This window comes from Aotus nancymaae, unplaced genomic scaffold, assembly GCF_030222135.1.
Source record: "Aotus nancymaae isolate 86718 unplaced genomic scaffold, 86718_ANA_hifiasm-v0.15.2.pri h1tg000018l, whole genome shotgun sequence".
In the NCBI taxonomy this organism is placed as follows: domain Eukaryota; kingdom Metazoa; phylum Chordata; class Mammalia; order Primates; family Aotidae; genus Aotus; species Aotus nancymaae.
In genome coordinates, this window is record NW_026988430.1 from 4,856,974 (window position 1) to 4,926,473 (window position 69,500).

Genomic DNA, 69,500 nt, shown 5'->3' on the forward strand with positions numbered 1-69,500 from the left:
TCCCTCACAGGGGGACTGCTCCCTGCAGCCCCGGAGCCTGGGCCTGGCTCCCTCACAGGGGGACTGCTCCCTGCAGCCCCGGAGCCTGGGCCTGGCTCCCTCACAGGGGGACTGCTCCCTGCAGCCCAGGAGCCTGGGCCTGGCTCCTTCACAGGGGGACTGCTCCCTGCAGCCCCGGAGCCTGGGCCTGGCTCCCTCACAGGGGGACTGCTCCCTGCACCCATGTGCGCTCTCGTGGTTGCCTCCTTGGGGACACTGGGCAGTTTGCCGCTATTTCTAGGTGAGTCCCCAGGTGTCGTGGGATAAATTCCTAGACCTGGAACTCCTGGGATAAAAGGCGATGTATCTTCTTAGCTTAACCAGCTGTCCCTAGATTGTGGTTGAACCCTCAGGGTTTAGGTTGTGGGCAGGGAGGTGCCCCCAGGCTTGTGTGGAGACTGAGGATGGTGCTGGCGTGGATGGAGAGGAAGGTGTAGGGGCCAGAGGTGGGATGTGGCTGGGAAAAGCTTCCCTCTGCCCTTGAGGATCCGCCAGTGTGAGGAAGGGGCAGAAGCAGAGAAGAACAATGTCCCCAGGGAGCTGTGGTGGGGAAGCCCAGGAGGCTGTGGGTGCCCAGAGGAGGCGACTGGATGGCTTGGGAGGGTGGGCATCCAGGGAGGCTGGGAGGAGGCCTCTCCATAGAGCACCCAGTGTGTGCCAGTCCCTGTGCTGGGTTGCCTCCCAAGTGTCATCTCCTGTGAGGGTTGCATCACGGATTCCCTCCTCCAGTGGATAATCTGAGTGCCTACCTGGTGCTGGGCACTGTAAATAGCGCTGTGTGTGAAGCAGTACCCACCCAGCGGGCATCACACCCATCAAACAGCTGAGGAAACTGAGGCTTTGAAGGAGAAGGCAAAGGCTTGGAACCTAGGGATCGTCTCCTTCCTTCCTGGCCCCTGGCCCTGAGAGCTGCCTAGGCTGTGGGTGCTTCCATAAAGAGTTCTGGCCCCAGCTGGTTCCTGGGAAAGGACCCCAGGTGGCCAGGCCAAGCCAGCCCTCTAGCCCTGCTCCAGAGGGCCAGAGGCCAGGTGCCAGACACCCACGGAGGCTGCCCTGGCCTGACAAGCCTTCCAGCCCTGCTCCTGCGGCTCTGGCTTCCTAGGACCAAGGTGACCTGGGCGGTTGCCCCGGCTTGGCCCTGGCTCATCCCAGCCCACACTCGGCCCCCAGTGCCACCAGACCCTGGCACGTTGAGGTCCGAGCACAGGGCTGGCTTGAGCCTTCGGAAGTGCAAGCCTGTTTCACAGACAGAGGTCCCAAGAGGGTCGCTCCCAGCGTCTGCTCAGCTCCAGGCACAGAACTGAAAACTTCTCTGGAAGCCTAGAGCAGACACACCGAGAGGTCCAGCCTGACCACGGGGATAGGGGACAGTGGGAAAACAGAGGCCTCGAGAGAGCCCAGAGCCAGGGGCTGAGCTGCGGGGCAGGTACTGGAGGCTGGCTTCTGGCCTTCCCAGCGCTGGGAATCCTTGCCCGACCCTGCCGCCCGGTCATCAGGCTTTATTCCATTTACAAAATAACTTGATTTAAAAAAATTGCTGAAGCAATAAATGCTTGCTGTACAAAATGCAAACAAAACAGCCCTGAAAGCGTACGATGTGCCCACACGCCGAGTGCAAGTGACTCTTCTTCCTCAGGGCCGAGTGAGGCTGGGCTGCGCACCTGCCCACGTCTCTCGCCTGCGATGGGAGGCATGGGCTCTCACCAGGTGGGCCTGAGCCCAGAGCCCCGGGGAAACAGGTAGACACCTTCCTCCGCACAGCAGTGAAAGAGGAAAAGGTCCCAGGAGGACACAATCACCAACAATTTGTCTCCAAACTTCCAGATTTTTCTCTTTGCGAAGCAAATCTGTCGTTTTTCTTAACATAAACAGAATCACGCAACAGGCCCCATGCTGCCTCCTGATTTTTTTTTCTCTGCGTGTGTTGGGGGTATAGTGTCTTTTTGACAGCTCACACTGCTGTTAGGACCTTTCTATTTCAGCATCAGGCCCGATTCAGAGGGGCCCTGGGCCAAGGGCTGGGGCCCTGCCTCCACGAGGAAGGAGGGTCATGGAGCTGGTGCTGGGGCAGAGGCCCTATCTGTGGAGTGATGACCCCACGTGGGGACAGGGAGGAGGCAGGCAGTGCCCACCAGGGTGGAGAGGGGCTGGTAATTGGCCGGATTATCCCGGCGGGGAGGCCTCCTTGGGGAAGCTATTTTTAACTCTGAGAGATGCTGCAGCCACTTCCCTCCCTCTCTTTATTGCCCTTTATTCCTGGGGCCTGCAGGCTTTGCCCGCCTTCCTGGAAGCTCTGTCCCTATAGAGGCAGGGAGGGATGAAACGCTCCCCACACATACCATAGAGAGTGGTCCCCACATGGCTCTGGCAGGCAGGGTTCTCATGCGCCCCGTTTCAGAAAAGGAGAGAGAGCTTCAGAAAGCTTGAGGGGTTTTGGAGGACTTACTGGTCTTTTTATGTCTATTGCCTCCACCAGCAGCCCCTTGAGGCTGTTGGAAATTTCCTAAATTAAAAATGGGATGGTTTTGGCTTATAATAAAAAGCCCAGGGGTGGATCTAAGGGGCTCCAAAGACCAGCCCAGATTCTTGTTTCTCTCAATATCTCAGCTCTGCTTTCTCTGGGTGGGTCTCATTTCATGTGAGCTCACCCTACGTGGAGGCAAAGGTGTCCCGGGGTCCCTGGCCAGCCCTGAGGCCCTGGAAAATACAGCTCCAGCTTTCCTGCAGACCCAGCGAAAGTCCTAGGGCTGATTCTCATTGGCTGGCTTCAATCACGTGTCCATCCCTCAACCAATTGCTGTGATGCTCACAGCCAGACCTGGGTCACTCACCCACCCCTGGGCCCTGGGGCTGCCCCAGGCCCACAGGAAACATATGGTAGAGGGTGTGGTGTAGGAGGAGGGAGACCCCAAGAACAAGGCTCTCGGAAGAGCAGCTTGGACACGGGCGGACTTGGACAAGCGTCTCGCATGCCTCTAAGTCTCGCCAGGACAGAAACCCTGACACCTAGGCCTGGCCAGGAGATGCCAGATGGAGCACGGCTGAAGGCCCTGGCCTGAGCCCTGGCCCTGGCGGCTGCCCTCCGGGCCGCGGTTAGCGCATCCTCCTCCCAGCCGCTGCTCCTGCAGAGGGCGGGCCGCGGGAGTGCCGGAGCCCGCACACGGGAAATCAGTCAATCGGCCAGCTCCAGGCCCAGCTGATCAATGCCTGCTTCCTGACGGGGCAGGAGGGACTCAGTGTCCTGTTTCCAGGGCCGCCAACCGTTCCTGAAGTTCCGTGTGCCTCAGATCAATACCGCAGGGTCAGCCAGGGGCCCGCGGGCACCCAGGCAGGGGGAGGGGCGTGCGTGCATGCGCTGCGCGTGCGCGTGTGGGTGCGACTGTGTGCGGGTTCGAGCCACGTCCCCACCGTGCTCCGGGGGCAGCCGTGTCCTCTTGGGGCAAGTGGGCTGTTAGTATCTTCAGAATGTCTAGTGACAAAAGGTGTTGAGGAAAGAGACTGGGCTGAGGGCGGGGCTGCTGGAACTGGGCTCTGCTCTGAGGCTCACTGCCTGAGTGACAGATCCTCTTTCCACCTTTCCAGGTAGGGTGTGGACCCGGCTCAGGTGGAAGGCGTCCCTACCAGAAGTGCATATCCTGGAACCGGCCAGCACCCGGCCTCCTGCCTGCCTTATGGTGGGTGGGGGTGGGAGGCCGGGTGAGACCCAGACCTTGGCCACCTGCCTGGAGGTGGGGGCAAGGCTTGTGCTGACAAACAGCCTGTGATTGCAGGGGCCAGCGTGGCTTTGTGACGGTACAGGTGGAGTTGGGAGTGGCTATGACAGCCAAGCTGTGTGGAGAGAGGAGGGTGGGAGAACCCTCGTGGCTGAGACGTTCCTGAGCTGGGTCTGTCAGCACTGTTCTGCACTCATGGCATGCCCTCTGTGTGCCAGGTCCTGGCCTGTGGACATGCCTGGAGGACAAGCTCCTGCCCTCCTGGGGGTGCCATGCTGGTGGGGGATACAACAGTGAGCCAGACACCTCAGAGAGTGGCCAGCTCGGGAAGAATGCACGCTGGGCACAGCAGGTGAGTCCTGGTGGTCGGCAGGCCTCTCACAGACGTGCCACCGCGGCTGCCCTTGCATGTAGGGTAGTTTGGAGGGACAGTGTTCCTGATGGAGGGCAAGGCAGGCACCAAGGCCCAGCGACAGAATCAGGCTGCTGGTGTCCAAGGGCCTGGATGGCCAGCCAGTGTGTTCAGAAGAGAGTGGCTGACAGGAGGGTGTCTGCGGCCTCAGGGACTTTGACTATCCCTCCTAGAAGGGTGAAACTAGGCGTGCTGAGAACTCATTTCACATCTTGACGGTGGAAGGACTTGAGGGCCAAAGCCGGGCCAAGGTCTAGAGCGGACAGGGAGAGTCTCAGTGGGCTCTCGGGAGGAGGCATTCCTGGCAGGGAGGAGATACTGGGACTCTGTGAGCACTGGATGCAGCTGCCTGCAGGCTGAGCAAAGCCGCCGGGGAAGGGCCGTCTGGTTTTCACATCTCACTCGGTGATGGCCTTAGGCCTCCCACAAGCACGTCGGCATTGTGGTATCAAGACGTGATTACCACAAGAGCTGGCAGCTGCTGTCAAGAAGCTCTGGCGCTCCGGCACACAGGGCAGCAAACCCAGCCTTTGGGACACCTGCCCTGGACAGCTTAGTGGTCACAGAAGCAACCTCCCCTCTCTGGGCCTTGCTTTCCTCAAAACAAAGGCGGGATTCCAAATAAACCCAGGAGCTCTTCTGCCTCCTGGGCCTGTGGTTCTGAGGACACTCAGATATGCAAATGTATCTTGCCCACCCGAGGCTGGGAGAGACTTGGGTGCAAACAAGCCTCAGTCCCACTCCTGTCTTGGAGAAACTCCTATCCTGGAGGGGAAGAAAGAATCCGGGATCAAGGGGAAGCCAGGTGCAGGGCACAAGATTCAGGGCATTGGGAAGGTGTGTGCGTGGTGGGACACCCGACTGCTGTTCATCTCCTTGGCTACTCCCATGGCTGTGCTGGGGAAGTTACTACTCTCACGGCCTCGGCTGTCACTGTCACCCCCATTTTACAGAGAGGGAAGTGAATCATCAGCAGGGGACGTGTCCCAGGTCCCCTGTTGGGCAGTGTTGGCACTGGGCTCAGTCCATTTGGCCCCACCTGGCCACTCCCGACACTGCCGCCTCCACGCTATAGGGGGCATGATGTCTCCTACTCTGGCTGCAGGCACACCCCGGGAGGGCCGTGAGCCCCTCTGCCCAGGTGAGGAGCCCTGGGGCAGATGTGTGAGCTGCCTAGAGAGAGATCTGCCCACATCCCTGCCTCTCTGTGTCCCAGCCCCTCCTGGAGGGAGGCTGGTGCCCAGTGGCCTGGCAAAGGGCCAGACCCTTTGCTTTGAGGGGCCCGTAATGGCTGCTCATGGGTCGCAATTACAATTAAGAACTGAACTCTGACCCTGCAAGTGGGTTGGGAGGATGGGACGTGGAGCCCAAGGGCAGTGGCCCAGTGAGTCAGGCTTGCATCTCTGCTGGGTGACCTTGGGCAAGACACTTGCCCTCTTTGTGAAATGGGTCTGATAATGGCTCTGGGGATGGGAGAGGGGACAGGCTGAGACCTGGCCTGCCTCACACTGGTGATCTTGGGTGGTGACCCCTAGGTAGGGGCCCTGTGTGTGTGTGTGGTGGGGGGGCGGGAGTGTGTGTTCCAGGTTTGAGGATGCCCTGGGCGCAGCCCCTTGTCCCAGGAGCTGTCAGAATCTTAGACCCAGAGGAGCCCTGAAGTGTTCCCGTCCATTCCCTTGCCCCTTTTTGGGCCGGCAGAGTAAGGCTTCAAGGGAGGGGTGTCCCAGGCCCCATTCCTCTTGGGACAGCTGAGTGGTCTCTGAGGGTGGGAGCGAGGCTGGTGAGAGGCTTCTTCCGCACTGGCTTGGGCTTCCCCATCTGGGAAACAGAGCAGGGGCAGGTGGGGAGCTGAGTCATTTCCCTCCTTGGTCACTTGGAGGGAGAAGGAGGAAGTTTCCTGAGAGCTTTCGGTCCCCTGGGAGGCTGTTCTCCCAGGAGGAGGAGGAAACCAGGACACAGTGTGCCAGGCAGGGCGGGGCGGGGGCTGCAGTCTCCTGCAATGCCCCTTCTTTCTCCACTGCAGGTCTAAGTTGGGGACACACCTGGTTCTGAGTGCTGGCTCCACCATCCAGTAATTCTGCAATTAAGCAAGTGACCACCCCTCTGTGCCTCAGTTCCTTCATCTGTAAAATGGAGCCAACGAGCTTATCTCCCCCAGAGGGCCACAGTGGTAATGAAATCATTCTAGCTGGGGCCGTAGCACAGAACTCAGCACATACTGAGTGCTCAACCTGACTGTCTGACTCCAGGTCAAGTGCTAAGCGCTTTAGGTATACTCATCTCATTTAATTCTTGCTGCAGCTCCATGAGGATAGTGAATTGTACTGACAACAGAGAAATGGAGGCACTGAGTGGTGAAGTGACCTGTCTCCACAGCTAGTCAGTTGAGGAGGTGGGATCCAAACCCAGGGCAGGCTGAGGTCAGTGGGTGCTGGCCTGGACTGCACCCACCAGCTGCCTGGGGCCAGGATCCTTGGGCTGGTGGGGCCTGCAGATCACTCTGCTCTGAGCTGCCAGCAATCTGGGCGCGGGCCAGAGAGCCGTCCTCCTTGGTTAGAATCCTGCAGCCAGCCTCCCTGCTGTGCAGACACATAATTATATTTCACATTAAAGGGGAAGCTGGAGGCCAAGGGGGCCAAGGAGCCCTTTGAGGCTCATGCTCTGGGCACAGATTGGCCTCCTCGGCCCAATTCTGAGGCCCTAGGGATGAGCTGGGGGTCAGACCGGTGACAAAATGGGGTTTCCCTGGGTCAATGTCCAGGCGGGCAGGTCTGTCTGCCAGGATGAAAGGCTTGGCCCCTGCGGGAGGCCCAGAGATATGAGGCCCAGACAATAGGCCTCAGAAGGCTGGGAGGGCAGGGCATTTGGGGACAGCCTGGGAAGAAAGCCTGTGCCTCCAGAGACAGGAGTTCAAAAGAGAAGGGGGTCACATGGGGGATCTGGTCGGCAGGGAGAGGTCCAGGGAGGAGCACAGAGAAGGCAGGAGATGGGAGAAGTCAAACAGAGCTCACGATGGAGAGGAGAAAAATGCTGTTAGGGTGGGATGGTGTGTGTAGAGGGGTGTGTGTCTGGTGTGCAGTGGGAAAGGGTTTCGTAGGAATGCACAAGCTTAGACCTGTGTGTGCGTGTGCACACGTGCAGATACCATCCTGCATGTGCACATATGAGCATGTGTGCACCTGTGCACCTGCGAACATCATGCATGTAGGGGCATGTATTTTGCATGTGTATATATGACACCTGAGATTGTGTATCCGGCTGTGTGGATGCCTGTTCAAGATTCCCTTGCCTGTATGTTTATGCCTGTATATGTGCTCGCCATGCACCTGTGTGTGCGCGCGTGTCCCCTGGGGGACGTGCCTGCATGTGTATGTATGTGTGTGTGCGCGCATGTCCCCGGGAAGACGTGTCTCTGTGTGTGTGTATGTGTGTATGTGTGTCTGCGCGCGCGCGCGCGTCCCAGTGCGCAAGTGGCTGGCGGTGTCTGTGTAGGGGGCGGCCCGGGACTAGGAGGGGCTCCAGGCCAGGCCGGAGCCGTGGTAGGCGGGTGCAGCGGCGGCGCGGCGCGGGGCGGGCGTGCTCTCCGCGGAGAGTTAGAGGAGTTGCCGAGCTGAGCTCCGGTGGAGCTAGGCGCGGAGCTGGGTGCGCGCCGAGCCTCTGCCTCCCGCCGCCTCCTCGCCCTCCATTCCTCGCTCCCCGTTTTCTCCCGGCCACGCCGCCACTGCTGCCGCCTCCCTGGGAACAGTAGCCGGGGGAGGGGGACTGGCGCGGTCCGAGCCTGCGAGGAGCTGCGGGGCGCCGGGGCGTAGGGGAGCGCGCCGGGCCCTGCCCGGGATCAGATAACAGCCGGCGGGGGAGGGGGTGGGCTGGCCGTGCTTACAGCCGGACCGAGGGACGGACGCCAGCCGCCCCGGCCCGAGCGAGCGCCCAGCGGCCGGGGGCGCCGTCCAGGCGCGCGCCCCCGACCCGTGGCTGGACCCAGGCGATCCGCTTGGCGGACCGACTCGCCCCCTCAGCATGGAGCGCCCCCGGGGGCTGCCCTGAAGCGGTGGCGGCAGCGGCGGCGATGCAGCCACCGCGGCAGCTGCCGGGGCCAGGAACGGCCGCCCGGAGCTGGGAGGACGCCGAGCGCGCCGCGCCCCGGCCACTGACCGAGGTAAGTGCGCGGCCGCGGGCGCATGGTCCCCCGGGGGCCCGGCCCCAGTTCCTCTCAGGTCGCCCCCCGCCACTAGCCCGGCCCGGAGCGAGCACGAGGTGGTGCAGCAACAGGGAAGGTGGAGCGGGAGGGTGTTTTCTTCCTCTGGTTTTCATTTTTTTCCTTCCTTGGTGAGACATCGGAGGAAATGCTGACTGTGAGCTTTTCTTTCCCTGCCATGTCTCCGGCTACCACCACAAGGAACTTTGCTCCTGGCTAACCTTCGTCCTGGGGGGCGCTCCGGGAAACTTTGAGGAGCCCTCGGTCCCCCTCTGGCTGGTTTGCACGAGGGGGCTAGGGAGGGAGCGTGCGGAAGCGCTCGGGCGCGAGGCACGGGTGCTAGGCTTGACCTTCCCAGAGACCCCGCGATCGAGGTGGAGCTCAAAGGCGGGCGCCGGGGCTATATGAGCAGCCCCGAGAATGCCTCCCGCCAGAGACCTGCGGGTCCTTGGAGTCTTGTCTCTTTCTCACCTCCCGTGCTGTAATGGAGTAAAAATATTCTGGAAATGATTCCACGCCAGCGAGTCAGCCAAGTCCAGAGGCTCCCTTTTGCTTTTAGAAGTCGGCCTTGATCTCCGAGGGGATGGCCGCTGGCTGAGAAGCTCCCAGGGTTTCAGGGCCAGGGTCCACCCTGCGTGCTCACGGCCTCTACGAGTGCCCTGGGGGAGCGAGGCGGGAATCGGGGACTCTTGGGCAGAGGCGGCTGGGGTGGGGCGCTCTTTAGGGGGGTTAAGATGGGAGTTGAGGCCCAAGCGAGTGTCTGTGCCTCGTTTTCATCCAGCGGGCACATGTCATGTGAATATTTTGAAATCTGTGCTCGGAATGGGGGTCAAAGTGTTTCTTTGGGGACGGTCTTGTTCTGGGAGGTTCTCCTGCCTCCTCACAGCCTGGAATCGCTGGGACCTGGGACCTCCCCCTCCCCATTTCCCAGGGGGCGTTCCCATCTCCGAGTGCGGCGCTGCCTGTGGCCATTTCTAGTTTCTTTTTTGCTCCTCTATACCTAGGCTCGAGCCCTGCAATAAAGCTCTGGGGACCTCCTAACCCCCATATCCGCGCCCCCAAACCCCAGTTCCCAGGCTCCGTTTCCGAGAGCGCCGAGGCGCCCACACACCGCTGAAATCGGCAGCCGCCTTTGGAAGGTGCGAACCCGGAAGGCGTTAGCCTTAGGCCTAGCCTTCGCCCCCTCTGAGGTGCCAGAGGAGGGCCTGTCCCGGGCCGCGCGGCTGGAACCCCAGCCTCCTTCCGCGGAGCTGCACCTCCGAGGCCCCTCCTCGCGCAACTCCGCCCTGGACCGCCGCCCTGTGGCGGGCGAGGGTCAGGGAGGAGAGGTACATCTCAGCCCTTGGCGCCTATGGAGGCTTGCGCTCTTTTTGAGGGGTACTCCTTCCTGTATTCTAAGAAGAGCCCCTCACCTCAGTGTCTGCTGGGGACCCCCCCAAGAGACTTCTCAGCAAAGTCTGCCCCTCAGTTCTCTGGTGACACCTCCAACAACCAGGGGACCTGAGGGTGGCAGCTGTAAGATGGGGACTCCGCGAGGCCCTGCCATTTGGTGGTGCCACGCCCCCTGAGAGAGAGCAGGGAGTGAGGGGGGAAGGGGTTCATTCGAGCACCCTGGGGACGAGGATGGTGGCTCCAGTGTGCTGGGCCACAGGGACACCCCTCTTTTCCACCAGAGAGCAGCTGTGGGCATACAGTAGGCGCTCTGTAAATGCTGGCTGTTGACTCAAAGCTGGCAGGTAGGGGCTCCAAGTCCCCTGTCACCTCCTTTTACCCCTTCCAGAGGAGGGCATGGCTGACACCCCTCTCCCCAGCACCGAAGGGGTGGAGCCTTCTCTGGGAGGGGCAGGACCTGAGCTGTCAGTCCATCTCTGGACACTCCCCCTGCAGCTACTCCGTCAAACACCCAGAGGATTTACAGGCTGCCTGAGAGGGGACCCCTCCAGGAATGTGCCTCACTGCGCTGGGAGGAAGAGGTGCCTGGGAGGTGGTGGAGGGGTCTCGCCTAAAGCTATCCTGCAGTGGGTTGTGTTTGGACAGATGCCTTCACCTAGCTCTCCCAACGCGCGGGGCTTACCCCACCAGCCTTCCTGCCCTAGGGCCATGGTGTCCCCATCCCCCGGTCTCCTCGAAGCAGGACAAGGTAACAGTGAGTGGCCATGCAACAGCAAAATAATGACGGCAGTGATCACAGTAGTCACAGCAGCAGCACCTGCAGCTCTGCAGCACAGGGCCGGTTCTGCCTGTGGGCAGTTTTCTCTGCCTAGCCAGGCCTCCAGTACCCTGGGCCACAGTTGGCAGTACCAAGCATAGCACCCGGAGGCCTTGGCATACGGCTGGAGTGAAAGTGACTGCATCATCACTGTCATCAACCTCTGTGGCCCTCGCCAGGTCCCCAGGCAGAAGGCTACTGGTACACACAGTGCCCACCCGGTAGCCACCCTCAGCCCCTGCTCCCAGGCCCAGCTCTGGGCTGTGCCCTTCCTCCAACAGGCGCAGCTGGTGCTTGTGGCTGGGCCCTGGCCAGGGCATTACTGTGAGAGACCCGTGGGCACACCTGCCCCTCCCTGGGCCTACCCTTGGAGCCCTGCCTTGGGCTGGCATGGAGGAGAGTCAGAGAGGGGGCAGCTTGCTGGCGGCAGGAGAAGTGGAGGCTTGGCCGGCCACATGGAAGGTGCGGTGGGCAAGGGCTCAGCCCCACGGGATGGCTGTGTCGGGAACTGGCAGCGTGCTAGGGACACGGCAGCAGGGAAAGGCTGAAGATGAAAGAGAGCTAGCCTGAAACTGGGCCGTGTTCAGGTTGGCCAGAGCTTCAGAGGCGCCACGGGGGTGGGGGCGGGGAGGCTGGGCAGAGGCAGGTGGGTTTTCCGAGGTGCTGGGCTCAGGGCAGGACCAGAGCCCCCACTGGGCACTGGCCAAGGACCCATCCCTCAGCCAGCTGACTTAATTTCCTAATGGCCTGCCAGTGTAGAGGGTGGCATTAGCTCCATTGTGCAGACAGGGATTGGAGGCCCAGGAGGCACTGGAGGCAGCAGCCTGCCAGCCTCAGACCTGGAGCCCTGGTGCTTTCCCAGGGGCAGAACTTCACCTTCCCTCATTCCACAGACACGCCGCTCAGGGGTGCTTGACTGCCAGGCTGGCTTTCTCCCTGCCTTACCACCCTCCCACACAGGGCCTGGGGCCTGCGTGCCATCCCAGCTCCCGGGAGTTTTATCCCTAGGACCTAGTGGAGCCCTGGCATACAGTAGGTACTCAGTAAATGCTCCGTGATTCCATGTCTGGACTGTTTCTTCCAGCCACAGAGGCCTCGCTGTGCTGGTAAGAACTGTGGGGGCTGTGAGTTCTGGGGCTGGAGTTCCCAGACCCTGTTTCCTAGCTGTGGCCCTGCGCTGGGTAGACATACAGAAGTGCTTGATAAATGGGCATTGCATATGGGGAGACCCAGCCCCTGCCCTCAGGGATCTCACTATCTCAGAGGAGACTCTTGGGCAGATTGGCGGGGCAAGAGAGGCAGGTGTTGCAGCCGAGATCGGGTCACTCTTCCTGGCCTCAGTTCATCATCTGTGAAATGGGACTGAAGCCTGGGCCTGGAGGCTCCCGAGAGTGCCCAGGATGGGGCAGCAGGAATGTGAGACTTGGAGTATGCCTCTAGGAGGTGGACGTGGGGAGGGGCTGGTCTCAGTAGAAATGGACACGTGGAGAGGGGGATCTGGGAAAGAGAAGGTGTGAGCGTTTGTGGAGCGGGAGCCTGGGGAGCTCATTTCCATCCAGGCTTCCCTTGGACGTGTAGGAAACAGGCCCAGGGGAGAGCAGCACTTTGCTGCAGCAGTGGGCCCCAGATGGCAGTGGGCCCCGATGCAGGCCTCCTGTTTCCTGGTGCGTCCTCAGTGTCCCCCAACCCCCACCACCACTGGTGCTCCATAGCTCACGCCTTCCTGCCCGGCTGCTGAAGTGGGAGCATGAGGCCGTGGGGACCTTGGGGACCCCCGCCCAGCCCTGTACTTAGCCTTCAGCCATGCATCGTTGGGCATGGCTCCATTTGCTTGGCCAGATAGGAGTGGGAGCCCCCCTCTCAGCTGCCCAGGGAGCAGTTTCTCCGTGGCTGTGCATTAATGCTGTCCTGGAGTCAGTGGGCACAGCCTCCTGATCCTGCCTGACTCCTCATCCACCTAGACTGAGCCCTTCCTCCTGCTTGGGCAGCCAAAGCCTCCCTCTCCTGCCCTCACCTGCAGCCTGGGCCTCTCTGAAGGACTCAGGCTTGGAGAGGGGCCAGGGAACAAACAGTAAAGATTATGGAGTGGTGGCTTCCCCTAGAGCCACTCCGGGCATTGTTCCTTGAGCACCTACTATATGTCTGGTGCACTCCGGGTGTCAGGGTCCTTCGTCGATCCCCACCAAACTCCTCCCTGGGACCCTCAGGGCCCTGCACAGTCTGGCCTCCCTCCCAGCACTCTTCCTCCCTCCCCGGGGCCACCCTCCTGCCTGCCTTGCTGTGCCTCCAACAGATCAGGCCCGCTCCTACCTCAGGGCCTTTGCATGTGCTGCTGTCTCTGCCTGGAATGCTCTTGCCCAGATCTCTGCACGGCCCCTCCCTCACTACCTTTATGTCTTGCCCAGATGCCACCCTCTCTCTTAGGCCTCCCCTGCGCTGCCGCCTCCCTTTCCCCCATGTTCCTTTTCCTGCCTTATTTTCCTCTGTAGAACTTCGTGCCTCTGCCACAGTATCCTTTATTTGCCTATCTTGTGTATCGTCCATCTCTCCCTTGGAATAGGAGCTCCTCTTTTTGGACCTGCTCTACCACAGCTGTGTCCCCAGCGCCTAAGCGGTAGGCAGGAGATGGCAGGCACCCAGTACACACGGGGAGTGAATGGGCTGCTTCAGCCGTGCATGGTGCCTGACATGCAGCGAGTGCTTGGTAGCAGTGTTAGCTGGCATTGTCAGCCCATTCTGCAGATGAGAAAACTGAGCCCCGGAGAGGTCACGTCATTGTCCTAGAACTGTGGCGCTTGTCTCTGAGCCTTTGGCCTGCCATCTGCCAGGGTGAGCGGGAGGGAGTTAGGGCTTCCTTCAGGCCCCTGCTCCGGGTGGGTGTAACCTCGCTGCTTCAAGCTCCAAGCCCTGCTGTGTCCTCTGGCACTTGACCTGCTCCGCATCCCATTCCTTCCCAGGATCACAAGCCATTCCCGTGGTAGATCCCAGCAAACTGAGGCCTGAGGCGTGGGCCTGCCATCTCTCAGCTGGTGGCTGATGCCTTTCTCCTGCCTTCAGTACACACCTCTGGGGTGGTAGCTGTGGAGGGGGAGCTGGCAGGGAGGTGCAGTGTTTCTGTTTCTTGCCCAGTTAAACATTCTAGACTCCCAATGGTCATTGCCTTTCATGTCAGTGCATTTCACCTTGCCTTTCTGGTCTTTTTTTTGAACATGACACTCAGGTTTAAAAATTTTTTTAAGTGTTTACAATTTGCAATGGTCAACTCCAGTGGCTTTAGTGACCAGCAGTGATCACCTCTAAACTGTAAAGACTGGAATGCTTTCTGCTTGCCTGAGCTGGATGTCCACTTTGCCTCAGAAAGGACAGGGCTGGTGGCTCCATTTGTGGGGAGCAGACAGTTTCTGGACCTGGGTCTCAGCCTGGTGTTCCCTGTCAGCTAGGTGTGCCCAGACCAGGTGTGCCAGGACCAGGGGTGCTGGGATGGGGCCTTGTCTCCTGAGGCTCACCTGAGGAGTAGGGGAGAAAAGGACACCAGGTAACGAGGACTGGCAGCAGGGATCCTTTGAAGCCCTCCCTGCCTGCCTCCACCCCAGAGGGTGTACAGGAGCATGCGACGGGACACCTACACTGTGGGAGTGGGCATCCTGAGGCCGGAGAGGGTCCCCACAGCCAGAGGTCACACACTTCCCAGAGGAAGCCTGGGGCGCAGCCTTGAGGCCACAGACCCTCTGTCCCTGAAGCTTCCAGGCAGCTGTTTGGGAACTTGGCAGGGGAGGGGCCGGGGAGGAGGGAGCGTGTGAAGACTGGGGTGTGTATGATGGAGAGGCTGAAAGGCTGGGGGCAGGAGAGGTCAAGGGAGATGGAGTGGCCTGGTGGCCGGAGCTGTGCCCTCGCCCCTGCCCGCCCCAATTGCTCCAGCTGCAGCCGGCCCGAGCTGGCGGCTCTAGGCCTGCAATTCTCCAGCACTTAAAGCAAAAATAAATCGCTGCCAGCAGCTGGCATTCTGTGTGGCAGCAGCCGAGCCACCCCCGCCCCGACCCTCTGCCTTGGGGCTCCTGGTTCCAGGCCAAGCCAGGCTTCCATTCAGGCCTGGGGCACTGAGGCCAAGGAGGGCCCAGGGGAGCTGGGTGTGGCCCAGAGGGGGCGGGTCCTGGCATGATCACAGGGAGGACAGAGGCAGATGGACAGCTGGGGCTGCAGGGGTGCTGGGATCTGGGGCGGATTGGGCGTGCTCAAAAGTGGGGCTTCCGACAGTCTTGGGTCTTGTGGAAATAGGGGCTGGTAGGGGCAAACTCAGGGGTCACAGCTACCTGTTTGGCCCTGGGGATCCCCATTCACAAGCCACCCCCAGCCTGTCCCCTGGGTGCTCCTTTCTTTCCAACCCCTGCCTTCCCTTCCCAGAGAATCTTAGAGGTCCTGACTTGTCAGGTATTCGTGTGGTGGGCTCTGAGGATGTAGGATTTTGGCCTCATTCCTGAGCCCAGCAGGTGGCTGGGGATGTGGCCTGCACCAGACCCCTGTCTAGGGGGCTGACATCTCAGTGGGTGGGGCAGGATGCAATAGACAAGAAACACATGAGCCTTCACAGACGTTGTTGTGTTTTGTTGACTATGACAGTTTTTAATTCTAACAGTGTTATGTGCTCACAGTAAAGTGATAAACAATTGTAAGGGGAAAAGTGAATCTCTCCTCTTCACCCCCGCCTCCCCCACCCCCAAGCTTCGTGTCCTTGCAGTGACCATCACTGGAGAGCCTTCTGGGTTTCTCAGTGCGAATGCAGATGTGAATATGTAAACGGAGGCCTAGAAACGTGCTAATGTCGAAGTTGCCTTTGCTTTTTCATTCCCGTGGGATCGCTGCATACATGTCATGGCGTCCCCTGCACCATGCGTGCTGATGTGTGGTGCCCATGCCCACTGGACCCGGGGTCTCAGCCTGTCTTCCTGGGCATGGATTGAGGGCTGAGTCTTGGGACCGTAGGGTCTTTGTGGTGTCTGAAGGCACAGAGCCACCAAGGTCCGTGAGTCATGGGTTCTTTTCGTTGTTGTCTTAGCTGCGTTGAGACAGAGATCCTGGAATTGCAGAATTGGTGCTCTAAGAACCAGGAGAGGCGCTGAGTCCTTGCCTGGGTGCCTTCTTCCTCAGATCCCCTGGCAGTTGGGATAATCCAGATCTCCTGCCTCCATCCCCAGAGCTCAAAGGGTCTGGGGGACTTGGGAGTCACAGCCCAGCCCCGGCTGCAGTCAAGTCCCACAGGGCTTTGGGACCTCTGGGCGAACCTGGCTCCCATGCAGGGCAAAGTAGACACGGAGCTCCCAGGGGTGCTCACTGCTGCTCCAGCTGGGGTCCTTGCCTCTCTTGTTCCCTTAGCTTTGACCTCCTGGAAGCAGGGTCACTTGCTCCTTCACTGTCTTCGGGCTGGGCAGGCCTCTGTGTGGGGAATGTTACTTTGACCTGTCTCTAAGCTTCCACATCAGTGCTTGTCCCCGCCTTGTCATTCCTTGGAACCTGGCCTGAGATGCATCAGGGTGGTCCCACCTTGCTCCACCAGGACCCCTTATTAGAAAAGATCTGATACACTGATTGAGAGAGTGACCAGTCTGTGGTCACTCTCAGTATCTATGTCAGTATCTGGGGATCAGATACTGACCCCTGGTCCCCTTCTTTTATGAGCCTCGGTTTCCCTGTTTGTGAAACGGGCAAGCAGACCACTCCCATGTCTGGGCATCCGTTCTCTCCTCCCCTCTGGGCTCAGACCCTGCAGGCAGGACAGGGCAGCTTCCTGGCCTCCCTGCTCCCCACTCTGCCATGTGGCCGGAGGCTCAGTCCTGCCATTACCTCGGCCTGCTGGGCTGCAAGCTGTCAGCAGCACCTGCCCAGCCAGAGCAGCCAGGTCCCTCCCCAGGCCCTGGGAGCCTTGAAGACCGCTGGAGGCAGTGCCCCAGGAGCAGCCATAGAGTGGCCTAGGCCCTCCCGGGGAGTTGTGTAGCAGAGGAGACCCTGCTGCCCTCCTCTTCTCCTCTGCAGGGTGGAGGCTGGCCTGGGCCCTGCTGGCACAGCCTCCGGGCCACCCATGAGTCCTGGCCTCCATCCCACAGTGGATGCCCTGACCCTGCAGCTCCAGGGCCCATGATCAGGGTCTTCGTGGCCTCAAGACCATCTGCGGCTGGGTGGGGATGCACCCAGTTCAAAGGCAGATGATAGAGAGGAGACTAAGAGGACAGTGGGTGGGGAGCAGGAGCCCTGGGAGCCTCAGTGTCCCCCCCTGTGAAATGGGAACACCAGAGAAAGCGGGTTGGGCAAACCCACACGCCTACCATTTCGTCTGGGGTGTGGCAGGAGCACTGGGGCAGGAGTCTGGTGGCACCACCAACCAGGTCCAGGAAAGAAAGCAGAGGCAGGGATCGGAGGGCGGCAAGCCAGTGAGACCCGTGTCGGTTTCCTGCTGCCGCCACCATAACAGATGCCCACGGACTGGGTAGCCTAAAACAATACAAATGCAATGTCCCCGGTTCTGGAGGCCAGACGTCTGAAACTGAAGTGTCTGCAGGGCTAGTTCCTCGTGGAGCCTCAGAGGGAGAAGCCGTTCTGGGGCTCTCCCCCAGCTTCTGGGGGCTCCTGGCAGTCCTGGCGTTCCTCAGCTTGCGGGCCTCACTGCAGTCTCTGCCTCTGTCTTTCCATGTTCTCCTCTCCCTGTGCTTCCTCTTGCTCTGTTCACTCGTGCTCTTTCTCTTTTGAGACAGTGTTGCTCTGTCACTCACAGCTCACTGCGGCCTGAAACTCCCAGGCTCGTGATCCTCCTGCCTTAGCCTCTCAAGTAGTAGCTGGGACTACAGATGTGCACCACTATGCCTGGCAAATTTTTTGTTTTTACAATTTTTAAAAATTGTTTTTAATTATTATTATTTTTTGAGACGGAGTCTCGCTCTGTCACCAGGCTGGAGTGCAGTGGCGTGATCTCGGCTCACTGCAACCTCCACCTCCCGGGTTCAAGCGATTCTCCTGCCTCAGCTTCATGAGTAGCTGGGACTACAGGCATGCATTACCATGCCCGGCTAATTTTTGTATTTTTAGTAGAGACGGGGTTTCACCATGTTGGCCAGGATGGTCTCAAACTCTTGACCCTGTGATCCTCCCACCTTGGCCTCCCAAAGTGCTGGGATTACAGGTGTGAGCCACTGTGCCCAGCCAAATTTTTAATTTTTTCATAGAGACAGAGTCTCATTGTGTAGCCCAGGCTGCTCTTAAACTCCTGGGTTCTTGCAGTCCTCCTGAATCAGCCTCCAAAAGTGCTGGAATTATAGGTGTGAGCCACCGTGCCAGGACCTCTAAGTCTAAGGACACTTGTCATTAGATGTGGGGCCCACCCTAATACAGGATGGTCTTACATACAAACTCTTCTATTAATTATACTTGCAAAGGCTATTTTCATGCAAATAAGGTCATATTCACAGGTTCTGTGTGGACATCTCTTTGGGGAGGGCCCCGTTCAACCACTACTCCTGGCCACCCCGCATACACCACCCTGCATCCTTCTTCTTTTTTTTTTTTTTTGAGACAGAGTTTTGCTCTGTCGCCAGGTGCCAGGCTGGAGTGAGTGCAGTGGTGCTATCTTGGCTCACTGCAATCTCCACCTCCCGGGTTCAAGCAATTCTGTCTCAGCCTCCCAGGTAGCTGGGACTACAGGCATGCGCCACCACGCCCAGCTAATTTTTGTATTTTTAGTAGAGATGGGATTTCACCATGTTGGCCAGGATGGTTTCAATCTCTTGACCTCGTGATCCGCCCGCCTCAGCCTCCCAAAGTGCTGAGATTACAGGCGTGAGCCATTGTGCTGGGCCATCCTTTTTCTCGTTTAAGAAACGTGCGCGGTGGCTCCTGCCTGTAATCTCAGCACTTTGGGAGGCCGAGGTGGGCAGATCACGAGGTCAGGAGTTCGAGACGAGTCTGGTCAACATGGTGAAACTGCTCCCCTGTCTCTATTAAAGATACAAAAACATTAGCCGGGTGTGGTGGTGTGAGCCTGTAATCCCATCTACTCGGGAGGCTGAGGCAGGAGAATCGCTTTAACCCGGGAGGCAGAGTGCCACTGCACTCCAGCCTGGGTGACAGGGCGAGACTCTATCTCAAAAAAAAAAAAAAAGGAATGTGCTCGGTTTTAGAACTCTTTGGAGATATGGAGCGCTGGGGTGAGGTGTTTTGGGATCTGCTCCCAGCAGTGCATTCTCAGGAGGTTTCCCAGCTGCCTGTGTCTCAGTTTCCTCACCTGGGAAGTGGAGCTATGAATGGTCCTTCCCCTGTCAGAGGGTATGGGAGATGACACCTTTCATTATTATATCTGTCAGCCACTGGTTTGAACAGCTAACTGGTATTTCCGCAGGAGGCTGGATGTCTGTTTAGTGAACCTGCCTCACTGATGCACTGACTTTTAGGCTTCCCTGCAGCCCTCAGCTGTCAGTGACGTAATACCGGACACTGAGGCCCTCCTGCCCTGGCTGTCCAAGAGAAAGTTCTGGAAATGGCCTGTTTGCTTGAGGGGCTGTGCCTTTGTGGTTTCGAGCTGTCACCGCTGTGCCCTCCGAGTGTTGTGCCCTCTGCAGAGTTTGTGTGCACTGGGTCCCTACCTTCCACCCCTCCAGCTGAGGCCACCAGTCCTGGCCGTGAAGATGGCAACCCTGCTGCCATCCTTTTGCTTGGGGTCTCCTTTGTTTTAGAGGTATAGTGGCTTTTCAAGTTAAAACCTCTTGTAGTTCCATTTCTGGCAGCTGCTGGCTCCTGTAGGGAGGGTGTTTTCCTGACCTTACCCTTCCTGGTGGGGGAGCCCTCAGGTAGTGGGGGGCATGTCCTGGCCACATGCCAGCCCTTTCTCATCCTCTTGGGTCTCTGCTCTTCACCCAGGGATGGGGAGGAGTGGCCTTACTTCACAGATGCCTGAGTGGGGCATCAGGAGGACCTGCCACAGCCCATCCCGTCCCAGGGTTCCTGCCTGCTCCAGGCCATGGAGCTCGAGAGTGGGAGTCCTCACCGCTGGGAGGGAGGGGTGAGCTCATACCTGCCACCCCCTTGCCGCACCCTAGTCCCTCTGGAGGTGGGTGTAGGTGGGATTGCTGTAATGCCCCTTGGCCAAGGGAGCCTGGGTATCCTCGGCCTCTTCCTGTGGCTCCCGACTGTTGCCCGGAAATGTGGGAGCTCCAGCAATACGGATGGCCTGGTGGTGAATGCGGCAGCCTGTGGTGTCACCGGGTGCCTTTACTTCTCAGGAAGTAGTGTGACGTTGCGCTGAGGCTTGGCACCCAGAAACAATCACGAAAATGACTGCTTGGCCAGCGCTGTGCTCAGTGCTTTCCCGAACGTTATTTCACTTAATTCTCAGAATGTCCCAGCCAGGCAAGGAGTGGGGCTTGAGAGATGAGGCCACTGGGGGAGGCGGTGGGCAAGCCGGGTTCGAACCCCAGTGGGGAAGCTTTTGTTCTCTCGAGAAGGCCCCACTGGGTTCCCCCTTGAGGGAAGGCAGGCAAATCCTGCGCCCGGGATCCGGGAGGCATCTTGCCGCTGAGATGTCTCTGACTTGGAGTGGCAGCTCTGGGCATGAGCTGGGGGCCTGGATTGATGCGAGCTGCTTTTCCAACCCCATCTGCTGTGTGACTTGACGTAAGCCATGTCACCTCTCTGAGCCTTATTTCCCTACTGTGAGAAATGGAGCCAAATTTACCCCATTTAAACTGCAATTGTGCAGGGAGCTTCCCTGGCCAGGCGTTAGGCTGTTCCAGAATTCCCGATGACAGGATCTGAGTCCTGCCATCCACAGGTGGAGAAATGGAGGCTGGGAGAAGGGAAGGGACTGCCCAGAGTCTTGCCTCCCACTTGTGACCTCAGCCACAAAGCATGGCTGGTCCAGGTGCCACTTTCTTGTTCCCAGACCAAGCTAGGAGAGGCCATTGCCTGAGCACTGCCGTGTGCTGGGGACACAGGCAGCAGAGACTCTGCTCTCAGGGTGGGACTGCCCGTTCACCTGTTCCCTAGAGGTGAAATGGCCTCTCTCCGTGTGTGCCACGTCCCAGAGCCCTCGTCCCCTGGCTGAGCGCAGGCTTCCCACGGGTCTGTGGACCCTGTGTGACGCCGCAGGTTGTGGTGGCGGTGGCTTTACTGCTTGTGGAGTAAGTCGATGACTTGCTTACCCACTCACTCATTCACTTAACTTTGGGAACCCCCAATCCTGAGGGGGAAGCAGCTGTGCCCTCAGAGCCCCATGGCTGAGTGGAGCTCCCTGCAGAGGGTGGGGGCGCCATGGGGCAGGGACGGCTTCCTGGGGAAGAGGCCCTGCATTCTGATCCCATGGCAGGCTGGGGGCTGCTGTGGCACCTGTGTCCCCCAGGACCGGTGTTCAGCCCAGGGGAGCCCTTACAGAGCCTTTTAGAACCATCCCCATGCCCTAGGCAGGTCCCCAGCCACCTGCCTAGGACATGCAGGGAGCAAGACTTAAAGGGCATGAACCCCTGAGTCCAGCCGTGGCCTTGCTCCCCAGGGCTGCCCGTCAGCCTTTCCGCCCCCCCCACCCCGCCCCACTGCAGGTCCTGCTTCTGAGCTGGGGTGCTGGTCCCGGACCCCCCCCCTGCTTCCTTCCAGAACCCACTCTGTCTTTCTTGGGCCCAGCCCCCAGGCCCCCACTCCTGCCCCGTGCCCGGCTTTCCCCCTTGAGGGTCCCTGGCTCTCCACCAGCAGGGTGACCACCTCTTTCACTGAGAAAATCAAATAAGAAAATTTCCACTCATGCCCATCACAGCTCCCTTCCCTGTGATGGACTGCCACCCCTCACCCATAGGGCCCACCCCTCTTGCCTACCGAAGGCTATCGCTGTCTAGAGGTGCCCTTCCTCTGCTGGACCTGCACTACACCCTGGTTGAGAATGAATCCTTTGGAAGATGATGACAGAGGGCCCCCCGGGACGGGCACTGCTCCCCAGGCCCCAGGACACTCCAGGGCACTGAACAAAGTCCTGCCCCACGGAGCTTCTGTGCCAGTGGATGACTGCCTTTAGACTCCATGGGAAAGAGACTCGCTTCTGGAGAAGGGGCCCAGACCTGCGTGGAGTCAGTGCGGGAGCTGGGAGGACATCCGAGGGAAGAGGGGCCCGTGGCCAGAGGTGAACAGAGCCTCATCAAGGGGAAGGAGCATGGGGGCGGGGAGGGGAGCAATTGCAGGGTCTGGAGGCTGCAGAAGCATGTCTGGTTTTCTTTCTTTCCTTCCCTCCTTCTTTCTGTCTTATAACAATAAGCATTTCTTCCCGCTCCCTGGTCCAGGGTTTGGCTGTGGCTCTGCTGAGCTGCTGGCAGGAGCTGGGCTTGGCTCTGTCAGGTTGAAGTTGGTTGCAAATCTCCTTTGTATGTCTACTTCCCAACTTTTTATCTTCTTGGAGGTGGACTTCAGTTTTTTTTCCTTGGAGGTGAAATTCACATAAGATGAAATTAGCCATTTAAAAGTGAACAATTCAGTGGTATTTAGTGCATTCACAATGTTGTGTATCCGCCACCACTGTCTAGCTCCAAAACCTTTCCACCACCCAGAAAGGAAGCCCTGTCCCCGCCCCATCCCCTGGCAGCCACTAAACCACTTACCACGGCTGTGGATCTTCCTAATCTGGACGTTGTCTGTGCGTGGGGCCCGGCACAGGCAGCCTTCCGTGGCTGGCTTCCCCGTCTCCAGGCTCCGCCCTGGTGTGCCGTGCGTCAGCACCGCCTTCCTTGTCAGGGCTGCGGCAGGCCTGGTTTGGATGGACACATTCTGCCTGCCCATTTGTCCGTGGTGGACACTGGGCTGCTCGGCCTTTGGCACCTGTGAACGGTGCTGCCACGGACATGGGACACAGGGTCCCCTGGATGCCGGGTTCCAGGTCTCTCCATGTTCCTAGAGGTGGAGTAGCTGGGCCTACAGCAGCTCTGCCGAACTCTGGAGGGGCTGTTACCTTTGGAGGAGCCTCTGACTCTGGGGCACCCTCCCTGGAGCCCTCCAGCCCGAGTTATTGCTTTGCCCCGGGACCACAGACCGCCCCACAAGGCTGTTCTGCTGCTCCCCAGCTTCTCCTCATGGTCGCCCCCTGTGATGCCTCAGCAACATTTAGAACAGGTCACCAGTCACCTGGTTTGTCTGAACCTGCGCCCTTTGGGGACACCTGCCTTTTGGCACCCTGCCCAGCCCTGCTTCTCCTCCTCCTCCGCCTCTTCTCCAGAGCTTGGCCTCCTCCAGCCCCAGGTTCAGGTCTAGCCCAGGCCTTCCTTCTCCCACCTGCCCAGGTGACATCTCCCCTGGGGTCTGTGGGCACCTGGATCCCACATGGCTAGAACTGGGCTCCCACCTTCCTTGAGCCTGTGGCTCCCCCGACTCCAGTCTCCTTGTCACTGGAAAGGGGACAGGCCGAGGACCTCCCCTGCCACCAGTCCTGTCTTGGCCAGTGGGTGGGAGGGCCAAGTGTGGGGTCATGTCTGGCAAGGTGGCCTCCCAGCTGCGGGGCATTGCATGGCTGCAGGCTCCGGGCCGGGGCTCCTCATCTGAAAGTGGCCGTAGGAATCCCTGTCTCGCCTCCTAGGGCTGTGGTTGAGGTGGAACAGGGTGACTTACGCTGAGTGTGGCGGCGGGGCCTGCGGGCTCCTGGACAACTTCCCTCTCCCCTGAGCTGTGATGACCTCGTGGGAGGAGGTCCAGGCTCCAGCAGAGCCTTCCTGAGCCTTCGTGTCCCCAGGTGTCAGTGGGAATAAGAGGCTGCCTTACCCCTTGCACACAACACCACTGGACCTAGCTGAGCAGGCTTCCCAGAGTACCCGGCACACTGCAGGCGCTCAGCACGTGCTCACTTGTGGGTCATGGAAGCCTCTGTGTTTGCTCAGAGAACCCAGTTCAGTGGGCTGGGCCCCCAGGGAAGGATGGGTTTGGCTGCTGCAGCGGGGAGCAAAGGCAGACAGGAACACACGCCCCACCAACAGGGGCCCTCTGCCTCTGGCCCCACCAGGCTGCAGCTGCTTGAGGCGGGGGGCAGGAGCCCAGCTGATGCCCGCTCGTTCATCATCTTGTTGGCACTTAGGACCGGCAGGAGCCCCACCGGGGCTGCACCCAGCACTGGCCTTGGGGGGTGCCAAGCCACCTGGCTCCCTTGGCCTGGGAGTGTTGGTTCTATAGGGAGGGAGGCTTCATGGACCCCCCACCACCAAATGGGTTCAGAGAATGAGGCCTGAGACTGGCTGTGTAGACGGGTTGTCTAAATGTCAGACGGTTGCGGTCCATGGTGATGGCCACAGCACTGGGGCAGTGCAGACGGAGGTGGATGGTGGAGATAAGTGGAAGGCCTGAGGGTGGGTGTTGGGGACGTGGTTGGGGCAACCTTGACGGTGTGACTGCAGGCACAGGCCATGTAGCTGTGTCTGAATTTAGTAGGCGGCAGGTGGGGTGTGTGGAGATGCAGGGGTGGTGGGGGGTGGGGAGGCCAGGGCAGGAAGATGTGGACAGTGTCCCTGGGTCTGGGCACAGGTGGGGTCCTTAACTTCTGCCCTTCTTGCCCAGCCCCCCACTTTCTGGGGAGGGGCCGAGGCAGCTCCCAGGCCTGGACTGGAATTGTAACTCCATGCGCCTCCCTGCACGGCCACCGTACCAACTCTCCCCTGCCCTCCCCTATTGGAAAGGACGTTTGTCAGAAGCTTGTGCTGCTGAGGAGTTTCGGAGGCTGACTCATCGCTTTCTGTGCTGGAAAGTGCCAGTACTTGTCCCCGTTTTGCAGATGGGGACACCGAGGCTCAGAGAGGTGGAGGGAATCTTCTGGGGCCCATGGTGCTTTCTCGAGCCACGGTAGAGGGGTCTGGGTCTGGCTGATGGGGCAGTCCTTGGAGGCCCCGCTTCAGGTCCTCAAACAGTCTGAGTCTGTCCCTGGAGGCCGGCTGTCCCCTGGGCTGACCTGCACACCCTGCGTCACTGTTAGAGCCTCTACAGCCCCTGGCCTCTGCGTGCGGCCTCCCCTCTGCCCTCAGTATGTTTTTGCTCTTTTTTTTTTAAACGGAGTTTCGCTCTTGTTACCCAGGCTGGAGTGCAATGGCGCGATCTCGGCTCACTGCAACCTCCGCCTCCTGGGTTCAGGCAATTCTCCTGCCTCAGCCTCCTGAGTAGCTGGGATTACAAGCACGTGCCACCATGCCCAGCTAATTTTTCGTATTTTTGGTAGAGACTGGGTTTCACCATGTTGACCAGGATGGTCTCGATCTCTTGACCTCGTGATCCACCCGCCTCGGCCTCCCAAAGTGCTGGGATTACAGGTGTGAGCCACCCGCGCCCGGCTATTTTTGCTCTTGCTCAGGAGGCTAGCGCTGCCTTTTGGCCATCTATCGGGCTAGCCCTGTAATGCCCCCGTGGGAGCCTCAGACCCCCATGCCTGTTGAGCTGCCAGCAGAGGGTGGAGGCCTGAGGGCAGCACGCCCGCAGACACTGGGCCCTGGGACCTCCACCTCGTGGTTCCATACTTGCTGAGCTGAGCACCTGTTCCGTGCCAGGCGCTGGGATTGTCTCACTTAGTCCCTTCATGGCCCATTTTACAGATGAAGCCACAGGGGCCTGGAAGGCACAATTCAATTCCGTGTGTCTGACACCAGCCCCATGCCCCCAGGCCTCCACCGCCTGCCTCCACCCTGAGCAGTAGGGCAAACACCTGGCCGGTGGCCTGAGGCTTAGCCTCCTCCCAGGGCTGTGGAGGACATGGCCTCTCTAAGCTTGGGGCCAAAGCTGCCACTCAGGGCACTGCTGGTCTCTAGCGCTGGCCTCTTACACCCCACCCACAGGACCCAGGCGAAGGAGGACAGCTTGCAGTACCGAGGGGTTTGGTCTAGGCAGTGGTGGACCTGAAGCCTCCAGTGTGAAGGCCAGCTCCCTGGGCCTCAGTGCCCTCATCTGTAAGATTATAATATCTATCTCGGGGGTCTCGTCACATGCGGACTAATGACATTTCAGTCAATGACGGATGGCGAGTGTGTCCCGAAGGAGCTGCCCTATACAGGTGTACCACTTTTAATCTTTCATACTGTATTTTTGCTGTACTTTTTCAGTGTTTAACTGTGTTTAGACACTCAAATGCTCACCGTTGTGTTTCAGTTGCCTGTACATGCTGTACAGGCCTGCAGCTGAGGAGCACCAGGCCCCGTCACACGGCCTCGGTGTGCAGTGGGCGGTACTGTCTAGCTGTGTGTAAGTCTGTCTGTGATGTTAGCTCAGTGATGACATTGCCTAATGACACATTTCTCAGCAGGTGTTCCCCTCGTTCATCGAGGCATGATTGTATGGTACTTGGAGGCTAAGCCTGACACATAGTAAGTGCTCAATAAACCTAAGCTCTCATTATAGATGACTGTTGAGGTTCTGGAACAGACACAGGGCCCCTGCTCTGTGCCTGCCCTGTGCTGGGTGATGCAGTGGTTCTGGAGATGAATCAGGACTGGAGGCTCAACTCTAGGCTGAGGGTGGGAAGGGTGAAGACAGTGACTGCTGGTGCGGTCAGGGCTGTGGCAGAGAGAAACCCTGGCACGGGCACCCTGGGAGGTGACCGGTGTGGCCTCAGACGTTGGAGGTGGGAACTGCTGGGAGTTCGGTGTTGCCAGGGGTAAACCATTAGAAATTGTTCATTTTATTTCCAGAAATTCTTTCCAAGCCTGGCTGAGGCCACGGCAAAGGGGTCCCTGGAAGCGCTAAGGGACCCCTGAGGCTGGCAGGCCTGGACAGAGACCATGATCACATCAGCTCCATGGGCTGCTTCCTGCTTTAACCCAGTGCCTGGCACAGAAACGTTGATGATGATGCCTGGGCAAGGTGGCTCACACCTGCAATCCCAGCACTTTGGGAGGCTGAGGCAGGAGGATTCCTTGAGGCCAGAAGTTTAAGACCAACCTGGGCAATATAGTGAGACCGCATCTCTACACAAATGAAACATTAGCTGGGTGTGCTGGAGCATACCTGTAGTCCTAGCTACCCAGGAGGCTGAGGAGGGAGGATCACCTGAGCCCAGGAGTTCAAGGCTACAGTGAGCTCTGATTGAACCACTGCACTCCAGGCTGGGTGACAGAGCAAGATCTTGTCTTTTAAAAAAAAAACAAACAGAACACAGGGCACAGTGACTCAATTCTGTAATCCCAGCACTTTGGGAGGCCAAAGCGGGAAGATCACTTGAGGCCAGGGGATTGAGACCAGCCTGGCCGACATGGCAAAACCTCATCTCTACTAAAAATACAAAAATTAGCCAGCATGGTGGCACCTGCCTCTAGGAGGCTGAGGCATGAGAGTCACTTGAACCTAGGATGCGGAGGTTGCAGTGAACCAAGACGTGCCATTACACTCCAGTGAGACTGTCTTAAAAAAAAAAAAAAAAGAAAGAAATAATGGATGCCATGATAACAGGGATAGTGATAGAATATTTCCTGATGCCAAGCCTGGCTCTGAGCTCTTTAGGAACTCATTCATCCTCATGACAATCACATCATATTGCCCCCATGTTACAGATGGGAATACTGATGCCAGAGGTGAAATGACCTGCCCAAGGTCTTACTATGACTGGGTGGCAGATGTAGGCAGACCTTGTGCATTGGCCTGGGGAGAGGGGAAGAATATTTGGGGTCCAGCTGAGGAAGAGGAGTGGCTGGAGCCCCCCACTTTGTAGGCAGGGCCATTTCCAGAGCATGGCCTGCCTGCCCTGCCTGCCCGGCTATGTGGCTCAGCATGGCCTGCCCTCCCTGGGCTCTAAACCTCTGTAGCCAGCCCAGGAGGTCCTCTGGCTTCTTGGCTAGGCCACAGCCCTGCTGTACCTGGGTCCCTGCCAGTCCTGTTATGGTGGCTGCCTTGGGCCCTTGGGAACAGATAGGGGCCAGGGGTCACTCCAAGATGCCAGCTGCCCTGGCCTTGGGGTTGGAATGGGGGTGAGGGGCTGGCTGGGCTCTCAAGAGCTTGCCGAGGCTAGAGCTGAGTGCTACACGCACCTGGCCTTCTTGTTCCCCTTACAACCTTGAGACATCCTCAGCTAACAGGTAGGGAAACTGAGGCTCAGAGAGGGGCAGCCAGGAATCTGAGATGACACAGCCAGGGATTCACAGAGCCAGCTGGCTGCAAAACCCTGCCTCCCACTTTGCAGGTGACATGGATGACAACTACAGCTTCTACTTACCTGGTGCTTACGGAGCACAGGCCTGTGCTGGGCGGCAAGTCCTGGCATGCCCATCCCAGTCCTCCGAGGGACTGTCAGTGCCCATCTTACAGATGAGGACACCGAGGCTCAGAGAGACATGCCCATGCCTGGCTGTGGTTCTAGCCAGCTCAGTTCCTGCCGGTCTCAGGAGCCAGTGGTTATGGGATACCTGGGGGTGGGCATCAGCCTCGTGTGGATGGGGAGGGCCGTCCCGGTTGTGTTGAGGGGCCGCTTCTCCATGAGGATGATGACAAGAGGATGTGATTCGAAGACTCTTCACAGTGGCCACTGTCCTAACCCCTGGACCCCTGGAGTCACCAGAGCTGGCCAAGCTGGGCCTCCACTCAGCGTCTGGGGGTGGGGCTGGGCATTAGGTTCTGGGCACCGCGGCTGTGGCCTCAGGCAGCCATGGGGATGGACTGCACAGAGCCTCCCAGGGAGGCTTCCTGGATGCACGCAGGTGTTTGGAAGGGTCTGGCCGGGGTCATAGTTCAAGGGGCACATTGTCCATCAAGGTCCTAGCTGTGTGACCCTCAGTAAATCTCTTTAGCTCTCTGGGCCTCGGCTTCCTCATCTGTAAAACGGATTTTCACAGGGATGCTCGGGGACCGCATTTGGGAGGCCAGATGACTGGCAGTAAAGTCATGGGCTTGTTCCTCAGCTCTGCCTCTTACAGTCTGGCCTTGGGTAAGAAGCTTCGCTCTCGGAAGCTCAGTCTCCTCATCTGCCCAATGGGGATACGAGCAGACTCTTCCCTGCAGAGCTTTCTCAGGATGCAGTGAGGCAGTCAAGGCAACGTCCCGTGGCTGCGATCACAGCGTCTGCCGCAGGCTCTCGAGCAAAGGCCACCCCAAAGAACGCAGGAGGCCTCAGCTGCTCATCCCTGAGATCGCTGCCGAGTGGGGCTCCAGCGCCCGGCTGCCCGCGGGGAGCGGATCACCGGCGGCTTCATCCCCGTGCACTCTTGTCTGATGAAATATAAATAGCACGCGATGTTTTCGAGCAAGGCTAGGGAAGCGTCTGTGGGTCGTCCTCCCCGCCCGGCAGAGGCTGATGAGCTGGCCTGGGGACGGGAAGGAGATGGGAGCTCCTGAATAAATCATCGTTCGAGCTGGGCTAATGCACTGGCCACGGGCAGTGTGTGCAATTAGTGCGTTAATTGTCCAGAGAGGATGACTTTGTGAGGGTGTGGCCGAGTCCACCGGTTTGCAGAGTGCCTGATGTCTGGGGTGCCTGCCTTGGAAGCTCCATGACTCTGGGAAAGGACCCCGAGCCCCAGGACTCAGCCAGCTGGGCCTGACGTGGGGCCTTATACTCTGCACTGCCCCCTCCAGCTCCCCCAGCAGCCCTCAGCTGGGGCTGACACAGGGCACAGCAGAGATTAGCAGGTGGACCAGGAGCAGAGCCTGGGGGCCGAGACTTGCCCCCTCCCCCACCCCTCCCTTCTCTTCTTCTTTCAGCCTCTTTGAGCTCCGTGGTTTTGTTTTGTTTTTTGCCTTTGAACCAAGGCTGTCCCAGACTTAGCTGCTCCTGCCCCGTTGCCAAGGTGACCAGACCATCCCTGCCACCCTGCGGCCACTGCCAGGGCTGGGCGAGGCACATAGCCTTGGACGTGTGTGTGTGTCCATGCCTGTGTACATATGTGTACACAGGCTCGCAGAGACCCCAGGGTGTACAGCCCCACGCGAATGTGGGCATGGACTCATCGTTTGGGGAAGGATGCAGGCCGAGTGTGTGCATGCTGGGGGCACCCGCAGGTGAACCGTACACACCCATGCGTGCCCACGCAGGAGCTCCCTGGTGGCGCCCCACACTTCTCTGGCACCGAGGCCCTGCCCAGCACCTCCTCGGGCCACTGGAGCCTCCTGTATGTGCCATCAAGGGAATGAGCGTGTCTTCCCCTGCCTGGCAGCCCCTGTCGCCGGCGGCATCCCGACACCAGGCCAGATCTCCACCACCCCCACTGCCCACAGCACTCGGGGCCATCCCTCCAAGGGACTTCCTTGCTGGGGATAACTCTGGGGCGTGTTCTATGCCCAGGACACTGGAGCCCAGGGATTCTCAGCAGTGACCTGCCCATCTGTGCAGCTGTTTTTCGTTGCTGTCCTGTCCCCATCTCATGTCCACACTCCCTTCTTGGTGCCTCCTGGTGTTACCTCCCAAGTAAACTCCCTCCTCCCAAATCCTTGACTGAAGATCTGTTTCTAGGGAAAGGACTAGAATAGCACACACCCTTGCCCCAGGCCATGTATCTGTGTACACGTGTGACATGTTGCCAGCAGAGCCATAGTGGCGAAAGCGGGCGTGTGCTGCACGTATTGTGTAGTGTGTGGTGTGCTGGACCTGTTCTGGGCACCGTGCACAGACGAACGTCTGCTGGGCCAGGGAGGCAGTATGATTAGGCCCATTCCAAAGACTTGGAAACTGAGGCTAGGATGAATCCATAAAGTTGTGCCTTAGGGGTGGAGGAGGGGCAGAAGCTGGGATCCACCCTAGGAAGCAAGAATTTGTGCCCCCCCCACAGGAGGCTGGAGATGGCAGGGGACACATTTACCTTCAGCCCCGATGGAGCACAGCTGGCACCCCCCCCACCTGCTTCTAGCCCTGCACCCCAGAGCCTGGGTGTATGCGCCCTTTCCAGGACACCTGACCTCCATATGCTGCATGACCATGTGGCCCCGGGGCTCTGGATTCCCTCTCTGAGCCTATTTCTTCCTCTTCAGGCAAGGAGAGTCCCCAGCCGTGTCTCTTGGGGTTGTCAAGAGATGCACAAAGTAGGTCCTTTTGTTCCTGCTCGTTTCTTCCTGCTCCAGGCATGAGAAAGCGTTTCCTGGCCATCTCAGTGGCCACCCATCTGCTTTCTGAGCAGACATTGCTAGTCACATCTCTGCTCTGGGACAAATGTCCCGCTTGATCCCCACTCAGAGAAAGACCGTAGGTCCAGGTGGACTCAGCACAGCAGGGGTCAAACAGGAGCCAGGCACTAGGGCCCCACAGCCCCTGCCTCCTCACAGCACCAATTAGCTGCCACCAGAGGGATGAGAGAGAGGCAGGCAAAAGCCACATAGTCCGGGAAGGCTTCCTGGAGGAGGTGGTCCAAGCCGGGCCTGGAGAGGCTGTGGTGTCTCCTAGAGACACCAGGGCCAACGTGCGTGGTCAAGTCCCAGGTCTCCGCTTCCACAGCCTGGAAGCCCTGAATTTCTATCCTGGCCCTGCTATGGACTGGCTGCGTGTCCCTGGACACGGCACTCATCCTCTCTGAGCCCCAGTTTCTTGCCTCTATCAAAAGAAACCGGTGTGAATGGAAGTGGTGTGTGTCACAGTGACGGGTGTTCCTGACGCATAGCAGTTGCGCAGTCCCAGTTTACTGGGGTTGGAAAGCGTGTGTGGCAGTAAGAGGGCTGTGCAAGGCGGTGTGGGGTCAGAACGGCCTCTGCTGGGCCCCGCTCGCCACCGTCTAGCTGTGGGGTGCCTGAGTCTCCTCGCTGTGAAATCAGGCCATGTAGAGCCACCTGCCACCCAGGACTAAGGGCGTGCAGGAAAATGTGCAGCTATTGCTGTCCAGACCCTTTCCTATCTGTGGCCGTGAAGGGCTCCCCACCCTGCTGGGTGGGCTGCACGTGCAGAGGCGACCTGGGGGTGGGCAGCAAGCTCCTGGCCTCTGAGTGGCCTGCCGCCGCCCTGTCCCCTCTCAGAGCTCATTTCCCTGCTCCCCCCTCCTCTCTCCTCACACCCTGCCCTGTGTCCGGGGCCCAGGGTCCTGCTCCTCTTCCAGCGCTGCTGCTCCCCAGCCGGCCTCGAGTGCCTCCTCCAGGTGGTCACCCAGCCTCGCCTGTACTGGAATCTCCTGCGCTTCTCCGGTTTTTCCTGGAATGTCTGTCTCCTGCCACGTGTGAGGAGCCGGGCGCAGGGCTGACCGCCCTCTTCACGCTGCACCCCGCACAGAGCCTGGAACAGGTTTGGTGCTCAGGGAAGACTTGTTTGCGTCATGAACAGGGAATGAACAAGTGGCTGGGTGGGTGGGCGAGGGGCCAGGCTGCCCTGCCCTTTGCTGGCCAGATGCTCAGCCCTTCTGCCTCCTCTGACCCAGCATGCTGAGCTGTTCATGTGCTGGGGATGCCTTTGACATCCTCTTTCTCAGAATAACACGTTTGAATGCAAGAGAGAACCCGTATGGGGCTACAGAGGAGACCAGAAGTAAGTGTTGCAATACTTACCAAAATGTTATTTTAAAACGTGTGATCTAGTAATTAGCATGCTGTTGCCTGTGAGCGCCTTAACTAGCGAGACCTAGTGGCAGCCGTCCTACCGACTTCTTGGGAGCGGGGAGGAGAGCCGAGCAGCTCCAGCCGTCTGCATTGCTCTAGGGCCTGGGGGAGCTCGGGCTCTGTGTGTCTGGCATACATTTCACAGAGAGGTTGAAGACGGGGAATTTGATGACTTTCCCCCCATCAGGTTCACAGAGCCCTGGCGTCTGTCCTTGGGCCCTGCAGCAGGACCTCCGGGACCCTGCTCCGCTGTCTCGGGGACTGCAAAGCCTGCCCCTGCTTTGCCTGGCCCCCTTGCCTCGCCCCCAGTCTCCTGGGGCAGGCTTTCTGGGGGTCTGGGGACCAAGGCAGGCATCCTGACCGAGACCTGAGCTTTAGTTTCCCAGCCGTGGTGGGGGAGAGGGGGTCAGGGGTCAGCTACACCCCCAGGCCCCCATGCCTGGCTGCTGTGGGTGAAATGCCCAAGCCAGTCATTGTGAGTCCCCTAGCAAGGTCATAGAGCAGGGAGGCTCCCCCATCACCCCCCAGGCTCAGCTGGAAGCCTCCTGCTGGCCTGGCAGAAAGCTGGCATTTCCTGTGGGGCCCCCCTGAGCTCAGAGCTCAGCAGGGGTCAGAGAGTGACAGCCATGCTTCCTCCCTGCGGGCGCCACCCTGCTGCGAGCAGTTAGTAAGGGAGGAAGGTGGAGCCGCCCTGTTCCCAAGCCATGGGGGCCTCTCATTTGACACATGGGGAAACTGAGGCCCAGAGGGGACAGGCACAGGGGCGGTCTCATGGTGAGCTGAAGCTGGAGTGGTCTTGGGTAGGCTACAGTGCTGCCTGCTGTCTTGTGATGCAGACTTTAAGGGCTCTAGAGCCCTGGGCCACAAGGGACAGAATCCTACTTCCCAATCCCTTAGCTTTCCCCAGGAACCTGGTCCTGTGCTGAGGCCGCTCAACGCAGTCAGACCGGTGTTTTACCCTCAGGGGACCCCTGGCGTGGTGGGGAGACTCAAACAGACAGACTGCACCCAGTGTGGTCTGATCCAGGACAGAGGGAATCATAAGAGATGGGGCTTGGAAATGGGTGTTGAAGGATGCATAGGAGTTTGAGGGAGAAGCGGGAAGGGAGAGCCTTGGGTAGTGTCTGGCATATGGCAAGGCAAGGGGTGGGAAGCCTTTCCTCTGACTGCCGTCGATGAAGAGGAGGCCTGGGTGCTCTGGTCTGCCCAGCCGGCTGTGCGTCCTCGAGCTCCAGCCCCACCGTCCTCCCCCGACCCAGCCTCAAGGCCTTTCCGGCTGCACTTCCCCCTTCAAGGAGTACCCTCTTCCCTCAGTCTCTTCTCCCCAGCTCTTGATCAGATGTCACCTCCTCAGCGCCTTCCCTGACCTCTGGAATAGTCTCTACCCATCTTTGGATTTACTCAAGTTTTTTTCTCCCCAGCATGTTTTTTTTGGTCTGTCTTGCCCAGCAGCATGTGGCCCCCAAGCATGATGTCAGCACATAGCAGAGGCTGGGCAGACGCCGCTGATGGAGTGAGTCTACGCTGAGCATGACTCTGGCAGCAGGGCCAGGCCACGGCGCGCTCGCGGATCTGAGCTGTAAATGAGGCCTGGGGCAGAGCGATCGGCCTTCTGGAAAAAGCCTACCCTCTTTTTCCAGACTCCACATCTCTGAGGTCAGCCTCCTGCCCATGCTAAGGTGAACTCCAGAGCCCTTAGAGTCTGTCAGGCCCTCCCAGGGAATCTTCTGTACCTGAAATAAGGCCAGATTGACAAAATAGGGAATGAAAAAAAAGGAAGCTAAGAACACAACCGTCACGTGCTCTCCTACAGAGAGCAGTCGGTTATGGGGGCGCTGAGGCCCTAATCCTGGCTGGCCCTTTGTGAAGAAATAAATGCAGCCCCCAAGCTGGGGCCTTCCTTGCTAGGAGCAAGGCAGCCCTGGAGGGCTCACTGGGGGGCTGGTGGCTGGAGTACAGAGGGACTGAGGCAGGGCACCTGGATGCTAGGTCCTGCTCTCGGTCAGACTGGTGATCTTGAGTATGGCTCCTCTCTGTACCTCATTTCTTCCTCTCAAAGAAGCTTGGGCCACTCCACCGGGGACTTCTCTGATGCAGTGAGCAGAAACCAGGTACTGGGTCCTAGGGGCTCAAGAAAGATGCTAGGAGTACTCACAGAGGAGCAAGGGACTTGGAGAAATCTTGGAAGGCTTCATGGAGGAGGCATCCTTTGAGCCTGAAGGATGCATTGTTTTCTGAGAGGAAGAGAAAGGCATTCTATGGTGAGGGGCCAGCTCAGGCTGAGGCTCTGAGGTGTGGGACATTCTAGAGACACTGGGAGCCCAACCCTAGTTCTCTGCTCATTCAGACTGTGTCCTTTTTTCTTATTGATTTATAAGAACTCTTTATATATTAAGCACATGGATCCTTTTTAATAACACTTATTTATCTTTTGTTTCACTTATGGGTTTTGATGATATCATACGTATTTTTATGTCGGCAAATGTTCCAGCCTTTCCTTTGGTGGTCTTTCCGGTTCCAGGCTGCCTCTTGTGTCCTTACCTCGGGTCTTTGCTCTCCTGTGCACATGCTGGCTGCTCAGGACATGTATGAGTGGAAGCTGGAAAATTTACAGCTGTGTAAAAAGCAGAAGCCATGTGCCTTTGCTGACTTGTGCCTCCCTCTGGGGTTCCTGCCCATCATTCCTTTTTGCCTGGAGTGGGGTCCAGCTGAGGCCCTAAAGGGGCCTGTGACTCTCTGCAGGGTGAGGCAGGGGCTCATAGCTGTGTTGAGGGGGAGGGTGGGGACAGGGAGTTCCCAGCTGGCCGGTCTCCCTGTATTCACTCATGGAAACCCCATCGCAACCCCATGAGACAGGTGCTATGATTAGTTCCATTTTAGAGGTGAGAAGACTGCAGTTCAGAGAGGTTATGTGGCTTGCCCAAGGCCACACAGGAAGCGATGGAGACAGGATTTGAATTCAGGCCTTCTTGCCCCAGAACTCTTCCAGTTTCAAGCTCTCTTATGGCCCTTGGGCTCCCCATTGCCTTTGCGATCAAGTCCAGGCTTGTTAATATGACATCCGAGGCCTCCTGGGGCCACTGTTTCTTCATCTGCCAAGGTGCTGCCTTGGCCTTTGGACCTGCAAATGCTCCCCTGCCCTGATATGATGGTGCCAAGGCTGTGCCCCTCTCTTCACACCTTCCCCGCGAACCCCAAATGGTTTAGATCCTGGAATGGAGGGCTGGCAGGGCTTCTGTGGAGCAGCCAGGTCAGCCCCTGGTTTGCAGTCAGGGTGGGCCTTGCCCAAGGCCTGGTGCCTGGGGAGTGGAGCTGGAATCTGCACCCAGACGGCGGGACTCTGGTGCTCCCTACAACGCCCCGGGGTGACCCGAGCTGCTCTTGGCTGTGTCACTGTGCTATGGTTGGTCAGCTGATCTCAGGGAGGATTCTCTCCCCTCCTGCTCGCTGCCTCCCGCTGGCAGATACTCCTCTAGGAAGCACCCCTCCCGCCACTGGGTTACACGCCTCCCCTGGGCTCCCCAGGGCCCGGTGAGTTGTGACTGCTGACTTCTCACTGTCCGCCCTGCAAGGCAGGGTTCCCCATGAAGGAAGGCGCCCAGTGCTTCCCCTTCAAGTCCTTGGTGCCCAGCAAGGACTTGAAGAGGGAGACCCAGAGAGGGGCAGAGCCCTGCCCCAGGTCACACAGCAAGGTGGGGAAGAACCAGGAGCCCCAGGAGGGCCCCAAGACCCTCCAGGTCCCCCCTTTCCTGGGACTTAATGGAGCCCAGGGAAGGAGCAGTGTCTGCGACCGTCACCCCAGCAGAGGGCACTGCTGGAGGACCTCTGTTTTCTGCTTCTCCCAGGGGCCTGGGGCCAAGGACACCCTCTCTCCCTCCTGCTCCCACCCTCAGTGAAGGGTGTTCTCAAGATAAAAATACCGTCAGAAACATCCGCTGCTGTTCGGTGTGAGTGCTGTCCACCCTGCGGGGCCGGAACCTTCTGACCTGGCCTCACCTCGGGCTCGAGGGTGGACGTCGGCCTTTTCTGGCCACTTGGTGCAGCCTCTTCTTGGGGGTTGACATGTCCAGCCCCCATTTCCACGCCACAGAATGTGAGGGGCCCACGGGGTCAGGGTTACTCCAGGTTCCTGCAGCCTCCACTTTCTGAGCACCCTCTGTGGGCCGGGCCTGGAACGGCGAGGCTGGCCCTGCCCTGGGGGCTGATGTGTCTTGTGGTTCCTTGTGGGCCAGGGGGCTTCTGAGGACATCCGGCAGCCACAGGGAGCCTCGGGCACAGCCAGCTTTCCGTCCTGTTGGGAAGCCTGTTTCTGCTGTCATGCCCAAGTGGCGTCAGGAACGCCCATCTCAGTGAGTGCCAGCAGGACCCGCACTACTGTGCCACCTCTGTGGGCAGACACCGAGGCCAGGGCGGGGCTTACCCTCACGACAGTCTCCTGAGGTGTGTGGGGTCTCCTCGTTTTGCAGATGGGGAGTCTCAGGCCTCAGTGGGCTGGGCGGCTGCCAGGCTCCTCCAGGGAGGGTGACAGCTGCCACCTCTCAGAGACCTGCTGGTGCCAGGCCCAGTGCCCGGCCTGCACCTTCATCACCAGCTTCTGTTTCATGGCTCATCGTCTGGGAGGCCTGGCAGGCGTCGCCAGCCTCATGTTTCAGGGGAAGCTGAGCCTCAGGAAGGGGAAGTGCCTTGCCCTGTCCCATGGGTGGTTTCGGCCCCAGCCTCAGCCCAGGCCTTGCCCTCCCCTGCGGGAGGCTGTGGGCCAGCCCGGCCTGTTGGCCCTCAGTCCTGGTCATGGGGAAGCACTGCCCCCGCATCCCACCTCCCCATCCAGCATTGTGACTGTGACCCCGGGAAGCATTTGTGGGACTTGGCGGGGTAAGCTCACATGGTGGCTGCCGTGGCCCCTGCAGGTGGTGGTAGCTCTGGCCAGGGCATCCGGAAGGCTGGCTCCTGTTTGCAGAGTCCTGCCTCACCCTGTGACTTCGGGCAAGTCGCTTCTCTCTGCTCCACATCTCAGGACCCCGTGTGTAAAATGGGGCTAATTTTGCCCTCCTCCTAGATAAGAACACATCCAGCTGGATTTGTGGTCTGGGAATGCCCCTTCCAGGTAGTAGGGAGTGAGGGACGAGGTTGGGAGAGCCTAGGGCAGGCCAGGTGACCAGCAGGACGTGAGGAGACGCTGCCGCCCACGCTTCTGGCCCCCACCCCTGCTTGGCTCCCCATGGCCTTGTGGCAATATCCCACCTCCACTGCTTAGAGTTCCAGCTCCAGGTGACTGGGGCAGGTGACTTAGTCTCTCTCAGCCTCAGTTTCCCTGTCTGTCTAGAGGGGAGAATTGTCCCTCTTCCAAGGCAGGGCCGTGAGCGTCGGGATGACTAGCCAGCTGCTGAGAGTGCAGGGTCCGGCACAGTGTGGGCCCACTCGGGGAAGGGCACAGACCCAAGTCCCTGCCGTGGACGTTCCCAGCTGTGTGATGTTGGCTTGTGACGGAACCTCTCTGAACCTCTGTGTCCCCATCAGTTTTGAGAGTGGAATGGCAGAGAGGTGAAGTGCGGGCCTGTGGCATCTGCTTTCAGAATGAGGGATGGGGAAGAAGGGGCTGGGGACCAGGGGACTTGGAGGTGAAGAGGGACTGAAGGGCTACTAGAGACTAGGTCATCCCCTTTCAGAGCAAGCTGAGAGAGGGGAAGTGACTCACCCAAGATCACACAGCCTATGAAGGGCAGAGCTGGGATTTGAATCCAGGTCTGTGTGCCTCTAAACCACTGTCACCTGTCCCAGGAGCCAATGAGGTGAGGGTGACTCACCAACAGTTTCCTTAATCCCAGCCAGAAAGACCAGTGTGACAATCCTGCCTTGGCTGTAACCTTGGAAAGGGCAGGCCCCATGAACTCCCTAGCTCGGAGGTGGGGAGGCCAGAAGCATGTCGGGTGACTCACCTCTGGAGATCCCCAAAGCTCCTTCCCACCACGATCTCCTCTGATTCTCATGGCACACTGGACAGGAAAGCAGGGGACCCCTTCGACACGTGGGGAAATTGCATCTTCAACAGGTGGGGATTGCAGGGACAATGTAGGATGTGTGTGTGTGCCTAAGGCAAGTCTCTGGCAAATTACTGATGTATGCCTATCCATGTAGTTAGCCATGCGCCCACCCATTCATCCATCCCTCTATTCATTCATTTATCCATCCACCCATCCACTCATCCACTCATTCATTCACCCATCTACCCATCCAACCATCTATCCATCCATCCACCCAACCATCCATCCTTCCATCCATCTATCCACTCATCATCCATCCATCCATCCATCTATTCATCCACCCATTCACCCATCTATCCATCCATTCACCCACCCACCCATCCATCTACCCATCTATCCATCCATCCACCCATCTATCTAACCCTCTATCCATTCATTTCTCCACTCACCCACACACTCATCTACCCACCCATTCACCCATCCATCCATCCATCCACCCACCCATCCACTCACCCATCCATTCACCCATTTATCCATCCAACACACCCAACCTTTCACCCACCTATATTTCCATCCACCCATCCACCCCTCTATCCACTCATTTCTCTACTCATCCATACATTCATTCACCTGTCCATCCACCCATCCACTCATCCACTTATTCACTTACCCATCCAGCACCCAACAATCCATCCATCCACCCATCACCCATTCATGCATTAATCCATACATCCACCCACCCATTACCCATTCATCCACCCATCTACCCACTGATTATCCATCCACCCACCATTACCCATTCATCCACCCATCTACTCATCAATTACCCATCCCACCATCCCTCCATTCCTTCATCTACCTATCCACTCAGTCACCCACTCATCTACCCTTCATTCATCAATCCATCTATCCATCCAGCCATCTACCTTCACACTTATCCATCCGTCTGTTCCTTGTTCCTCCATTCATCCCTCCCTCCCTTTATCCATCCATCCTTCTGTCCATTCATCCACTCATCCATTCACCCATTCACCCACTCATTCATTCTCTCATCCATCCAGACGTCCACCCTCACACCCAGCCACTCATTCACACATCCATCCATCCACCCACCCATGTATTAATTCGTTCATCCATGTATTCATCCACCTACCCATTCATCCCTGCATCCATTTATCCACCCACCCATCCATCATTCATCCTTCCATCCACCCACCCATTCATTCATCCACCCACCCAGTTATTCACAACTGACTCCAGGGTTGGTGTTGGGAAGCCTCTGCAGGTGGTGGCTAGGAGTACAGACTGAGGGCCTGAATTCCCTTGTGATTGTAAGAGAATTACCACATTACCCACTTCTCTGGAATAGTCCCAACCTTGTGGGATTGTGAGGATTGTGTGAGATGATGTATAAAATGCCTGCTATGGTGTCTGGCATGCTGTAGGCACTCACTAATTGTCAGCTTTATTTTTCTCTGACACCCATCTTGTTCTGCCCTTCTCTGGTTCTGGATGGCTGCTGTGCTGTGAAGGTGCGGGGTCTCAAAGGTGCAGGCCAGAGGCCCCTCCACCTCCTGTGGGGCCCTGGGGAAGTGAGCAGAAATGTGTGTTCATGTGGTTACGTCTTACTTGTGAGCTCCTCTGAGACGAGCAGCACCGCCTGCAGTAACTTGGCTTTACTCTGTTAACTTTAGGGTGTTCTAGTGACTGGATCCTCTCCAGCTGGTGCCTGGAAAATGGCAGCCACTGCTAACTCAGCCTTGAAGACAGTACCTTGCCCGCTCAGCACCATTACGTAGAAGATAGAACTCAAGAGGTAAGAGAGAAGTCACTGAGGTGCTCCTGTGCATCTAGGCATTCCTTCCATCAGACTCTCATCTGCACACCCTTCACCCCTCCAGCCACCATGCCATTCCCCACCCATTCATCTGCTCAGCCTTCCATCCACCCACCCTTCCACCCGCCGAGCCAGTCCCTCTATCTGGTCACTCCTGTTGTCCACCCACCCATCTGTCAACCTGATTTATCCACCCATCTGCCCGGCCACCCACCTGTTGATTCAGTCACCCTTCCACCCGTCTCCTCATCCATCCCATTCAGCTGCTTAGTCCTTCACCCTTCATCTGGCTAGGGAGTATTTCCTGGGTGCCCCTCTTTACTAGGACCTGCATCAGCCTCTCTGGACCTCTGAGCTTAGTCAGAGGTGGCACGTGGGCAAGACAACTCTCACACAAAATGGGAAGTAGCTTCTGGCCTGAACAGGAAAAACCCAGTGATACAGGATCATAAAGGGTTTCATGGAGGAGGAAGGGGAGGAGGAGGAGGGGGAAGAAGAAGAGGGAGGAAGGGAGGGAGGAGAAGGGGGAGGAGGGGGAGGAGAAGGGGGAGGAGAAGGGGGAGGAGGGGGAGGAGAAGGGGAGGAGGGGGAGGAGAAGGGGGAGGAGGGGGAGGAGAAGGGGGAGGAGGGGGAGGAGGGGAGGAGGGGGAGGAGGGGAGGAGGGGGAGGAGGAGAGGGAAGGGGAGGAGGGGGAAGAGAAGGGGGGAGTGGAAGGGGAAGAAGAGAGGAGGAGAAGGGGGAGGAGGAGACTTGGTATTGTGTGCATCTGGGAAGGGTGGCCAGGGTTCAGGAGCCTTTGATGTGGGGAGGCCACCGGAGACCCTGTGAGGAAGGCCCAGGAGACAAAACTTCCAGTGCACGTGGTTTCCTGGGAAGAGATCCCAGGAAGTCAGGAAATGAAGTGAGAAAGAGAAGGAAGTAATAAAGGGCATGCCATTAATACAGTTACTGCTGGGGCACTGGCACCCACTCTGGCTGGGGAGGCCAGGGAGGCGGCGCCCACTCTTGGCCACCCCTCCCAGGGGCAGCTTTCTGGGGCCCAGTCACCTGCTCCCATCAGTCACTGATCGAAAGCTGTCCTGTCAGCATCAGCTCCCCAGCCTGCCCTCTGAGTGGCAGAGTATGCCCATGGCTAGAGAGAGCTTCTGGGCAGAAAGACACTGTGGTTGGTGTAGGAATTGAGACAGGTGGGCCTGAGGTGGTAAGGGCCCGGGATACGAGTGGGGCACCCACCACCCCATGCCCGGCACACAGGGACTCATTGCTGCTGTGTCTCTCCTCGGGCCTAGTCTGCATTTGGCATAGGCAGTCGGCATGGCATTGGACCGAGATGTTTGCGGGCCGTGGATGAGCTTGGTGCGCAGAGGCCAGCTGAGCCTCTGATGGGGAAGTTTGGCCTGGAGAGGGGATGGGCACAAGAGGTCATCATGTTTTCAGATTATGAGACCTAGGAATGCTGCCCCCCACTCTCCCCCTCCACACCAGCCTTGGCTCTCCCCAGTCAGCCAAGCTCCCTCAGTGCCACCGGGGTGCCTGGCACATCCTTGCCTCCCACTCCTGGCTCTGGCATTGCCCCCTGGGAGTGCTCCTCCTGGCTGCCCATGCCCAGCCTGGCCTTGATGTGGTCCCACATCCTTTCGCACCCTATGTGTTGGAGCAAGGACACTGGCCCAGAGCCTCAGTCTCCCCATCTGCAAAGGAAGGGCTGGGCTCTCCTGGCCCCCGTGCTGCATCTGATGAATGGTGATTGGATTAGGAAAGATTCGGAGCTGCCCTGGATGCAGTGGGTGAAGCCCTGTGGCTGAGGAGTGGTGATTGGCTGGGTGAGGCTGGAGCAGGTGCCTTGGGCGGCGGGAGTTGGGGGCAGGGGGCTGGGGATGGGCCGTGCACCAGTCTTCCCTGCACTGAGTGATCAAAGAGGGGTCTTCCGATGGTGCAGCTTGATCATGAGATAGAGTGCCCGTCTCCGAACGATGGTGAATGGCTGTGGGTTGGAGTTCTGGTGAGGGCCCTTGAACCTGTGCTTCGGAGCGCTGGTTTGTGGCAGTCTCTGTCTCATCCCCGCCTGGATTGCAGGGGCTTGGGACCAAAAGGATTGCAGCGTCGCGCACACAGTCAGGCCTCGAGTCTTGGCACTGTGGGGCACTGGTTTTGCCCTCACAGCCCAGCCTGGAAGCTTCACTCCTGAAAGGCTGTGTGACCCTCACAGTGATTCAATCTTTCTGAGCTTCCGTTTGCTCGTCTGGAAAATGGGGATGATAGTCACAGTGTGATGGCAGGGATGAAACGAATCAGTTTATTAAAGCTCTTAGAAGAGCACCTGGCAGGTAGTTAGCACTTGACAGATACTGAGCGCTGTGCTCGTGCCTCGGGAGGCGCCCCAGCTAGTTGGACGGTCTCTGCGTGGCGGGTGCGGGCGTTGGCGCCTCCCATTCTGAGTCCCTGTGTCTTAGCCTGGGTGGTGCAGGCCCCTGCACTCTTCCTTCCTGTTGGTGCTTTCTTGATGTCTGGGAATGTGGGTCCAGGCCTTGCCCTGGACTCTTCCTGGATGTCACCGAAACCTGAGAAGCCCAGGGCCTCAGGGCAGTGGGCATGGGGCATCCAGCTTTATCCGGAAGCACCTCCCAGTGACTCCTGGACCCCACCCTTAGGACATGTGGCAGCTGCCATCTGGCGTCCTCTCTAAAAGCTCCCAGCCCAGGCCCTGGTCTGTTCTTCAAGTGGCTTGGTTGCCAGGAGGCTGCGTCTGTAGGCACTGTGGCCAGCAGGAAGGCAGGCTAGCAAGGCGGCCGGGCTGGGACCAGCTTTGCCATCTCCGGGGGTCTGCCGGGTCTGCGCTGTCTCCCCACTGCCTGCTGTCTGCCTGCTGGGCTTGATTCACCGCCCCTTGGTGTTGAAACCGCCTTGTCTAGCTCAGGTAGTGTACCCCAGCGCCCCTCTCCCATTCCCCTCCCCAGCGACCCTGGGCCCCTGGCGGGCCAACCTGGGCGTCTGCGGAAGACAGTCCTAATTTTAGTAGTGAGCACCTCGTTCTGGCCCTTGAATTGCTTTGTGGCCCGGGACAAGTCTCTTTTTCTCTTTTGGACTTGGTTCTCCCATCTGTGAAATGGGGAGCTGGCCTCTGCTAAGGCCTCTTCCAGCAAAACAAATTCTCTGAGATTTCATGTCTTGTCCGATTTCACTGCATGCACCCCATTGAGCAAGAGCCAGAAAGGCCTGTGCGTCCCTGGTGGAGGATATTGTCCCACGTTTCTTAAATTGCATCCTTAAAGGCCGCATGGTTGCGTAATTTCTTGCCACACCTGTGTTTATGCAGGAGTGTTCTTGGGACATTGTTTTGCTTGTGCTGCTGGGGTTTCTATGCCAGGGTCCCCTTCTGGGTCTGTCTTTGTGGTGCTGTATTCACCAAGTGCGCAGTGAGGGGGCTCCCGGCGCCCCGGGGAGGGGCTCTCTCTCACACACAGGCACACACAGCAGAGCAGGGCCATGAGAGGCTCAGGACTGACACTCTAGGCTCCAACTCTGTCTCTTCCTGGGACAGGTGACTTTGATCCAGGTCAATTTTGGGCTTTGAGAAATTAAGGAGTGGGGCGTGAACTTGACCTTGTTGATGAATGTCAACAGAAGTGTGGGTTCCAAACCTGTATGACACCGTCTGGGCAGGTCCTGGGTGCCCAGCCCTGGTATAGATGCCAGGAGCCGTGGCAGCACCCTCACCAGCCTAGTAGCTGGCCAGTTGCGAGGCCGCCAGCTGCTTGGAACACATGCGGACCGAGCTCTCCGGCCTTTAATTCTTGCGTTTCTGTTCCTTGCAGGCCTTGAGCTGCTCAGAGCACGGGCTGGAGCAGCCATGACCCGCTGGACATCCCTTAAGGTCCCAGGGCCGCACAAATCCAGCCCCTGCCAGCTGGTGGCCTCACGCCGCTGTCTGAGTGCCCCGGCCCTGGCTGCCTCCCTCTGGAGGGTCCAGGAATCTGGGGCTAAGCCCCCTTCCCAGCACAGCCTCACGGGTGCTCCCTGCCGCCGGCTCCCTACTTCCTGGCCCAGGCAGAAGCAGTGCCCGCCATTCCAGCCTTGGGTCCCAGCTCCTCAGAATCATGGTGAGGTGGTCGGCTGCAGTGACGTTGGGGGAGGACGGCAGAGTGAGGAAGGGCGTCCCCCGCAGAGCCTGGGGGCCCCTGGTGGGAAACTGTGCTAGAGGTGGTTTAAATCTCAGCTCTCCTGCTTCATGGCTGTGTGCCCTGGTGGGAGTCACTTAGCCTCTCTGAACCTGGATGGTGGCTGCACCCCTGGGTTGTTGAGAGGATGACCTGAGAGCAGCTGCTAAAGGATCTGCCCCACGAGGCGCCCAGGACCCCCCCTGCTCTCCCTGGGTCTCTCTCAGGCGGCAGTTGCTGAGTGCTGCTTGGACTGCCAGCTAGGGGCCCAGTGACCGGGGCAGCCCCGGGAGTGTTCCATAGCCTGGCTGGGCAGGGGGCTCCACCTTCACTGTCGCTTGGGTGTTTGGAGTAGAGGTCAGAGGCTGCGCCCACTCTGAAGCCCAGAATAGCGTGGACGTGGCCAGAAGCCGGGCCACACAGATGGGGGCTGAATCCTGGCACTGCTGCCTCCTGCCCAGGGGACTGGGGCATGTCTACTCCGGCTTCTAAGCCTCCAGGTCCTTGTTTGTAAAGCAGGGTGGCCCACCCCTCCCTGGAGGGCCTGAGGCCTGCAGATGGCTGTGTGCGCCGCCCGGCCCGCGGTGGTCCCAGCCCCCCAGGACCTTCTCTTGGGGCCTCAGTGTCTTCGTAACTGAGTAACGTGGTTGCAGATGTGCCAGGGACAAAGCTCTGTGTAGCTCTGAGGTCATAGTGTGACAGGACCGGGACTTGGGGTGCAGGGTCCCCATGGGTGGGGAGGGGTGAGCCTGTCCAGCTCCTCAGTGCAGTGCTGATGCTGGAAGGCTCAGGTCTCCCTGCTTCCAGCCTAGCCCAGCCGACGCAGGCTGCCATCCAGATGCGGCTGCGGGCCAGGCGGTGCCATAGCCGCATGCTTGCAGATGCCCTGGCCTGGCACTGACAGGCCAGTGTGGGGCCTGTAGTGGGGGCAGCACAGCCTGTGTGTCCTCAGGGTGGGCACGTTGGTGTCTGAGAGCCAGCTTTGTTCTGGCTGGCATGGGCGCCTTGCTGCGGGGCCTGCCTTGGGGTGGCCCTGTGTGCATGAGTGTGTGGTAGGCTGGCCCCTAGCCAGGCACTGCCTGCAGTGAGCTGAGCACAATTCTGGGAACAGGTGACACCCCTGAGCACTGTCCAGGTGCCCGGTGATGGCCTCAAAATTTTCCTTAGAGACGCGGGAGGCAGGGGCTGTAGAGAGCCCTTGGCTGAGGTCAGCCAGGGAGACACCCACATTTGGGTGCCAGATCTTGCCCTCCTTGGCACTGCCGGTGGCCAAGAGGCTGCAAGCATGGCATGTGGGTGGACACTGCGGGGTGGGGTGCGTGGGTGTCCGGGGGGTGGTGGGACCCAGCTTGAGGTGTTCAAAGTGGGTGGCAACAGGGGTGGCAGGCCCTGTTCTAGGCCCTGGGAGGGACAAAAGGAAGCAAAATAGAAAACGTGCTGCCATTGAGGAATGGGGTCTCAAGGTGGGATGGTGAGGGAGCCCCCACTATGGTACTGTTACTGCTGCCGCCATTGTGCCCTCAGAAAGGGCAGTGCTGTGGATACAGGGGTAATGGGAAGGGGCAGGGCTGTGGATACAGGGGTGATGGGAAGGGGCAGTGCTGTGGATATAGCTGGGATGGGAAAGGGCAGTGCTGTGGATACAGTGGGGATGCGAAGGGGCAGTGCTGTGGATACAGTGAGGATGGGAAGGGGCAGTGCTGTGGATACAGTGAGGATGGGAAGGGGCAGTGCTGTGGATACAGTGAGGATGGGAAGGAGCAGTGCTGTGGATACTGCCGGGATGGGAAGGGGCAGTGCTGTGGATACAGTGGGGATGGGAAGGGGCAGTGCTGTGGATACTGCTGGGATGGGAAGGGGCAGTGCTGTGGATACAGTGAGGATGGGAAGGAGCAGTGCTGTGGATACAGTGAGGATGGGAAGGGGCAGTGCTGTGGATACAGTGAGGATGGGAAGGAGCAGTGCTGTGGATACAGTGAGGATGGGAAGGGGCAGTGCTGTGGATACAGTGAGGATGGGAAGGAGCAGTGCTGTGGATACTGCTGGGATGGGAAGGGGCAGTGCTGTGGATACAGTGAGGATGGGAAGGAGCAGTGCTGTGGATACTGCTGGGATGGGAAGGGGCAGTGCTGTGGATACAGTGAGGATGGGAAGGAGCAGTGCTGTGGATACTGCTGGGATGGGAAGGGGCAGTGCTGTGGATACAGTGAGGATGGGAAGGGGCAGTGCTGTGGATACAGTGAGGATGGGAAGGGGCAGTGCTGTGGATACAGTGAGGATGGGAAGGAGCAGTGCTGTGGATACTGCCGGGATGGGAAGGGGCAGTGCTGTGGATACAGTGGGGATGGGAAGGGGCAGTGCTGTGGATACAGTGAGGATGGGAAGGGGCAGTGCTGTGGATACAGTGAGGATGGGAAGGGGCAGTGCTGTGGATACAGTGAGGATGGGAAGGGGCAGTGCTGTGGATACAGTGAGGATGGGAAGGGGCAGTGCTGTGGATACAGTGAGGATGGGAAGGGGCAGTGCTGTGGATACAGTGAGGATGGGAAGGAGCAGTGCTGTGGATACTGCTGGGATGGGAAGGGGCAGTGCTGTGGATACAGTGAGGATGGGAAGGAGCAGTGCTGTGGATACTGCTGGGATGGGAAGGGGCAGTGCTGTGGATACAGTGAGGATGGGAAGGGGCAGTGCTGTGGATACAGTGAGGATGGGAAGGGGCAGTGCTGTGGATGCAGTGAGGATGGGAAGGAGCAGTGCTGTGGATACAGTGGGGATGGGAAGGGGCAGTGCTGTGGATACAGTGAGGATGGGAAGGGGCAGTGCTGTGGATACAGTGAGGATGGGAAGGAGCAGTGCTGTGGATACAGTGAGGATGGGAAGGGGCAGTGCTGTGGATGCAGTGAGGATGGGAAGGAGCAGTGCTGTGGATACAGTGAGGATGGGAAGGGGCAGTGCTGTGGATACAGTGAGGATGGGAAGGGGCAGTGCTGTGGATACAGTGAGGATGGGAAGGGGCAGTGCTGTGGATACAGTGAGGATGGGAAGGGGCAGTGCTGTGGATACAGTGAGGATGGGAAGGAGCAGTGCTGTGGATACAGTGAGGATGGGAAGGGGCAGTGCTGTGGATACAGTGAGGATGGGAAGGGGCAGTGCTGTGGATACAGTGAGGATGGGAAGGGGCAGTGCTGTGGATACAGTGAGGATGGGAAGGAGCAGTGCTGTGGATACAGTGAGGATGGGAAGGGGCAGTGCTGTGGATACAGAGGGGATAGGAAGGGGTAGTGCTGTGGATACTGCCGGGATGGGAAGGGGCAGTGCTGTGGATACAGGGGGGATGGGAAGGGGCAGTGCTGTGGATACAGTGGGGATGGGAAGGGGCAGTGCTGTGGATACAGGGGTGAGGGAAGGGGCAGTGCTGTGGATACAGGGGTGAGGGAAGGGGCAGTGCTGTGGATACAGGGGTGAGGGAAGGGGCAGTGCTGTGGATACAGGGGGGGATGGGAAGGAGCAGTGCTGTGGATACTGCCGGGATGGGAAGGGGCAGTGCTGTGGATACAGTGGGGATGCGAAGGGGCAGTGCTGTGGATACAGTGGGGATGGGAAGGGGCAGTGCTGTGGATACCGTGGGGATGGGAAGGGGCAGTGCTGTGGATACAGGGGTGATGGGAAGGGGCAGTGCTGTGGATACAGTGAAGATGGGAAGGGGCAGTGCTGTGGCTACAGCTAGGGTGGGAAGGGGCAGTGCTGTGAATACAGCCGGGATGCAAAGGGGCAGTGCTGTGGATACAGCCGGGATGGGAAGGAGCAGTGCTGTGAATACAGTGGGGATGGGAAGGAGCAGTGCTGTGGCTACAGCTAGGGTGGGAAGTGGCAGTGCTGTGGCTACAGCCGGGATGGGAAGGAGCAGTGCTGTGAATACAGCCGGGATGCAAAGGGGCAGTGCTGTGGATACAGCTGGGATGGGAAAGGGCAGTGCTGTGGATCCAGCGGGAGGGGGTGTCTTCCTGGGGCACAGGGAAGCCTCTGGTTCCAAGGTGGTAAGGTAGGGGCAGGATATCTGGGGGGAGGGTGTCCAGGGTGGTTTGAGGGACAGTCTAGGGCCAGGGGCTGGGGCAGGAAGGGGAGTCTGTTGGAGGAGGCTGGAAGGTGAGGTTCAAGGGGTCAGGGGCTTCCCTGTGCAGGTCCTGCGTGTCCCAGGGAGACTCTGGCATTAAGCTGGGGAGGGACAGGCACCGACTCAGCTTCCACAGGCTCTCCGAGGCTGCCATGGAGACTGGGGGGCCACAGGCAGAGGCAAAGAGGCTGGCACGGTGTCACCCAAACTGGCTAGGCAGGTACTGGTAAGATTCAGGCCTTGAGAGTCGGAGATGGGGTGGATCCTAAACAGACTCTGAAGGCAGAGCCCTCTGTGTGGGAGTAAGGTGTGGAGCTGAAGGCTTTGACTGGAGCTGCTGTGGGGACAGAGGGGTGGCCACTTGTGTGAGAAGGCAGAGTGGGGAGTTGGCTCAGGCAAGACCAGAGCATGATTGTGGGTCAATCAGGGTGGAAGCATCTTCCCGTCGTATCTGGGGGCCTTGGGATGGGGGTGGAGCAGCCCAGAGCCACCAGCCAGCCAGACACGGTCTCCTCTCTGTTGCAGGAGGCGTCCCGCCTGGAGCCAGCCTGGGGGCAAGCCAGGGCCCCCGAGCCCCCGGGATGACCGCGGCCAGCCGGGCCAACCCCTACAGCATTGTGTCATCAGAGGAGGACGGGCTGCACCTGGTCACCATGTCGGGCGCCAATGGCTTCGGCAACGGCAAGGTGCACACGCGGCGGAGGTGCCGGAACCGCTTCGTCAAGAAGAACGGCCAGTGCAACATTGAGTTCGCCAACATGGACGAGAAGTCACAGCGCTACCTGGCCGACATGTTCACCACCTGTGTGGACATCCGCTGGCGCTACATGCTGCTCATCTTCTCGCTGGCCTTCCTCGCCTCCTGGCTGCTGTTCGGCATCATCTTCTGGGTCATCGCCGTGGCCCACGGTGACCTGGAGCCGGCCGAGGGCCGTGGCCGCACGCCCTGCGTGATGCAGGTGCACGGCTTCATGGCGGCCTTCCTCTTCTCCATTGAGACGCAGACCACCATCGGCTACGGGCTGCGCTGTGTGACGGAGGAGTGCCCGGTGGCCGTCTTCATGGTGGTGGCCCAGTCCATCGTGGGCTGCATCATCGACTCCTTCATGATCGGCGCCATCATGGCCAAGATGGCGAGGCCCAAGAAGCGGGCGCAGACGCTGCTGTTCAGCCACAATGCCGTGGTGGCCCTGCGCGACGGCAAGCTCTGCCTCATGTGGCGCGTGGGCAACCTGCGCAAGAGCCACATCGTGGAGGCCCACGTGCGCGCGCAGCTCATCAAGCCGCGGGTGACCGAGGAGGGCGAGTACATCCCGCTGGACCAGATCGACATCGACGTGGGCTTCGACAAGGGCCTGGACCGCATCTTTCTGGTGTCGCCCATCACCATCCTGCACGAGATTGACGAGGCCAGCCCGCTGTTTGGCATCAGCCGGCAGGACCTGGAGACGGACGACTTTGAGATCGTGGTCATCCTGGAGGGCATGGTGGAGGCCACAGCCATGACCACCCAGGCCCGCAGCTCCTATCTGGCCAATGAGATCCTGTGGGGCCACCGCTTCGAGCCTGTGCTCTTCGAGGAGAAGAACCAGTACAAGATCGACTACTCGCACTTCCACAAGACCTATGAGGTCCCCTCGACGCCCCGCTGCAGCGCTAAGGATCTGGTGGAGAACAAGTTCCTTCTGCCCAGCGCCAACTCCTTCTGCTATGAGAATGAGCTGGCCTTCCTGAGCCGTGACGAGGAGGAGGAGGCAGACGGAGACCAGGACGGCCGAAGCCGGGACGGCCTCAGCCCCCAGGCCAGGCATGACTTTGACAGACTCCAGGCTGGCGGCGGGGCCCTGGAGCAGCGGCCCTACAGACGGGAGTCAGAGATCTGAGCCAGTCTTGGCTGACACGCAGCATCCACCCCCCGCCGGGGAGAGGCCCCGCCGTCCCTCAGGGGCCCTGGGTTTGAGCAGAACGGGCCCAGTGCCCTGGGTTGCAGACTCAGTAGCGTTTTAGTCGTTTTATGTTTCTTTGCAACAGCCTCAGGAGGTTGGCCGGAGAGGGGACAGCCAGAGCGGCAGTCCCCGGCCTCAGAGGCTATCGCAGGCTCAGGGCAAAGAAGTGGCCTCCTCGGGGGCCAGGCCTCGGGGGCCAGGGTTTCTGCCTGAAGATGGAGCTGCCACCTGCGGGGAGGCAGCTCAGCTCGATGGTGGGCCCAGCCTCTGCTGTCCAAGGCTGGCCGGCTGCGGTGCTCCTTGTTGGTTTTTAACTTGGGGAGAAACACCGGATTTCAGTTTTCTTGACCTTAGCTTGGGTGAGACTGTTTACAAAAAAAAAAAATTACCATGCGATTGAAAAAAATTTTTTTAATTCATAGGGGGCAAAAAGGACACTTAGAATTCCATGGGTCGGCCAGGATGCAGCTAGCTGGAGGCTCCAGAGGGTTTCCCGCGGCGGGACCGGCCTCTCCCCGTGTGTGTGGGCACTGCAGCTCCTGGGCATGCAGGGTGCTCGGGGACTGCACTTCGTCAAGCTCACCAGCCTGCTAGGCTCTGTTTGTGACAGAAAAATCAAGACCATGTTAACAATCATAATAAAAGCTTTCTACTCTCATTGGGGTGGTGGGTGGGGCTGGGAAGAAACTGGTTTGAGCTTTTAGAGTTTGACTTTGTACCTTAGAGATGTGTCTCAGGGCCAGCATGGGACCTGCTGTCGAGGGTTCCTCCCCCCACCCCCAATTTTCCTGTTTCGCTTCTCTCTCCATTTCTGCCCAGGCCTCCGCCCCTTCCACAGCGAGGGGCCGTTAGGAGCCATAGGCCGGGATGGCTCCTTGGGAAGGGAAGTTGGGATCCTAGGCTAGGAGGAAGCCGGCAGCCCCGTCCCCACTGGGCCCACAGTGAGTCGTGCCTTAGAGACTCCGGGTTGTCCTGTTCTTACTGGGCTCGCTCGTCTACCCCCAACCCTGTCTCACTCTGCCCCCGACCCCCATACCTCCACTGCTGCCGTTCCCACCAGCCCCTCTGTCTGCCTTGTGAAGGTGGCAGGGGCCAGACCTGCCTGACATAGGACCACATCCTGTCCCTCCCTCACCTGGGACAGCACAGCGGAGTCCAGGTGGGGCACAGCCAGACCCTGGTCAGCGTTGAATGGCAGAGGAAAGATCTTAGGAAAGGAGAGGAATCGTCACCTCCTCCCGCCAACTGAGATGACTGGAGAGTACCACACTCATTCAAAGCTGCATCAGGAACAGAATTCCAGCTTAGGCTTCTGGGGCCACTCCTCCACTGCCCTCCCCCAGGTCGAGGCACTGTGGCATCCTCATCAGGAAGAGGTTTGGGGTTCCCTTGTTGCCACTGGCCACTGGCTCTGCCACCTGATCTTGTTCTTGGCAGCTGGTCCGGGAGGGTCCGGGATGGACCCAGGCCCTTCCCAGGGCTGCGGGGAAACCTGCTCTCCACTAGCCGGGCCTCTCCAGAAGCCGGTGAGCAGACAGCCCGTGTCTCCTGCTCCAACTCTGCCCCTGAGAGCTCAGAGCCAGAAGGCACCAGGGACTCTCTGGCCCAAGTGGGGAAGTTGAGGCAGAGAGCAGCGAAGGGGTCATGCAGTGAGCAGTGGGGTGTGGGAGGCAGAGAAGGGCCAGGGGGCCTGGGGTGGAGGGGCCTGCCTCTTCCCTCTGCCTCCTCCCCTCCTTCCTGGCAGCTGAAGACTCAGCCGTGAGGACTCAGACCATGGAAGTCAAGACACCCAATCCCCGAACCCTGGGTGGGCCTGACTCAGCCTCCTGCCCCAGCTTCAGCCCCACTGTCATTTCTGACATAGAAGATTCAGCCGAGGCAGCACTTTCCTCTCGGGGTCTCCCGGGGGTGCCTCAGCTGGTTCCTGCCCCCAGGCCTGGCCCCGAAGCCTGAGGGGCTTTCTCAGCCTTAGCCCTGGATTCTGGGGTGAAGTCGGCAGGGGAGAGCTTGGTTCTCACTTCCACCCCTCTGATGGCCATGCTGAGGGACAGTGGTGACCCTGGTCACTCGGTACTGGTGTAGGGGCCTGTGCCCTTCCAGGGCTGGTGAGCCAGCCTTCTACTCTTCCGACCCAGAGCTGAGTCCGGTGGCCCCAGGCCCATCCCCTGGCCCTCTCGAGGTCTGTGCCCTCGCTGCCCAGCCCCCACCCAGCAGGAAAGCAGCCTGTCGCCTCATCTCCCACAGGCAGTCAGATGCTTGATTCTCCTGTCCTCTTTCTTCCTTCCCCTGTATTTATTTATTTACTTATTTATGGCTTGTGCTAAAGACCAAAATAGTCTCCCTCTTTAGTGCACTTGAAGCGGGAGGGCGGATGGGACGAGCCAGGAGCGAGGGAGACTTGGCCCCTGGGGAGTGCGTGTGTGAAGGCGTGTGCCCGTGTGAGCCTGTGGGCATACATGGGTGGCACACACGTGCACACTCAGCTCTTCATGCGTATGACTGGGTCAGTCATACAGGTGCGTGATCTCTCCATGTGTGTGTGTGTATGTGTGCACGTGGTTATTTCTGTCTACCCACCGGTGTGTCTGTGTGCAAGTTTCCTACAAGGGGGACTGTGAGACTGGGCACCACCTGTCAGGTTGGGCACTGGCCACAGACACTGGCACAGTTGAACCCCCCAGTCCCCGACCGTCTGTCCTGATTGCGCATGTCTGTGCCTGAGTAGAGCTCGTTTTCCCGGATGAGGTACCTAGAGGTGAGCGCATGCATCCGGCTCGTGTGTAGGTGGCTGTGTGTGCGCCCATGTGAGCCCGTGTACCTGAGTGTGTGTGTGCAGCCTGTGCGTGCTGCTCAGAGCACGGTGGCTGCCCCTGAGCCTCTACTGGTGCTGTGCTGCCCGGTCCCCGCCCAGAGGGTCCTGGGGGGCAGGGAGGAGCCACCGCTGGGAGGCCCCTGTTCAGGGTGTCTGCCCTGTGTGAGGTCATAGAATGTCAAATTATTTTAAATGGTGAAACCGGAGAATTTTCATGTTATTTTCAATACATAGCAGTATCTAAAGACGTAGGCGATGAGACTAGACCACATTAAATGCATTTTGATCTCTTTGAGGTCCCCTGTGTTGAGATGTGTTGTCTGAAGGTCCCCTGCATGGCTCCGCAGCGTGCTGGGCATCCGCCGTCTTCCTCAGCCTCCACCTTGGTGGGGGCTTCCTGGGGCTTCCTGGGGCTTCCTCGTGGGTAAGGGTGAGGCACAGTGGCAGCTGTTGGGAGAAACAGAACGCAGCCTCCTCGCAGCTCCCAGTGGTCTCCAGCAAGCACATGGGGCTTCTTCCCATGACGTCACCCCTCCCAGTGGCAGGCCCAGCCTCCTGCCTTCCTTGCTATTGCAGCGGCTCCCTCCCCAGACTGGACGGGCAACCCCTTTAGGGGCTGAGGAGGAGTGTCAGAGCATGCCAGCGTCTCCACTGAGGTGACAAGAGGAGCCTGGGGTGGGGTGGGGAAACACACATGGCCCATTTTTGGGAAACTAACTTTCATCTGTACCTTGAGGCTCAGCCTCATCAAGGTCTTCAGCAGGGGCTTGTGGGGAGAGAATTCCTTCCCTTCCCAAACTATTTCCGTGAGTGGAGAGTTCGCCACTCCTCCGCATCAGCAAAGGACCCAGGGGACCCTCTTTCTGCAGGATTTAGATGATGATTCCGGACAACCCCGGATGAGAAGCCCCCGCCCGACTCATTCCAGGTGATGGTGCCGTGCGTGGCGGGTGTGGAGCAGGGGCTTGGGGGCTAGGGCCCCGAAGGTCACCAAGGCTTCCCAGTGGGAGCTCCCTTGGGTTGGACCTGTGGTGACAGGGGGACCCTGGTGCTGGCTTGGTTTGGTGGGGACCTCCCCTCTGACTCTGGAGCCCTCCTGGGACCCCAGTAGCAGCATCTAAGCTAACTGGGGCCAAAACATGATGCCATCTGTCTCCACTCCACTCAAGCCCTCTGGGCCATTCACACAGCACTGACTGATAGGCACGGGCCCCAGGGGCATGAGGCCTTTGCTCCAGTTGGTGCTCAGCAAATATTTATTGTAGAGTCTCTAGGTGCCCTGTCCTGGCTGTGCTAATCCCGCAAAGGGCCCTGGGTCAGAACCCAGGCCACTCATTTGCTGGGGGACCTCCAGTGAATTCCTTTCCCCATCCAGCCTCAGTCTCCCCATCTGCAAAAAGAGGGTGTTCCTAAGAATGGCCAGCTGGCAGGAGAAAGAAGGAGGAGAAAGAACTCTGATGTTGTGAGTGGTCCTCGGCGGCTGCCCTCTGCTAAGGCATATTGTGCTGGCACTGCCCACCCTCCCGAGGCACCATGCTGGTTCAAGGTCACAGCAAGAATTGCACAGACCTGACCCCAGGTCTGTGTGACTTCCACACACTTCCCTGCCTTTCTAGGGGTGAAGTGAGCTCAACCCAGAATCTGCTTTAAAACAGGTAGAGCTAGGATGGGGGTGGAGAGCTTGTGAGTGTTCATTGGGCGCCTGTGAACTTGAATTTTGAGGTCTGTTCAGGCCCCACCCTTGATCTTGGATGGGCCCTTGCCAGCAGACCTCAGAGGAGCTGCTAACCTGCTCTAGAGGAGGTTGGTGGAGGGAGGCTGAGGGACTTGCTTGAGGCCCCCACAGGGTAGTTCCTCAAGCTGGGATCTAAGCCAGGCCCGAGACCCTTGGGTCAGCTGACCCAGATGCTGTCACCCTGCTGGGCACCGGACCCCTCAGGGCCTCTGCCTGATGGTGGCCAGGGCTGGGCTGTGGTCTTGGCCAGCGGAGGGATGGCCCAGCTGGGGCCTGCTCCAGACTCATCTTCACTTTGCCCTTCCTAAAACCAGCCTGCAGGGAGGACCCCCACAACTCAAGAGGAATCATAGCGGAGATCAGAGCTGCCCATGTGCTCCCCAACAGCAGTGGGGGCCCCCAAGGACACACCCCACCCCCTTCACCCCACTCTCCACCCAGCACCAGAGTGGTATTCTTACAACCAGAATTAGGCCTTGCAACCCCCTGCCTGTAACACTCCCTGGCTTCTCCCTAGCACTGGGAATAGAATCGCAGCTGCTCCCTGCCCTCTTCTCTGCGAGCCTGCCCCGTGCAGCACGCCCCTCCCTGCTCTCCCTCCCGCTCCTGCCCCTCTGCTGCGGGCACCTGCCCCTGGAGTTCCTTGGCATTCCACATGTCCCCCCATCCCAGGACCTTAGCACATGCCTTCCCTCTGCCTGACACTTTCCCCCGGGACACAGCCACTCAATTTTTGAGACTAGGCCTTCCCGGACCCAGTGTGAGGGTGGCAGATGCTCCCCCTGGAGGCGGCTGTCACCCCCAGGCTTGCTCTCTGCTGCTCTCACTGGGCTGTGAGCTCTGTGGGGCAGGGCCTGTCGTCTTGTTCTCCGCTGGTGCCCAGTGCCAGGAGCAGGGCATGGAGGAACTCCACGTGTGCTTGGATGCGAGGTGCAGGCCCCGTGGGTGTCTCTCCCACACAGAGGGCTCTGCAGGTCTTACAACCTGAGGCCCCCTTCCCACTGACCCAGCCTGAATGAGGCCCAGCCACCGGCCGCCCCAGGGGAGAGCAGCCCAACCTGGGGCAGCTGGAACTGTGAGCCAGGAACGGAGCAGGTGAGGGCTTTGTGCTAGAGGCGATTTGAGCCCATGAAGGGTCTGGGTACGCCACCCGCTTTCCTCCTCGGTGCTACCAAGAAAACACAGAAGGCGGTCCCCTCGCCCACAGCTGGACTGGAACCTGGATGGCCTGGCTTCTGGACTCTGCTCTTCACTGTTTATCACTGGATGACTCTGGGCCTCAGTTTCCCTCTATGAAACATGAGTTCCATTCATTCCTTCAGCAAGCATTTATGAGCCTCCACTGTGGGCATCAGGGGCTGGGTGGGGAGGAAGCCTGGCCCAGCAGATGCTGAACAAGGGTCTGGGCACATGTCCTCTAAAAGTGGGGATTGTGGAGCAAGGGATGGATGGGGAGAGGGTAGCAGCCGTGGCAGGAAGGAGCCAAGGAGGGACGTGGGTGCCATGGGAGCCCAGTGCTGGGGCACTCCGAGGAGCATGAAGAGGGGCAAGGGATTGTCTCCCTTAGGTGTGTGGGGGAGACGGGGGCGGAGGCAGCTGTTGCACACCTCAGTCAGTCCTTGCCTGCAGCCACCCTGGGAGGGGAGGTGGCTCCTATGGAAACAGGACGATCAGGGAAGGGTAGTGGTGAGACGGGCACTCCTCCCAAGAATGGGGATCTGGGTGGCCCCAACCATGTCCGCTGCAGCAAGGGGCTACAGAGCAGCATGCTTGGCTGGGGTGGGCGGGTCACCGAGAGCCCGAGGGCCCTGCTCAGGGCCTAGCCTCAGTCCCGTTCCGAGCCCCTCCCCGGCCTCCACCACAGCCCACCTGGGATGTCAGCCCTTGGGAGCAGGACTTTTTGTTCCTCTTTCTTCGTGGCTGGGTCCCAGCCCCAGAACTGCAAGCGCCGGCACCCTGTGGGCACTCAGGAAATCCTTAGCCGATCCAGAGTCAGCGCAGTGTGAGCTCATCCCTAGGGGGCCTGAGACCCTGTTGCAGGGCGGGGTAGGGTGGGAACCACCAGTGACTGGGAACAGGGAGGGAGGGGGCCCACAGCGGGTCCCAGGGGCTCCTCTGCACAGCTGATGCCGGAGGTGCTGGGGAGGGGGCCACACGAGCAACCCCAGCTTCGGATTAGGGACCCACTGACCAGGATCCACTGTGCTGTCAGAATAACATTTCGAAGGAAAAAAATAAAACATGAAAGGTTTGAAAGGAAATCTGCTTTATTCAAATGCAGTTACCAAAATACGAACAAATACATTGGTGATACACCAATGGTCCTGCTTCCTCACGGGCCTGCTGGCGGCCCCTGCCTCCCTGGCTGTGGTGAGCACAGCCCCTCCCAAGGGGGCCGGCAACGTCATAGGGCATGGGAATGCCTCCCAATCCGTGGGGGACAGGAAGGCAGGCACTGGGCAGTGCTCACCCTTGTCTTAAAGGAAGAAATTGCAAAACGTCTCTGAGAGTGAGGTGCAGTTGGGATGGAATCCTTCTCCTTTCCCAGTGCACGGACATGAGGCTTAGCCCCAGACCCTGAGGGAGTTCAGGGCACAGGGGCTGGGCTGGGCCAGAGTGATTTCTTGAATCGGATGCTGAACCTCGGAGTCCTCCTGCCTCCCGGCACTTCCCTCGCTTCTGCTCAGCCTGAGGGAGGACGAGGTGCTCTCCACGGAGCACCAGGACAGTCAAGGGTCTTCGCTCTGTACTTGTTTGGAGGCCGCAATGGTGGGTCGTGGGTTTTGCTCCATGGCTGTTTACAGGGCACTTCCTCCGCGCTTGGCCCAGGAGCCATAAACACTCTGAATGCCACGAACAAGCGAATAGCAGGGAATGAAAGCTGGGGGGTCCTCTTGGGCACGACCCTACACCAGTCCTTTGAGGACTCTGAAGACCTTGGCTGCCCAAACTTCTCTGTGCCTCAGTTTTCTCCTCTGTAAAATGGGGATGATAAAGTCACGGGTAAGAAGTAGGCAACTGTCTGTGACAGTGGTCGGCACGTGGGGGCTGCCTGAGCAGCACCTTTCCTCTCTTGCTGCCACGATCTGGTGGACAAACATCCCAGGCGGGGCATCGCTGGACTGGTGCTCTGTGGCTGGAGGAGAAAGGGAAGGCCAGTGGGGCTGGGCCAGTTAGAGCCAGGGAGGAGGAGCTCTTTGGGGCTGGGCTGGGATCTGCTGACTCCAGGTGTGATGGGATCAAGAAAGCCTCGACGTGTTTGACTTTCCAGGATCATTCCTGTTACCGTGTAGGTGGGCCAGGGAAGGAGGCTAAAAGTGCAGCCCAAGAAGGGGCCGAGGGAGCATCACGGCATCCAGACTGGTCTGTAGACTTGGGCTGGAGCAGCCAGGCAGATACAGAGGACTAGGGAAGAGAGGTTTGGGCGGAGCGATGGCCTCTGTGGATGCTTTAAAATGCAAACAAAGGCACAGCCACTTTGGAGGTTGGTTTGCAGTTTCTTGATAAAGTTAAATGTACCCTTGTCAGATAATCCAGCCACTTGTCAACTAGGTGCTACTCAAGAGAAATGAGACTCATGTTCACACGAAAACTTGTAAGTGGATATTTATAGCAGTTTTACTAGAAATCACCCAAACAAGGAAGTGGCCCCCATGCGCTTCACCTGGTGAGGGGGTAAGCAAGCCGTGCCCCGCCCCGCCCCGAGATGGAAGCGTCCCGAGCAGGGAGAAGGGTGGATATTGACACCTGGCACCACAGGCGTGTCCTGAAGGAAGTGGCTGAGTGGAAGGAGCCAGGCCCCACCGCTTCCTGCTGTGGGTCCCACGCATGTGCGTGGAAACTGTGAACTTGGTTGGGGGACGGAAGCACATCCACAGCTGCCAGGGGCTGGGGGTGGAGGTGTGGTTACCATGAGGGACAGGAGGCCGTTTTGGGGCTTGGCGTCGTGACGATGGCTACATGAATGTGTGCACTTTGTCAAAACTCACAGGACAGTGCAGAGCAAAGGATGAGTATAGGTAAATTATACCTCAATTTTTTTTTTTTTTTAGGCCAGGCGCGGTGGCTCACACCTGTAATCCTAGCACTTTGGGAGGCCGAGGCGGGAGGATCACGTGGTCAGGAGATCGAGACCATCCTGGCCAACATGGTGAAACCCTGTCTCTACTAAAAATACAAAAATTAGCTGGGTGTGGTGGTGCGCATCTGTAGTCCCAGCTACTTGGGAGGCTGAGGCAGGAGAATCGCTTGAACCCAGGAGGTGGAGGTTGCAGTGAGCTCGAATCACACCACTGCACTCCAGCCTGGTGAAAGAGGGAGATTCCATCTCAAAAAAAAAGGTTTTTTTTGTTTTTTTTTTTTAAAAGCGGGGAATTGGGCAGGTGCAGTGGCTCACACTTGTATTCCCAGCACTTTGGGAGACCAAGGCGAGTGGATCACCTGAGGTCAGGAGTTCGAAACCAGCCTGACCAACATGGAGAAATCCCATCTCTACTAAAAATACAAAATTAGGTGTGCGTCGTGGCACATGCCTGTAATCCCAGCTATTGGGAGGCTGAGGCAGGAGAATCGCTTAAACCTGGGAGAAGGAGGTTGCGGTGAGCCAAGATCTCACCATTGCACTCCAGCCTGGGCAACAAGAGTGAAACTCCATCTCAAAAGATAGATGGGGGTGGTGGGGGAGGAGAAAAAGAAGTTGCCACAAAATACTTGTATGTAGAGTCACCAACCTGTCTGGATTTCAGACACAGTGGAGCAGAGGTCAGGTCTGCAGGTTGAGACTGGGGGGTCACCAGCTGTGGACAGAGCCGAGAGATTAAAGACACCAGACACCCGACGCTGAGGATGCGGCGGGGCAAGGCTGGGGGAGGGCACAGGGTCAGGAGGCGTTGGGAATGACAGAGGCAAATGGACAGGAAGATTGACACACAGATAAAAAGAGACAGTTAGATGAGCAGAAGGACAGGCAGAGAGACAGACGTGGACTAATAGGCAGGCAGAAAGTGGAGGAGACAGAGACAAATATCCATTAATCGAGCAACAGGTAGACAGAAAGACAGACGCCATAAAGATAGAAAGGTGGGTAAGTGGGTGGGTGGGGCCCAAGATAGCTCTCAGGTGGACACAGACAGAAGTGCGGACAGCTGTCTCGGCTTACGAGTGCATGAACAGCCTGTCCTGAGGTTTTCAGGCACTCTTCTAGATCTTGGATCTATGGCGTAGGCATTGACTTACATCCTCTCTGGAGCCAGAGATGACTCCTGTAGCTCAGTGCCCTGCTCCACACTTCCCTTCAGCTGGGCCTTCTGCTGCACAAGCGGCTGCAGAAACCCCTCGTGGCAAGGACCCAGGAAGGCAGGCTGGGCTGCTGTGCGCCCGGGTCATTTCCTGAGTTGCAAAAAGGGTGCTCTCCAGGTGGTGTGGGCCATGCAGAGGCAGGAAAGGGTTTCAGCGCATATCACCTGGAGTAGGGTGTGTGCTGGGGACGGGGAGGAGGACAACAGGAAGCTTGGAGCTTGCCTGAGGAACACCATCCACAGGGTTATGAAGGACGGCTCATGTTGACTGTATTTTCATTAAAACGTGCAAAATTTGTTATTGAAATTTTCTATTACTGACTGGAAGTAACTCCTGACTTACGGAATATTTTGATTTCCAAGTTACGCTTTACCCTGAGTTACACGGCAGGTGCGTCTGTAGTGATTCTGCACCCCAGGCCCTTCTAGTGATTCTGGAAGCCACCAGCTGCCCCTTGGCTGAAACGACCCAAATCAAAAGCCCCTACCTTTCTGCTAATGGGCATTGGGGAGACTGACCAGTGAAGAGCTTATAGACAAGAAGCAGGAATGCACATTTAACATGGACAAGCTTCAGCCCAGTCCCAGGCCTGGCCAGCTCCCATCAGCGTTCCGTCCCCTTTGCTCTGAACTGGCTATGACCTGCGCTTTCCCTGGTGGTCATGCCTGGGAAATGAAGGTGCGGGCACGTGCAGATGAGCAGGGGCGTGGAGCCACATCTGTTTCTAGAACATTCATGCTAAGGGAGGAACAGGGTCTGCATTGGAGAACATGAGGCCGGTGGCTGGAGAAAGGGAAGCCAGAGCCACTTTCAGCACATCCCTCGAGTACTAAGACACTGTCAGCTGACCTACGTTGGGATGTGGCACATGCGGCATTGTCTGTCTTTGAAAAGGGTTTTTCTGGGAGGGCTTGCAATGAAGGCACTCTGCTTAGAAAATGGCAGTGGAAAGCCACGCCCCCAAAAGGAGCCATTAGCGAACCCCGCTATTAATTGTGCGTCTTAGATTCTGAACTCAATATGGCCGTTTTCATGATGTCCAAGGGCCAAACAACGTGAACCTCAAAACGAATGTGGGGACAGAATACTTCCTGCTCTTCGACTGTTTGACTGAGCACATACATCAGGCTTTCCATATTTTTATTTATTTTATTTTTGCCTGTTTTGGGTTTAAGGGGAAACTTTCATGATAATTGTACCCTGAAGCCATTTTCCTGGAATGTGTCTAGGCAAGGGATTCCAAGTGGAACCCGTGGAGGCCAGGAAAACGCTAGTCATTAGGATGTGTTGCTTCATCTGGGGACACTGTAAGGGAATCAGCTCCAGGCCCCTGGTGTCTGGCTTTTGCGCATTTGTAAATTGACATGACTCCAGGATCTGCAGCAGGCCCACACATCCTTGATGAATACCGTGAAGGCTTTTGTTTTTACCAGCACTCAGTTGACCACATATCTTTTCTGGCAATGAGATAGCAGAGGACACAGTAAAGTTACTCAAATCAGGGTAAAAAAATAACAAAATTTTCCTTAAAATCGTGTTTATGGAAGGTCCAGTGGGGTCAGGTTAGGTAGTAAAGAAGACAGAATGAGTAGTTCACCGAGAGTTCAATTTTAAGCTTGTCTTTTCATTATTTACTCGTTGTACATTCACAGAAATACATTTGCTAAGCAAAGAGAATGACGTTTGGAAGATAAGTGAGCAAATAGTGTCTAAACTAGTTCTAACAACTGACAACGCCACTAGTAACATGGGCTCTTCATGCAGCTCCGGCAACAGCTCAACATCTATTCATCAGTATCTCAGATGCAAGAATAAAACTGTCATCTCTGAAATAATAAGGCATATGTTCAAAAAATGCATCCTAAATTTTTTTTTAGAGACAGGGTCTCGCTGTGTTGCCCAGGCTGGTCTTGAACTCCTGGCCTCAAGCAATCCTCCCACCTGGGCCTCCCAAAGTGCTGGAATTACAGGCGTGAGCCACCACGCCGGACCATCCTTAATTTTTAAGACTCCAAATTAAGTTGGAATAGACCGATACATGTAAATCAGTTGAAGCTTGTTTCGCTTTAAACAAGGGAACTTACAAAACAGAAGGATTTTTGTTATGTGAGCTGAGAGGTAAGAAAGCCGTACTAGACAGTGTGCTAGGTGCCCACGATGGCAGCGTGAAGACACAAACAGGAGGAATCAAAGCTACTGTAATGTGCAGATAACACGGTTCTTTAGGGCCAAAGGAAGGCTTTCTTTGTGCTCTTTTGAGGAAGCATAGTATTCATGATGTGTGGAAGTGAAATGAAATCCCAGTGTCCTTCGGCACAGAACCACACTCGTTCGTTCGTGAACTGTCGATGGCTGCTTTTACAAAACCATGGCAGAATTGAGTAGTTGTGACAGAGACCATATGGCCTGCAAAGCCTAAAATATTTAATATCTCACCATTTATAGAAAAAGTTTGGAGAGCTCTGATGTCAGCTCCAAGAAGCAGCCAACTTTGTCTGTTTTGTGCAGACATTCTAGCTCATAAGGAAGGCATTTATTGAATTTGTAATGGATGAGTGGACAGACAGATGGGTGGAGGGATGGATGGATGGACAGTTCCCACACAGTGTTGGAGCTGAACAATGGTCAGACCATACATTTATGGCAGCAGAATCTACAACCTTATGGGAGCTTATCCCACAGGTTTCAGCCTCTTACTATGAAGCAGGCTTTGAAGAGACCAAGAGTGGGGCCCTCCCAGGTAGAAGTGATAGATGGGGAGCAGGTGGTGCTGATGGGAGGGGCTGGGTGGGGTCTGTGGAGGCCTCCACAGGTGAGGAGGGCATGGAGGCTGCAGGCACTGATGGACAGGAGAAAGTTGGCATTAGATGCCAGCCTGCACGACGCGAGAACGCAGAGCAGTTCCCGTGATGAGGCTATACCCAAACTCCATTTTCTAAATTGCATTTTCTGTCCCTTTCATCCAAATCATCCCCCACGTATCAAAGGACTTTTCCATCCCCATCCTCTTGTGCTGGCCCACCAAATGCAAGGGAGCTGTGTGCCTCATGCTATGGCTGTGTCCCCACCATTGATACGCTGAAGCCCTAACCCCGGTGCCTCAGAATGCGACTGCATTTGAAGATGGCATCTTTAAAGAGGTAAAGTGGAGTGAGGTCATGAGGGTGGCCCTAATTCAATCCGACTGATGTCCTTATAAGAAGAGATTAGGATGAAGATGTGCACGAGGACACAGGGAGAAGGTGGCCGTCTACAAGCCAGGAAAAGCCTGAGATGGCACTGTTTCCCAGGATCCCTGTGGCAGAGTGAGTGCATTTGATCACTTCCAGGATGAAGAGGGCAGCAAGCTGCTTTCCCTGGAAGAGGCGCTTACTCTGAATACAGGCTTATCTTCTAAACCTGTACTGCGTCCCTGGCAGTACGATCTGTTAACCACAGGCCTTTTCACCATCATCGTGTCCCACTCAGAATTGCTCTGACTCAGGAAGCCACTTTTTATCAAAGGAATGTGGCACCAGGTTGGTGTTTGTGGAATTCACTGGTGCTGCCACGTTCCTGCCTTCCAAAAGCAGCGGATCTGGGAGAATGGTGGAATGGAGATTTTTCTCTTTGAGGCGAAGGAAAAAGAAAATCACTTCACTTGATTATGACTTTCTCTCAGTAGAAACACTATACTGCCAAATGCTGCAGACACTAATCCGAATGGATGACAAGGCGGCGGTCCTTGCCAGCACACTCAAGCGGGGTCAGAGAAAGCACATTGCAGTGCGTGGAATCCCAGTCCCTGAATTATCCAGGCCCTCACCCGTGACACCTGGGAATGTTCCCTTACACAGAAGAAAGGTCTTTGCAGATGTGACTGAGTTAAGGTCTTGAGAAGCGGGGGATTAGGACTGATTACCCAGGTGGTCCTAAATGCAATCACAAGTCTCTTTATCAGAGGGAGGCAGAGGGAGATTTCTCTACAGACAGAAGAGGATGTGGGCATGTGACCCTGGAGGCACAGGGTGGAGGTGGCCAGCAGCCACCAGAAACTGGAGGAGGCGAAGATTGGGGTCTCCTGGAGCCTGTGGAGGGAGCACCGCCCTGCTGACACCTTGATTCCAGCCCAGGCAGGCAGGTTTAGGACTCCCGGCCTCCGAACTGTAAGAGAATAAATGTTTGTTGTTTTCAGCCACCAAGTTTGTGGTAATTTGTTAGAGCAACCACAGGAAATGAACATACCCATGCCAAAATTAATACATGGATTCCATTTTATATTCTTTTCCAACCTTAAAATAAAGCCAACAAGTGCTTCCAGATTTTCTTTATATTTCTCTTTGTGCATTCAGTTCAGTAAATGTTAAAAGGGTAAAACATTTATAAAATGTGATGCCAAGGGCCGGGCGTGGTGGCTCACGCCTGTAATCCCAGCACTTTGGGAGGCCGAGGCGGGCGGATCACGAGGTCAAGAGATCGAGACCATCCTGGTCAACATGGTGAAACCCCGTCTCTACTAAAAATACAAAAAATTAGCTGGGCATGGTGGTGCTTGCCTGTAATCCCAGCTACTCGGGAGGCTGAGGCAGGAGAATTGCCTGAACCCGGGAGGCGGAGGTTGCGGTGAGCCGAGATCGCACCATTGCACTCCAGCCTAATAAGAGTGAAACTCTGTCTCAAAAAAAAAATAATAAAAATGTGATGCCAAATTGCATAAAATTGACCAGACTAAAGGGGAAACTTTACCATTTTATGAAATAAAATACAATATATAATTTACAGATCACCAGCATTAATTTATACCATGTTCTGGTTGGGCTTCCAAATCCTGTTGGCAATTCTACCCTGGAAAAATATGAACCAAGTAGGAAAACTGGTATTCTAAATACACTTGCTTCATGTGACACATTTCTTGTGTGTGGATGTAATGAGAATTCAAAAAAAGAAAAAAAGATGTGTTTTTATTCCTCCCTTTATTGCCAAAATTTAGGCAGTAAAAACAGGCACAAAAGTAGGGAGTTGAGATGGATTTAGAAGAGGACAAGGGGAAGGCAGGCAGGGCAGAATTCTAAGATGAGCGTCAAGGCCCCCACCCTTCTCCTTCGTGGTGACCCTGGGATGGGATTCGATGTCACTCCCATAGTTATGGCACATTTCACGGGGCAAAGATGATTTCTGCGCGTGCGGAGATAGAGGCTCCTCTCTTGATGGCCTTGAAGGGGAAAAAGTCATGTTGTGGGGACAGCCACCTGGTGGGGAGCGGATAGGCTTTAACTGTTCTTTAAATGTTTGGCAGCATTCAACAGGGAAGATTCCGCCTGTTCTAGGTGCTGTAGTTCGCGTGTTTGACCCCTTCAACTCTCACGTTGAAATAATTTATCCCCAGTGTTGGCGATGGGGCGATGGGGAGGTATTTGGGTCACTGGGGGTGGATTCCTCATGAGTAGATTAGTGCTTTCCCTCAGGGTGAGTGAGCTCTTGTTTTACTAGCTCCTGGGAAATCTGGTTGTTAAAAAGAGCCGGGCACCTCCTCCCTCTCTCTTTTGCCTCCCGTCTCGCCATGTGACCTCTGCGCACACTGGCTTCCCTTCCCCTTCTGCCGCGAGTGGAAGCTCCTTGAGGCCTCACCGGAAGCAGATGTTGGCGCCATGCTTCCTAAACAGGCTGCAGAACTGCGAGCCAGACAAATCTCTTTTCTTTATAAATTACCTAGCCTCGGGTATTCCTTTACAGCACCACGTGAGAGACTAAGACAGTCGGTGTGTTGGAAAAGTGAAATCACACAAGCCGTGGCCTTTTGTGAGTGGCTTGTTTCACTCAGCATCATGTTTCCAACATTCATCACGTGGCAGTGTGCATCAGGACTCCTTTTCGTGGCTGAAGAACAATCCATTGCAAGTTTAGCCGCGTTTGACGCGCTCCTTCGTCCGTCGCTGGCCACTCGGGTTGTTTACCCCTTTTGGCTGTTATGAATAATACTGCTATTAACATTGGCATGCAAGTATCTGTTTAGTCCCTCTTTCAATTCTTTTGGGATTATACCTAGGCGCGGAAATGCAGGGCCATATGGTAATTCTATGTTTAACTTTTTGAGGAACCTCCGTACCGTTTGCCACAGCGGCGGCATCGTTTTTACATTCTCGCCTGCAATATACAAGAGTTCCCATTCCTCCACATCCTGGCCAACACTTCTTATTTTCCACTAAAAACATTACAGGCATCCTAGTAAGTGTGACGTGCTACCTCATTACGGTTTTTATTTTCATTTCCCCAGTGACGAAATATGTGAGGATCTGGTGGCCCGGCGGGCTGGGGTATCTGCTGGGCTGGATGGCGGGGAGGGCTCCCCTGCTTCCTCCTTCCCCTCCTCGAGCTCAGGGTGTTTTGCGACCATCCCATAGCTTTGTGATGTGGGCCTGAACTCTAGTCAGAAGAACACATTCTCTGCTCAGTCGCCAGAGGCAGCTGTGAGCTTCAGATGATGAAGATGTTTGTCTGGTTTTCTCTCCGTTTTAGAGATCCCTGGAGCTTTGGTTCCATTTTTTCCTTTGTACGGACTTGGGATCGTCTTTCTGCCATGTCACTGCATTCTGTGCTGTCCATATTTGCCAGTTTGGAAAAAACGTGTACACAGATCAGGTAATGCAACCGAAGGGCTGCCCACCTAAAGCAGCAGGCTTTCACCTTCCTTTCCCAACCCCCATCTTTCTAAACCTATTATTGGGATGGAAAGATCTGAGGATGGGAATTCTTGGGAGATTCGAACATCAGTAGCCTAGAATAGGTTGAGCAGGGACCACCTGCTGGGCATGGGGCAGGCTTCCAGTGTGAAGCCCCACGCCGCGGTGCAGGCTGAGGACCAGCTCTCCTGCCCCTGCCTCCCACCACCTGCCCACTGCCGGAGTCTCTGGGTCATGCCTGTTGGTGGGCCGGGCAGGATAGTGCTGCTGGCCTCCGGCAAGCTGGTAGGACTCACAGGAGCTGTCCTCAGGGGCTGGACCCTGCAGAATACAGCCTGCATGTGCCTCAACAACTGAGATTCTGTGCCCCGCAATTCAGAAACCCATGTAGAAAAGAACTCTTTATTTGAGATTGGTGGAGAAGGATCAGAAGACCGTATTTTTAAAATCGATTTTTATGTATGTATGTATATATTTATTTTTTATTTAGTTTTCCATCTACACTACACACAGGATAAATCAATTTTAAAAATGAATAACATGGAAATGAGACACGTGTCAATGAAACCCATGTAGGATTATTAATCACATGATTCTTAATCACACTCTCTCAGGATCTCAAGCTCACCAATATGGACCTGCCTCTCGGATTCTGTGGCGAACAGACCGTGAGAATGTCCCTTCTGGTTCTATTCACAGGCTGGCAGAGGCTCAGCAGGCTGCAGAGGGCAGCAAACAGGTCAAGAATCTGTCATTGGCTCAGGAGCAGCCAAAGAGACCCTTAGCCGTGGAGGGAGATATAGGTGTGCAGGACACGAGACTCCTCGTCCAGGACGACAAGCAGGTCCTGCCCCCAGTTCCCGCCATGGGGTCCACCAAAGAGGACCTTAGTGTCAATGCTTTCCTCTGCTGAAGACAGGAGAGGTAAACCTACCCATGGCATGAAGCCTTGGGCAGAGCCCTGGCCCACTGGGCATCAGAGCTGTCCCTGGAACAAAGGGCATATGGACCCCTGGAGACAAGTGAGCCATTGCCTGGAGCCTCTAGAAGATGGCAGGCTGTCACCTGGAGCCAACACAAGGAAAGGAAGTCCACCCAAGGGGGTGCTCCAGGCCCAGGCAGAGCCACCCTGTGATTACAGGGCGCCCACCTCCCTGAGCACAGCAAAGGGTGGAGAGCTGCGCCTCTGTGCACCTGAGTGTCACAGAGCTCCATGCAACAGGAAGGTCACAGGCAGAGAGCGAGAAACCAAGCAGCCCTGCAGTCCCCGCTCCCAGGCTTCCAGGGAATGGTTTCCCGCCAGGCTCTGACAGCCTGGACCAGAGCGGCAGGGCCATGGGCCATACTTGGCAGTTCTCTTGAGTCACCCAGAAAGTTCTCCTTCAGCCCCACTCCCAGCAAAATGATGGCCTTACTTCTCACTACCAGCCACACCAAGTCTTCCTGAGTGGATGCATTTCTTCACCAAGGAAGGACGCTGTGTTTTCCTCTCTCTGCTGAGTTTGGGGGAAGTTTGGAATATCCCAGAAACTGGAGCTGAAGGAAAAGGTTGGCTTCAGCTCTTGCAGAGAGCCGGCTTGGACTGCTGGAAACTGACCAGCACCCGGCAGGAGGTTTGAAGCAGTGTGGCACACCTGTGGTCATCCCAGGTTTCTTCACTCGTCTTTGTGAACACTGCCTTTAGAAAACAAATACCAAACAACAGCAAAAACCCCCAAGCACTCAGGGACTTAGAAAGTGAGAAGACTCATCAAAGGACAAGCGTCAGGACCTGGTCTTGTCAGTCCTTCCGAGTCCTCGTTCTACCGAGCTGCACAGCCGCCAGGGTGTGGAGGCTGCACGGGAATCAGACAGTCACACGTCTATTGTTCAGTCTCCAGGGCAAAAAGAGACCAGAACCTTTACATATCCCAAACATGGAACTAAGATTTGGGAGTCTTGAGGCTCTAAGTTCAGGAGGGTGAGGAGCAATGGCCGTGACTGAATATTTGGGAGGAGAATTTCACGTGTTTCCTGAGACCCCCATCCACCCCAGCTGGAAGCTGGGGACACCAGCACTGCTCCCCGACTCAGCCTCAGCTCACCCCGAGATTCCCCTGTCCCTCCCTGTGTGGGAACCCAGCACTCCTGGTGCAGCCTGTGTCTTGACAGCAGGGAGGGAAGCCGAGGGGCAGGCAGGGAGGGCAGGGCCCCGGTAAACCTGGCATTGGAAGGAGAAGCTGTTACCAGGTGGGGCAAAGAGCACAGGGAGCCCCACAGGTCTTCCAGTAGTACCAGCTTGCTCTCCAGCCACTGGACAGAGCTGATGCCCTGCTAGGATGTGGAAATTAACCCATAGCCCACCACCTTCCCCACACCACAAGACAGCCCCGTCTGAAAGCAGGCATACTTACCTTAACACAAAGCTTATATACACAGGCAAAGGAACTGGCAAAGCAAATGCAATTTTGAAAAACAAGGCCAGGGGAGATGGCTCACGCCTGTAATCCCAGCACTTTGGAAGGCTGAGGTGGGCAGATCACTTGAGGCCCAGAATTGGAGACTGGCCTGGTCAACATGGTGAAACCCCATCTCTGCTAAAAATACAAAAATTAGCCAGGTGTGGTGGCGTGCATCTGTAACCCCAGCTACTTGGGAGGCTGAATTGCTTGAACCCAAGAGATGGAGGTTGTAGCGAGCCAAGATCGCAACACTGTGCGCCAGCCTGGGCAACAGAGCGTGACTTGCCTCAAAAAAAAAAAAAAAAAAAGAGAGAGATAAAAAGAATAAAGTTGCCCCTGTTTCAACACTTACTATACAGCGAATAAAGACTGTGTGCACATAGGCAGAGGGGTAGACACCTTGAGCGACAGGGAGGAATGGAGACCCCATTACAAGTGCCCAGCTGATTTTTGACAAATGTGCAAAAGCAATTCATGGGAGGAA

General features: G+C 57.5%; 1 protein-coding gene across 2 annotated transcripts; it reads left to right on the forward strand.

The window, feature by feature from the left end:
• Nucleotides 1-8,258: 8,258 nt before the first annotated feature.
• KCNJ12 (potassium inwardly rectifying channel subfamily J member 12) lies at nucleotides 8,259-53,178 on the forward strand. 2 transcript variants are annotated; one of them, XM_012461783.2, is made up of 3 exons: nucleotides 8,259-8,320; nucleotides 39,712-39,833; nucleotides 48,651-53,178. In XM_012461783.2, the coding sequence occupies exon 3, from the start codon at nucleotides 48,707-48,709 to the stop codon at nucleotides 50,006-50,008; it is 1,302 nt and encodes a 433-aa protein (XP_012317206.1). In that variant the 5' UTR covers nucleotides 8,259-8,320; nucleotides 39,712-39,833; nucleotides 48,651-48,706; the 3' UTR covers nucleotides 50,009-53,178. The 2 variants fall into 2 exon arrangements, with proteins under 2 accessions (XP_012317206.1, XP_012317207.1); XM_012461784.3 differs by lacking the exon at nucleotides 8,259-8,320 and adding an exon at nucleotides 33,431-33,692.
• Nucleotides 53,179-69,500: the final 16,322 nt, after the last annotated feature.

Coding starts and splice junctions, on each gene's coding strand:
- KCNJ12 (XM_012461783.2), top strand. CDS start 48,707: ATGACCGCGGCCAGCCGGGCCAACCCCTACAGCATTGTGTCATCAGAG.